General features: G+C 44.9%; 3 protein-coding genes across 11 annotated transcripts; all 3 read right to left on the bottom strand.

Annotated features, from left to right (window-relative positions):
- Positions 1-16,622: 16,622 nt before the first annotated feature.
- On the bottom strand, positions 16,623-23,667 carry KRBOX1 (KRAB box domain containing 1). Of its 4 annotated transcripts, XR_006729792.1 has the most exons (5): positions 22,307-23,667; positions 21,894-22,114; positions 20,321-20,403; positions 18,041-18,167; positions 16,623-16,884 (listed from the first exon to the last, which is right to left on the bottom strand). XR_006729792.1 is itself a non-coding variant. In XM_045529837.1 (3 exons), exons 1-3 carry the CDS (start codon positions 20,354-20,356, stop codon positions 16,772-16,774), a joined length of 276 nt encoding a protein of 91 aa, XP_045385793.1. In that variant the 5' UTR covers positions 20,357-20,486; the 3' UTR covers positions 16,623-16,771. The 4 variants fall into 4 exon arrangements, 1 of the variants encoding a protein (XP_045385793.1); XR_006729791.1 differs by having other exon boundaries at positions 21,894-23,667; XR_006729793.1 differs by having other exon boundaries at positions 18,041-18,183; positions 21,894-23,667.
- A 2,630-nt stretch (positions 23,668-26,297) lies between these two features.
- On the bottom strand, positions 26,298-35,895 carry ZNF662 (zinc finger protein 662). Of its 6 annotated transcripts, XM_045529842.1 has the most exons (6): positions 35,672-35,895; positions 33,998-34,082; positions 33,710-33,836; positions 32,942-33,058; positions 30,748-30,849; positions 26,298-29,751 (listed from the first exon to the last, which is right to left on the bottom strand). In XM_045529842.1, exons 2-6 carry the CDS (start codon positions 34,001-34,003, stop codon positions 28,724-28,726), a joined length of 1,380 nt encoding a protein of 459 aa, XP_045385798.1. In that variant the 5' UTR covers positions 34,004-34,082; positions 35,672-35,895; the 3' UTR covers positions 26,298-28,723. The 6 variants fall into 6 exon arrangements, with proteins under 6 accessions (XP_045385798.1, XP_045385799.1, XP_045385796.1 ...); XM_045529843.1 differs by lacking the exon at positions 33,998-34,082 and having other exon boundaries at positions 35,672-35,891; XM_045529840.1 differs by lacking the exons at positions 33,998-34,082; positions 35,672-35,895 and adding an exon at positions 35,391-35,565 and having other exon boundaries at positions 32,942-33,055.
- Positions 35,896-45,778: 9,883 nt separating this feature from the next.
- ACKR2 (atypical chemokine receptor 2) lies at positions 45,779-55,622 on the bottom strand. The gene is made up of 2 exons (XM_045529845.1): positions 55,238-55,622; positions 45,779-49,199 (listed from the first exon to the last, which is right to left on the bottom strand). Exon 2 carries the CDS (start codon positions 49,168-49,170, stop codon positions 48,019-48,021), a length of 1,152 nt encoding a protein of 383 aa, XP_045385801.1. The 5' UTR covers positions 49,171-49,199; positions 55,238-55,622; the 3' UTR covers positions 45,779-48,018.
- Positions 55,623-66,842: the final 11,220 nt, after the last annotated feature.

Genomic DNA, 66,842 nt, shown 5'->3' on the forward strand with positions numbered 1-66,842 from the left:
CCTGGGTCCTCAGTAAAGCAGCTTCCCCTCCACCAGCTTCAGACTCCTCATGGGACAAGTAAGGACCATCTTCCCTGCCCAGCCTGCCTCCCTAGATTCATGTAAGTTACATCATGTGTTCATGTAAGTTACATCATCCAGGACAGGGCTTTTCTCATGGTAAACTGTCAAAAAACATTAGTTCAATCTATGAATGATGAATGAGAAATAAACTTATTTTTCAGCAGAGAATGCTACCATCCAGTTTATATTCTCATTTTTCTTCATTCACTGAATTCCTCTATTTTAGAGGACAGCAGTATACTCAGCCAAAAAATATTATATATTTCACAACCTCCCTTGCAAAAAGGAAAAGCCAGTAAGAAGTAAATGGAAGTCATTGGGTGGTGACCACAAAAAGCTCTTAAAGGGGGCTGAGGTCATTTATATTAATGTTCAGCAAATATTCACTCCCCTTCTCCCTGCTGTGAGCAGAGCATGTTTCTTTGCTCCACCGTCGTCATCGCTGGGCTTGGCCCTGGACTAACTGTGACCAACAGGACGTGAGCAGGCAGAGGCATTATATGTGCTTGTGCAGGATTACTTGGCATTGAATTCTGATGATTCATCATGTGAAGAACAGCATGAAGGTAATTTAATCTTGTGAAATTGAAGTTGATTCTAAATAAGTTATAGTTTTTAATAAAGATATTGAAAAAATCCTGTTTATCTTGGCTGTCCTTTTCTGGTGATAGTTTTTGTAGTTCTGAAGTTGTCTTACTTCTAAACATCAAGTCATGTTTTGCCGTATGAGTTTCTGTAACAACCTACATAACACATCAGATGACTCAAGTATAATCAGTTTATCCTTTTTCAGGCTTCTGAATGGCCCTTCAAAGACCATCAAACAGTTTTGGAGAAACAGCATATAAATTTGTTTTACTGTAATCTTTTTCTCCATTCTAATCCTCAATATATTTCCAAATTAAAGGAAGATATTGCTGTGAACTGAATATTTGTGTCCCCAAAATTCACGTTAAAACCCTAACCCCCAGTGTGACTGTACTTGGAGATGAGGCCTGTAAGGAAATAATTAAGGTTAAATGAGGTCATAAGGGTGGGGCCCTGATAGGATTAGAGACAGTAGAGTTGGCTCAATTCTTCCACCCCCACCCCCTTGCACACACAAAGAAGAGGTCATGTGAGCACACAGGGAGAAGGCAGCCATCTGCAACTCAAGGGGAGGGCTCTCACCAGATGCCAACCCTGCTGTCACCTTGTTCTTGGACTTTCAGTCTCCAGAACCACAAGCAAATAAATTCCTCTTGTTTAAGCCGTCCAGTCTATGATTTTGTTACCCAAGCCCAAGCAGACTAACAGATACCTTTCTTGTCCCACACCTTGAAAATATGATTTTATGGCAGGCCAACATTTTAATTAATGTCTTTTTTTTTTTTTGAGACAGAGTCTCACTCTGTTGCCTGGGCTAGAGTGCCATGGCATGAGCCCAGCTCACAGCAACCTCAAACTCCTGCGCTTCAAGGGATACTTCTGCCTCAGCCTCCCAAGTAGCTGGGACTACAGGGGTGCACCACCACACCCAGCTAATTTTTTCTATATATTTTTAGTTGTCCTGCTTATTTCTATTTTTAGTAGAGACCGGTCTCGCTCTTGCTCAGGCTGGTCTTGAGCTCCTGACCTTGAGAGATTTTCCCGCCTCGGCCTCCCACAGTGCTAGGATTACAGGCATGAGCCACTGCATCTGGCCTTTAATGTCTTTTCTATGGCTGACAACAATGATAGCCACGTCTAAAGAGGTGCTTTCCATTTCTATAAAGTCAAAATTCTCATTAAGCTCTTCTGTAGGTTTTGAGGAGATTTGAAAGTAGCCAAAAAATTTCATTATAAAAGCCTCCATACCACAGGTAAGCAAATCATACCCATTTCTAGCAGTGTTGTGTACAAGATATGCAGGTCATGTAGCAGGTAAGGTCTTTTTCTTTTTCTTTATAGACTGGATGGAATTTGCCAAAATTTACATTCACATTGTCTACTGAATAGGCAGATTTATAAGCAAAGTATGGTTTATATTTGGACAAGATATCAACAATCTTCTGTGTTTTCCATGGTTTTATTAAGATTTCAGTAGAAATCAAGAAGACAATTTGAAACTCCATTTTTCAAATCAAAGTACCTACCAGCTAAGGGGCACCATTTTTGACACATCTGATGTACTGTAGAAAGCATGATTGCTGGTAAAATTTGACAGAATCTGTTGTACACTATAAGAGGCCAAAACATCTATTACAAAATTTTCCCCTTTTGTTTGCCCACAGGAGATTTTAGCTGCAACCTCTGTAATCAGGAAATATAACTTTACTCAGTTTCATAGAGCAATCAAGGGAACAATAAATTAATGCATGTTCACGCATGTGGTATGCCCAAGGTAACTCAGTGGCCTGTAATTTCAACTTAGCATTGATGTCTTTTGGGGAAGATAGGGGAAAAAAACACTTTTTATTGATTTAGAGGTATTTTCCTTTCTTATCCTGGACCTGTGAAGTTTAGTCTCTGTATATCTTTTCCTATCTCCTCCACCCTGCCCAATCCCAAAGTCTTTTCCATACAGTGTGCAATATTCTGTTTTGATAACTCACCTACTTAATCCAGTTGTATGTGTCCTTCCATCTGTCATTAAAATAAGTCATTTAGCTTTTTTTCCCCAGCAATATCTGGGTCATGCTGGAAATGGTATCATAATAGTTCTCATCTTCATTATCTAATTCTTAGAAAAGATGGTCATAATATTCACAATTTTAAAAATTAAACTAGCACTATCTCAATACAAAATGCAACAGTTAGTTCACAGACAAAATAAAACAGACTGTTAACACTCACGATTATAATACACGTAAGTTGGACCCTTAAGTCACATCGCTCGGATTGAAGTTACCACGAATATTCCATTATTGTGGGCCACAAATCATGGTTGCCAACATCAACGGTAAAGGGAAAAATAAGCAACAGCAACTACAAAAGGCAGATAATCTATGCCTTATCCATTTGACACTAAACACAGTATTGTTTCAGCCCCTATTTGGGGGGCAGCAATGTGGGTTCCATACTTTCTCCCCAATCTCCCCACCCAACACCAAAAACTGGGACTTTTTGTGCCCTGAGGAGGGGTTTCCTGAGACATACAACTTTCAGTGCTAAAACTGGGACAGTTGGTCACCCTAGTTTAGAGGAAGCTCAGGGTCTATATCAGTGATATCCACTTTTAGAATAGATGGATTCAACTAGCAATGAACTACACTTACTGAGCCTTCACAATATGCCAGGCATAGTGCAAAGTCTTTTCATATACATTTAATACTTTAAAATATTTACAATGGCGATGAAGTAGCTATCATGTTCTCCACTTTATGCATGGATGAACTGAGCCTAAAAATCTAGACTCTACCTCTTCTGGACTTAGGGAAAGCGGAAAATGGATTTTTGTCCTTGCCTCAGCTAGAGAAGAACCGTATCTGAGTAACCCAAGGGTCAAACACACTGGCAGAGAGGAGGGAATCAGATAACACTGAGGGGAAGACAGCACCTTATGAGGGGAGGAGTTAGGGCCTGCCAGTCTCACTATCCCAGGCTGCGCCCAGTCACTCCGTTTATTACTGGAAGATTGGGACCTTATTTAATTAAGAGTTGCATCCCTTATGTAGCTGTTCTTACATTCTTTCCCTAATGGCAGACCAGAGAAAATTCAGACCACAAGGCACATAACCAGGGATGAGGAATTAAGTCACCTCACAGCTAGCATGTCATTTTTCATCTCAATCCATTATACACGCATGTATTTGTTTTAATGTTAAAATAATTAAGTTATTATTAAAATGTTTTAAATACATTTCTGACATTGTGTTCAGAATCTTCATCTAAAATCACTGCTCCAGAAAGCAGTAACTATGGGCAAGCCAGTTAACATTTATAAGCCTCCATTTTTTATCAAAGAAAATACAATATTATGCTTTCTTTCTTCATGTTTTTAAAGAAATGAGTGAAAATAAGTTATAGAAAACATGCTCTTTAAGTTTATTACTATTTGGGCATAGATCCTTGACATGGATAACCGAACTCTGTCAATAATTATATTTTTTTCTGGAATCCTAACACTAATTCTCACTTGCAAAACAATCACAGCATAGCCAGATATAATATATCACATTTAAAGGCTAATTCCCTGGCCCAGCCCCAAGAATTAACACTGTCAGTATCTAATTTTTGTAGTTATTTATATTGTGTTCCAAGTATAGGCAACTAGGTAAGTACTGCTTATTTCAGTGCATGTTAACTTTTATTATCTCCTTACCACTACAGATCTTACAGACATTATAATAAAGAGTCTAACTTCACTACTGATGTTTGATTGCTATGCTTATGAGCCCCAATCCCCCTTTCACTCTTGCCCCACACCTGGACAAGCCTCTAAGAAAGCCTGTAGGCTCCTTCCCTTAATGCTAGCAGCAAGTTCAAACCACATGAGCCCCGGCAGGCATACTAGGAACCCTCACCCCAGTCCTGCCCCCAGCCACAAACCAAGCCATTCACCCCTCCTCGCTCTCTTAAACCACCTTTACTGCCATGGGTCTTTCCCTGCTCTCCCCAGAAAGCCTCAATATTTAAGTAATGCCTTCCCTCATATCCTCCTAGTACATGTGTGGCATCATCAGTTTTTTGGTTTTTTGTTTTGTTTTGTTTGTCAATGATCAAATACAACTAGAAGTATCAAACATCATGAGTTTTGACACCCAAACCAATATTGGGTGCATGGGTGTGGGTGAATGGGTTCCATGCCTCCCGGCAGAGTGATCTCAACAGACGTTAAAAATATAAAAGGATGTTATGAACAACTTCATACCAATAAATTTGATGAAATGAACAAAGTCTTTGAAAAAATTCAACCTACCAAAAGTGACACAAGAATAATAGAAAATCTGAATATTGTTGAAGATATCGAATTCATAATTAAAAGCCTTCCCACAAAGAAAGCTCTCGGCCCAGGTGACTTCACTGGTTAATTCTTCCAAACATTTAAGGTCAAAATAACACCATTTAACACAAAGCTTGTCAGAAAATTTTAAAAAAGAGAGAACATTTCCCAATTCATTTGATGAAGCCCTGATACCAAAACCTTACAATAATATTGTAAGGAGGGAAAATTATGGTACTTATCTCTCAGGAACATAGACACAAAAGTCTTAAAACAAAACAAATATCAACAAATAAAGTCTAGCAATATGTATACACACCATACATATACGTATATATATCATGACATATATTATAATATAATCATTAACAAGAAGAGTTTATTCCAAGAATGAAAGTATCATCAATGTAATCTACCACACTAACAAAATAAAATAGAAAAAAGTGTCATCTCAATAGATTTTGATAAAATTAAAAAAACATTCACAATAAAAAAGAAAAAATTCTCATCAAACTAAAAATAACAAGACACTACCTTAATCTGGTAAAGGGTGTCTATAAAGAACTTATAGCTAGCATTATACTTAATGGCAAAGTACTGAACTCTTTCTTCTGAGTTTGGGGATAAGAAAAGAATCCATTACCACTTGTACTCAAAAATTTACTGGAGAAATTAGCCAATGCAAAGTAAGAACAAGAAATAAAAGATATAAAAATCAAAAAAGAAGAATAAAAATATCATTACTCATGGAAAGGTTATTTTGTACATAAAAATACAAATGAATCTACAAACTAGAAATAATAAATGAACTCAGCAAGGTCACTGGCTACAAAGTCAAGAAATAAAAATCAATTGTATTCTATGTATTAGCAATAACATTTGAAAATAAAATGTAAAAGTATCATTATGATAACATCAACACCAAATACTCAGAAATAAATAGTGAAATATGTTCAAGACCACTACACTGAAAATTACAAAACCTTCCTTACAGAAATTAAAGAAGACCTAAATAAATGAAGATATATAGCAAATATAAGGACAGGAAACTGAATGTTAAAAAGATAACAATCTTCTGTAAAACTGATCTATAGATTCATTCCTAGCTAGTTTATGTTAAAATTAACATGGTGATATCAAAATTTTACATAAAAATGCAAATGGCCTACTACCTAAAATAATCTAAAGGAATAAGAAAGTTAGATGACCTACAATATCACGACTTATTATAAAGCTACTGTTATTAAGAAATCATGATATTGGCAATAGGATAAAGAAACCAAAAAAATAATAAAGAGTCCAGAAATAGGTCAGCATATATATATATAAGGAAATTATAATCTTTTCAAAAAATGATGATGGACCCATGGGAAAAAAACGAACTCTGTCTCTCCCCCACACACACAATAAATAAAAATTAAATTAAGATGAATCATAGACCTAAATGTAAAAAGCAAAACAATGAAGGCTTTAGAAGAAAACACAAGAAAATAGCTGTATGACCCTGTTGTAGGCAAAGGTTTCTCAAACAGGGCACAAAAACCACTAATCATAAAAGATGAAATTATTAATAATAAATTAAACTTTATCAAGATGAAGGTTTTTCTCATTATCAAAAGACACTATTAATTAAGAGAGTGAAAAGGCAAGCCATAGACTGGGAAATTCACAATACATATATCTAATAAAGGATTTTACCCAGAATATGTAAAGAACTCTAAATCATTAGGAAAAAAAGACAAACAGTTCAATGGGGGAAAAAAGGGCCAAAGATTTGAACAGGCATTTCACATAAAGAATATCCAAATGGCCAAAAAGCATATAGAAATCATATTTAACATCATTAGTCATTAGCAAAATGCAAATTAAAATCACAATAATTACAACTATTTCACCATGAGAATGGCCAATAACAAAGGAGACTAACGAGGAGGAGACTATGGAGCAACTATGACTCTCACACATTGCTAGAGGCAGTATAAACCAAGCTACAGGCCTACCTCAGAGACATTGAGGGTTCAGTTCCAGACCACCACAATAAAATGAATATCACAATGAAGTGAGTCACAAGACTTTTGTGGTTTCCCAGTGCATGTAAAAGTTATGTTTACACTGTACTGTAGTCTATGAAGTGTGCAATGTCTTACAAAACAATGCACATACCTTAATTTAAAAATGCTTTATTGCTAAAAATGCTAATGATTATCTGATCCTTCAGAGAGCCATAATCTTGTTGCAGGTGGAAGTTCTTGCCTCCATGTTGATGGCTGCTGACTGACCAGGATGTTGGTTGCTCAAGACTGGGGTGGCTGCAGCAATTTCTTCAAACAAGACAACAATGACGTTGTGAACAGCACCACCCTGTGGCCAACATTCCATATGGAATTGTTCTATGCCTTTATTCAGCCTTGGGTCTTTCCTAGCTACTGTAGACAAAAGGAAGACAAACTCAGGGCAATGAGTACATTGGATGCCACAATCTGTCCTTCAGCAAGAAGATCCGTGGCTATGTGCCCACTGTGTGTTTAGGGCCTCCTAACTTTTAACTGGGCTCTAATTCAACAACCTTTTGCCATAGGCGTCTTATACACCTCAACCTAAACAAACCTCACCCCACTTCTATTTATTGCCAGCTGACCTTTTAATGTGGGATTCATAAAAATATAGTTCTTGCCACAGCACTTGTCTTCCACCATACATGGCTCCTATCTGCCTGTAGGTTTTTCTGAGCAGTATGAGAACAGATGCCGGGACTGTTCTCATAGCAAACAGAGGCAAATAGAGCAGGAAGCTGAGCTTTCTGTCGTGTTTGAAGGACACAAAAGGCCTATCTTCATGACGCCAGTATTTGAAGGCATGGCAGAAAGCACTAGGAAAAAAGTCTCAAAACCTTCCCCCCAAAAGTAATAAGAATTTCTTTTCTGGCAACTGGGAATATTTGAATACATTTTCAAAACATCAGCCTCTCTTTTTCCTCCCTGGCAATCCTTTGGCAACTATGCCTTCCTGACTCTTTGTTTATTTCTCTCTCTCCTCTCTCCTTTCTCCCCCACTTGTACCTTTCCCCTACTCAGTCTCAGAATACCTGCAAGACTTCATAAGAAGTACTAATGCCCCAAGTGAAAAAGAAAAAAAAGGATCTTGAGCACAATGTGTGAGGACCACAGAAAGTGGCATGGGGTCTACTCACCCACCCACACTTCAGTCATGTCAGGTCAGGTGCATCAGGCCCTACAGACACTTTAAAACACAGCCTCAAAGTTTACTAAGGAAAAATGGACAAATCCAGAAGCAACAGTAGATGTTAAACTAACTAACAGAACAAGAGACAAATATTAGTCAACGTATAAAAGATTTGAAGAATACAAAAACTAAGTACGCCTAATGGATCCTTATAGAATACTGTATCTAACAATTCCAAAATATATATTCTTTTGAAACATGGAACATTTTCCAAAAGTAAACATCCATTGTACAGTCTCAACATATTTCAAAGGACTGAAATCATACAGAGTATATTCTCTGACAATTATTCAACCAAGCTAGAAATCAGTAACATAAAATCCTCATGTGTTTAGAAATTACGAAATACATGTTTAAATAACTCATGTGTCAAAGAATATAGTCATAGTACAAATTAGAAAGTTTTTTGAACTGAATGAAAATGAAGATAAAATTTGAAGATACAAATAAAGACATGAACACAGGGAAGTTTATAGCCTAGATTCACATATTAAAAAATAAAAAGGTAGAAAACCAATGAGTTAAGCACTACCCCAAGCAGTTAGAAAAAGAAAAGCAAAAACAAAGGATAGGAGGAGTAAGTTAGTAAAGATGAGAGTAGCAATTAATAAAATAGAAAACAAACTATTAACATAATAAAGATGATCATAGTGAAATGCTGGTCTGTTGAAAAGGCTAATAAATTGATAAGCTTCTAATGAGACTGATCAAGAAAAATGAGAACTCACAAATAACCTGTATTATGAATGAAAAAGACATCAGTAGAGATTCTGTAATCATTAAAAATAAGAGGATATTATGAATACCTTTATACCTGTAAATTTAAAATTTTAACCGGAATAGAAAAAGTTTCAGAAAAATACAACTTACCAAAAAGAACAAAAGAAGAATGAAAATCTGAAATAGTCCTATTAAATAGACTGAATCTCTAATTTTTATCTTCCTACGAAGAAATTGCCAAGCTCAGATGCCTTCAGTAGGAGTTCTACAAAATTAACATGGAATAAACAATGTCAAACTTACTTAAAATCTTTCAAAGAACAGAAGAAAAAAGTATACCCCCCAACTCATCATATGAGGCTATCACAATATTGACAGCAAAATCTGATCAGGACAATATAAGAAAGAAAACCTACAGTCCAATTTCATTCATTACTATGGATGCCAAAATAGTATATAAATTAACAGTAAATCAAACATTGTAATATGCTTTTTAAAAAGCAGGAGGAAGAGGCTGGGTGAGGTGGCTCACACCTGTAATCTTAGCACCCTGGGAGGCCGTGGTGGCGCATGCCTGTAGTCCCAGCTACTTGGGAGCCTGAGGCAGAAGGATTGCTTGAGCCCAGGAGTTTGAGGTTGCTGTGAGCTAGGCTGATGACACGACATTCTAGCCAGGGTGACAGAGTGGGACTCTGCCTCAAAAAAAAAAAAAAGGCAGGATGAAGATAATACATCATGACACATATTAGTTTATTCAGGGATGCGAGATTTAACTTCACAAATCAATGTAATTGGCTACTTTAACAGATTAAAGGAGAAAAAGCATATGATCGTCTCCATAGACTTCAAAACAGCATTTGATAAAATGCAACTTCTTCTCTTTCTTAATTATAAATTAAGAGAAAAACCTTGCCAAAATACAAACACAGGGATTTCCCTTAATCTTACACAAAATATCTATAAAATGTTAGAGTAAAAGATCATACTTAATGAAATTATTGAGATTGGGAATAAGGCAAGAATGCCCACTACCACTGATGCTATTCAACATGGTAACCAGAGGTTCTAGCTAGTATAGTAAGACAAGAGAAATAAATAAAAACTATGACGACTGAAAAGACAGACACAAAACTGTGCCTATTTACAAATGACATCAATCTAAAGTAATCTACATATAAATTATCAGAATTTGTAGTTTAGTAAAATAGATGGATATAAACTCAATATAAAAATATCAATTTTATTTCTACATAACATTTACCAAATTAAATTTTAAAAATAGACCTATATTAGTTTTCTAGCACTGCCATAACAAATTAACATAAATGTATTGGATGTCAAACAGCACAGATTTATTATCTTACAGTTCAATAAATCAGAAGTCTGACATAGATCTCATCAGGTGAAAGTCAAGGTATCAACAGGGCTGCAGTCCTCTCTGGAGGCTCTAGGGGAGGATCTATTTTCTTGCCTTTTCCAGCCCCTAACGCTGTCTTGATTCCACAGTTTATAAGCGCCCTTCTTTCATCTTCAGAGCCATTATCGTTGCCTCACTTTGATCTTCTTCCAAAGTAACATAACCTTCTGAATACAGCCAGGAAAGGACTTCCAGTTTTATGGTCTCATGTCATTAGATTGGACCCATGTGGATAATCCAGGATAATCTCCCCATCTCCAGGTCCTTAACCTTAATTGCATCTGCAAAGTCCCTTTTGCCATGTGTTATGTGTATAAAGTAATACATTCATAGGCTCTGGGGATTAGGACATGAACATCTTTAGGGGGGCATTATTCTGCCTACCACAGTGCAGTTTATAATAGCATACAAATGTTACGTATCTAGGAATAAATTCATCAAAAGATCTTTAAAATGCTACACATAAAACTATAAACCATTATTGAGGGGGAGTGACCACAAAAATGGTGGCATACGAAACTGTTGAAGTTGATTTCTCCACAAAAGCAACCATGGAGCTGGAAAGAGCAATTGGAATCAACTAATTCGGAACTCTGGAACCTGATCAGACACTTAAAACAAGCAAGGTAGTGCTTGACAAAAAGACAGGCTGATGGGGTGTTTAGTTTTGGTTTTTATCACTGGATGACCACACATAATGGGTGAACAATGTTAGTGACCATAAACAAGGAATAATACAATTTACAAAAATAGTTTGGAAAAGTCACAAATGGATGGCTCCAGTACTCAACAAGCAAAAGCAAAAAATTCTTGAGTAGTGAGAGAATCAGATTTCCAGAGTTACCACTCTGGAGTTAATACTCTGAATGTCTGGTCTCAAAAAAAAAAAAAAAAAATTACAAGGCATACAAAGAAATATAGCCCATTCACAGGAAAAAAATTTTGACAGAAACTATCATTGAGGAAGCACCAATATTGGAATAGTGAGGCCAAAATGTTAAATCAATTATCTTAAATATACTCAATGAGCTCAAAACACTATGGACAAGGAATAAAGAAAACCAGGGAAATGATACATGAACACATTGAGAGTATCAACAGAAATTACAAAAAAGGAATCAAACAGAAATTCTGGAGTTCAAAAGTACAATAACTGAAATGACAAATTCACTGAAGGGGTTTAATAGCAAATTTGAACAGGCAGAAGAAAGGATCAGGGAACTTGAAGATAAAGCAATTGAAATTATCCAGTCTGAAGAACAGAAAGAAAAAAAATGTAGAAAAATTAACAGAGCCTGAGGGACCCCTGGGACACCTTCAATTTTGCCAAATATGCATCACAGAAACCCAGTGTGAAAAGAGAGAATGAGACAGAAAAAATACTTGGAGAAATAATGGTAGAAAACTTCCCAAATCTGATAAAACTTGAACTTGAACTTGAAGCTTGAATCTCAAATCTCAATGAACTTCAAGCAGGATAAACTGAAAGAGATCCACAATGAGACACATTATAGTCAAACTGTGGAAATCCAAAGGCAAAGAGAGGATTTTGAAAGCAGCAAGAGAGAACCAATTCAAGGGGGCCTTAATGAGATTAACAGCTGATTTCTCACCAGAAATCATGGGGGACAGAAGGCAGTGGGATGACATATTTTAAGTCCTGAAAGAAAGAAAAAATATTTCAACCAAGAATTCTACATCAGGCAAAATGATCCCTCAAAAATAAAGAAGATTAAGATATTTTGGGATTAAAAAAAGCTGAGGGAGTTCATTTTCAGTAGAATGCCCAATAAATGATAAAGGCAGTCCTTCAGGGTGAAATGAAAAGACACAAGACAGTAACTCAAAACTACAGGAAAAAATAAAGAATCCTGGTGCTATGGACTACATATTGTGTGCCTTCAAATTCATATATTGTAATCCTAACCCCCATGGGTTATTATGCATATCAGGAGGTAGGGCCTTTGACTCCACCCTCACGAACGGGATTAGTGTCCTTAAAAAAGAGACCCATAAAAGCTCCTTTGCCCCTTCCACCATGTGAGGATGTAGCAAAAAGACAGCCATCTATGAGCCAAAGAAGTGGGCCCTCACCAGACACGAAATATGCCAGTACCTTGATCTTGGACTGCCTAGCCTCTGTAAGAAATAAATTCCTGCTGTTTATAAGCTACCTAGTCTATTTTGTTATAGAAGCCTGAATGAATTAAGGCAACTAGTAAAGGTAACTACATAAGTAAATATATTAATAAAAGCCAGTATTGTTGTACTTTTGATTTGTAATTCCTCCTTTTTCTATACAATTTAAAAGGCAAATGCATAAAACAATAACTATAAATTTATGTTAATGGATTTAATCTGTGAGAGTAACAATATAAAGCCGGAAGTATGGACACGTATAGGACCAGAGTGTTTGAATACTGTTGAATTCAGTCCGACTTCACGAAACAAGGTATCTAATTTTGGGGGTTTGTTTGTAATTCTTGTTTCTACTTTTTTTTTTTTTTTTGAGACAGTCTCACTCCGTAGCCCAGGCTAGAGTGCCGTGGCGTCAGCCTAGCTCACAGCAACCTCAAACTCCTGGGCTCAAGCGATCCTCCTCCCTCAGCCTCCTGAGTAGCTGGGACTACAGGCATGCAACACCATGCCCGGCTAATTTTTTCTATATATATTTTTAGCTGTCCATATAATTTCTTTCTATTTTTAGTAGAGACGGGGTCTCACTCTCACTCAGGCTGGTCTCGAACTCCTGAGCTCAAACCATCTGCCTGCCTTGGCCTCCCAGAGTGCTAGGATTACAGGCGTGAGCCACCGCACCCAGCCTCTTGTTTCTACTTTTAAGACTAGCTTCCGGGGAAATACCCCTGGGTCAGCACAGATTGGTGGTCAGCCAATGGCTAGTCAGAAGTTGTACTTAAGCTCCCTGCCAGTTAGGCTTCCACCATTTGCTAATAGATCTGTGTGTGTGTGCTTGGAATTTAATCAAATTTTAGGCAGTTTAGTCTGACTGGATTTTACTTTCGGTGTGCTTAAGGCCTCACATATAGCCAAAGAGGAGGGACTACTGGGGCCCTCCCCAGTTCCTCCTGTGTATGCAGACTTGCACAAGTGTGCCACATTCCAGGCTAGTAGGGATATGTTAAAGCTTAATAAGGGTGATTATGGTCATTTTGTTTCTTGGGACTCTCTGTTAAATTTCCTGCTGGCCTCATGCCTGCCCCAACCAGTATCACAACTTCCAGCTGGCTGAAATGTTAGCCTTCCTGGATTGTCTGCTATTGTTCCTAGGCTATCCCACTACTCTTCTCAACACTCCTTGGCATGCATTTTTCCATGCTCACTACTGCTTAAATGAGCCCTCTCCAGCACCAAGCTTCCCAGACAGTCCTCATGGCCTCACTGTAATTACCAGCCACAGAGCTACATTAGGGAGTGAGAATCACCCCAGACAAAAACAACACAGACTCCCACTGAGGTTCGATAGGTTTTCTTGAATAAATACTTCTCAATTGGATGTATGCCTTGGTCAATTTACAGCATCCCCAAAGTAACTGATAACATTTTTTTTCAGTTTCATTGTTTTTAAGGTAGGGTATTTGCCAAGCTCCTTGTTTTTCTACTCCAGAGGTCCTGCCCCTTACTTCCGTTCACTTTTCATCCTACGAAACAGGTCTCATGGCCAAACTTGACTTAGTGAGAAGTATAAATCCTCCCTCAGAAATAATGAGTAAATCTTTGGTGAACAGTCACACAATCTATCGCATAAATTTCTCTTGACCCCTCACTGCCCATCTGGATGGTCTCCCCTCACATATTAAGCTCCCAGATTGGTTGACACAAGTTGATATTTCCATCCCGAGATCTATCAGATTCAGAAATGAGGGAGCAGCCTGCAGCTTGCATGTGATGCCACCAATCCACCAGGTGCTGGCCTTGTAAGTTTTCTCTTTGACCCAGACGCCCTATGATCTGGCCACACTGTGTGTAGTTTCCTTCCTTTTCCTATTGCTCCAAAGTCAGAAAAAAGACTTTTGGCTTTTTTTAGTAGAGCTTCCATTGCTAGTGACCTTTTGCAACAAATACCCATAATCACTTAGCATGCCCTACCTAGTGCCTCCAAACTCAGGGACATTAGTAACAGCTTGCACGGATATTCTCCACTTGTTGTAAACTTTCTCAGTAAAACCTTTGAGTCTTTCTCAAAAAAGACTGTAGTCCAGACCCGTCCACACAAGCCTTATGAAAGTCCTTAAGTAGAGGCAATAAGGTGTGCTATGATCGGAATGTGTCCCCCAAAATTCATGTGTTAGACATTTAATCCCCAATGTTGTATTGAGGTGGGGCCTTTTGGGAGGTGTTTATTTAGGTCTGCCTTCATGAACATATTAATGCTATTATGAAAGTATAAAAGGGCTTGACAGGAGTCTGATTCTCTCTTGCCCTTCTGTCTTTGGCCATGTGAGAACACATTGTTCCTTCCCTCTGGAGGACACAGCATTCAAGGTGCCATCCTGGAAGCCAAGACTATACCCTTGCCAGACACCAAACTTGCCAGTGCCTTGATCTTGGACTGCCTGGCCTCTAGAACTGTGAGAAATTAACTATTCTTTATAAATTACCAAGTTTCAGGTACCCCATTAGAGCAGCGCAAACGGACTAAGACCAGTGGTACGTTGATATGTGCTCTCGTCTTTTTATGCAGTCTTTTATTCTTTTCAGGTCAAGATCAGGCCACAGGCGTGGGGAGTTAGACCTAGCTGTCTGTGTTCAAGTTATCATCTTATCTGGAATTGAAATATTTTGAGTGATATTTGAAAACACAGAATTTAAACAAAATTGTAATGGGTCTACTACATCCCAATCGGTTTCAAGTTGGAGGATACAGTAACGTTTATAAGGACTAACTCACTTTCTAGCATTGTTAACAATGCTATTTCAGTTCCCATTGTGCTAGAAAAACTCAGTAAAAGGTAAACTACTATTTTTTCTTATAACTTAACGCGCTTCTCTAAGATCTCAGTCTGCCCGGACCAAAAAAACTTTATTAAAGTCCAATCCAATAATATGGTCCTACCAATAAATTGTCTCAGATATTATCTCAATAACTCTCCAGCTCCAAGTCTCTATTTCAGGGCTTCTCCTTCCTTCCAGTTGCTGGTCTAGTGGTTAGTTCTCTTGGCATGAATGGACTTCAATGCAGATTCTATCATGGGGTGCTACATTACATTCAGGGGCACAATTAGGTATAAGCAGTTTCCTGGCATAGGCGATCCTAATGAGGAACAACCACCTGTCCTCCCCCAAAACAGTCCACCCCAACATCTCTGATAGATTTTTCTCACCACAGAGAAGTCTATGGATCTGTCAAACCACTTTAGGATCCCATTTCCATTGCCTACCTTATACCTACTGCAAACATTGTAATTCTCCTATACTAAACTCCGCTCAGCAGAAACAGTCATGGCTAAGTCATGGCAGGGAAAAAAAAGAATGGCCTCTCCTGCCACTCTGCCCCCCCATCTTCATAGCAGTATAGGATATACCTACTGATTCTCATTCTCATGATCACAAACTCCAGATGAGGGAACTTGGCCTTCAGTTTAGTCACCTTACCCCCAGACCTGACAGGATTCTCTTGCCTCCCACTCTACCTCTCCCCGCAATTATCCAGGCAGGGAGAGAGGTAGTAGGGATGATTCTTCCCAAACTCTCCCTCCACCCCTCTTTATACATCTACCTCTGTTTGGGAGGGAGAAGAAATTAGTTTCTCTGGGTCACAAATTTCCTCCAATTATTTTGGCTTCACAACTGGAAAATGCTGTTTGATCTTCATAATTGGGAGTCAAGGTCTTTCTGCTCTATCCACTCAATAGACATTATTTACACATAAAAAAGAATGAAGTACTGATACAGTTACAAAATGGATGAACCCTAAAAACATTATGTTAAGTGAAAGCCAGTTGCAAAAGACTACATATTGTATGGCTGCATTAATATCACACATCCACAATAGGCAAATCTATAGAAACAGAAAGTAGGTAGGTGGTTGCCTAAAACTGAGATGGGGGAGGGGGGATGGAGAGTGACTGCTAATGGATATGGGTTTCTTTTTGGGATAAAAAACAAGATCTGAACGTAGATTGTGGTGATGCTTGCACAACTCCGTGAATATTCTAAATTACCAGTGTACTGTATAATCTGTACGGGTGAGTTGTTCGGTCTATGAATTATAGCTCCATAAAGCTGTTTAAAAAGGACTTGAGAGCCTGCTTTGTACATCAAAATGAGGAATTTTAATGAACCAAAAAACATTCAATCAACACAAATTGAATAGTCTACAGAAAAGGTAATGCGCATTTGACAGTGGTTAAGGTGGCTCTTAAATCCACTCCTTACTTGGAAAACTGGTATTTAAAGGTCAAGAATCAAGCCTTTGTTCTGTCTTCGCGGCATTGATCACTTCCCAGAATTTTTAATTTTATTGTACGGGATATTATTTTAGCCAATTGAGTAACTCTTCTGAGTTGTGAGAGGTAGCCTAAAGGGGAAGAAAATCATAATAACTGTAAGCTATCCTGAAATATTTCAGTATACAAATTTAATATATTAAATCTCATAAAAAGCAAAAATAAGTTTTTCTATTTGTTCTACTGGTTAGTGGACAAGATAATATTGCACTGACTTTATCAATTTTATAAAACTGGGAGAACTGGAAAAAGTGATCACACATAACCAGTAGAGTATTTAAAAAAATTTTCTACATATCCCCAAGGGATGAAAGCATCCCATTGTGTGAAATACTGAAGCAGGGTATCGTGCACTACAGTTTAAAGGGATGGAAAGCAATGAACAACAGACTAGTCAGGAAAGAGTGTACTCAAGGATCCCAATGTACCCCACAATGCTGGGCACAGAGAACACACACCTTTCACTTTGATGAAATGAAAAGATAAAGCAGGAGAAGACCCCCTCCCCCCACCCTCCCACTTGATTAATTCACATGTGAGGCCTGCTCTCTGGCCTCTCTTGCTTAGGGCTCCCTGAGGCTGAGTGTACCATGGCTCTTTCCCTTGCTCCAGCTGAGAGATCAGAGCTGGCTTGGAAATGTGTGGCTCTGCTTGAAGGGAAGAAGACAAACACGATGCAGAGTCACAGGAATCAATTTCAGTCTGTGGCTTCCAGATCAAGCAGGGGAGGTAAAGAGGGTAATTCCTGGGTAGGTTCAGGAAGGGAGCCTGACAAGCAGCCTTAGGATAGTGCTCGCAAGGAAGCCTGAAAGAATACCCTGGGAGGCAGATTTCTATTTAAAGGGAAACAAGATTTCTTACCCTCTTTGTCAGAGGATAAAAAATTCCCACTGTGGGAAAAAGACACATGGCTCCTAGGAGCAACTCCCAGAGGGAGACAAAGGGGCTGAGTTCTCTCAAAATAATTTGGAGGTTCAATACTAGGCTGAGGGTACCAAGATAAAGCTCAAGCCCTGAGGTACCTGGAGAATCACCTCTAAGGCAGGTAGGGAAAAGGGGTAGCTTTTATGATGGAAATAGAAGGAAAGCCTTTAGGAGGTCAACAGACCCCAGGGTTTTCAATACTTAGCAACTTATGACATTGCCATTTGGGGTCAGCTAATAATTAGAAGAGGGCCATTTAACTTCTGAGGGCCCAGGCAGAGCCCAGCAGCAGAGAAGGCTTACCCAGGACTGCCACAGCCTCAGAGTTCTCCAGGATGGCATCGCTGTACAAGGCCCTCTGAGTAGGCATCAGGCTGTCCCATTCCTCCTCGGTGAAGTACAGAGCCACGTCCTCAAAAGTCACCGATTCCTGAAACGACAAGTTCCTGTTCTCCCAGACCTCAGTACTTTGGTGATGGTCAAAACTGTCAATGAGAGGCCTGGGAAGAGCACCTACAATGATATCTATTCAGTACTGGGTCCTTCATGTGCCTGAGGGGCTTTTCTGTGAAATTTAGAAGGTGTAGAAGAAGAGGACACAGAATGAAAGGTAACCAGTCAGAATTTAGCATACTCTCCCAGTTAAAACCAAGTATCTCTCCACTATGAGCTTCCAAACAAGTGACCTCCACAAAGACACTAAACCTGCTGTATAGGTGGGCTTAGGCCTCAGCATAAAATACACCTACAGAAGGAAGCTGACTCCTGGACATGGTCTGCACCTTAGCTCTAAGCCCATCCCCACTGTGTATATATACCCGTGATTATTTGGGTCACTCATACCACTGTCATTTCCCAGTTCTGTTTTCATCCCAGTCCTTCCTTCATGCTTGTCTCCTTGCCCACTCCCCAAGCACAAAGCTCTCGGATCTGTCAATGAACTCCCACTCCCACCCCACCTTCATGCAGCAGTAGTGAGGTCAAAGAGACACAGGAAAATACTATGTACTTGGGATAGGCTAAGTCTAGACCAACTTCATGCAGAAGCTCAAGACAGGCCTGAAAAAAGGTGACTACTGACAGTTTTCAATCCCTGGAGTTTAGCTCTGTATTTCAGAAATAGAGCTCTAGGGAAAATGGTCTTAACCTGGAGTACGTAATTAAGGCGACATATGAGCCAGGTGCCAAAGAAAGTTTTGTCAATTATCTTTTTGATATACTTTAAAACTATCTTGGAGGAAAGCCCTCCATGTTATATTATTTTGCAAAAATATTTTACTCCCCTGACAAGTGATGGTCCTGAATCAAATGGATAATGGTATTGGGGGGGGGGAGAACTTTGATCCATATCTCACACCCTTAATTTGACATGAATCATAGACCTAAGTAGAAAGCTAAAACAAAAAATATTCAAAGAATATCTTCATCACCTTTGAATAAGAAAACAAACCCATATACTGGACTTCATTAAAAATAAGAAATCTGTTTATCAAAGGACATCATTGAGAGAGTGAAAAAGCTGTCCTCTCCGTTTACTTGGGGAAAAAAAAAAAGAGAGTGAAAAAGAAAGCCACTGACTGGGAGAAGATATTTTATAATACAGACGTTTGACAAAGGACTTATATCTACAATAAGGAACCACTACAACTTAGCGGGGGCGGGGGAAGGCACACAGTATAGGAAAAATCTCTGAACAGGGACTTCACATAAGAGGATAGCCACGTAGCCAATAAACATGAAATGGTGGTCAGCATCACTGCTTACTGGAAAGGAGGAAATTTTTAAAACCCCAATGACATACTATAAACAAATGACAAATGTTGGTGAGGATGTAGAGCAACAAACTGTGCACTGCTGGTAGAGAACAAATTGGAAGAACCATTTTGGAAACCTGTTGGGCACCATCTAATAAAACTAACCCAGTGTATACCCTACGATCTAGCAATGTCACTCCTAGAGATATACTCAAGAAAATGAGCACCTAAGTGCACCCAAAGATAAGAGTGTTCACTGCATTCTTATTCACTGTACCCCAAAACAGGAAACAGCCAGAAGTTCATCTACAGTAGAAAAAATAAACAAAATATGGTATGACCATATAATGGAAAACTATCCAGCAATGATAAAGAACAAACTACTGCTATGTGCAAGATAAGTGAAGTTCACAGACGTAATATTGAGCAAAAGAAGGTAGATACAAAGGAGTACATGTTAAAGGACTCCATTTATATAACATTCAAGAACAAAACTAATCTATGGTGACAGAAGTTAGAATAGTGGTTAACTCTGGGGTGGTGCACTGCTGGGGAGGGGGCATGAAGCACCACCTTTTCTGGTGCTAATCTACGTCCTGATATGAATGATGGCCATACAGGTGAATATGTTTCTAAAAAGTGAGCAATACAGTTAGGATTTGTATGTAAGCTAAACCTAAATGAGGAATTTACACATATATACGTGCATACATAAAAGTTTGTTTTATATGTTTATGTGCCTGTGTGTGTGTATAAATGTACCTTCATATACAATATATATGTATAAACACACATGTATATGTACAGAGGTAGAGGAAACTCAGCTCACCTGGGACTCGGTTCCTACGGATGCAGCTGCCATCATTTGACCTCTTTTATTCCCGTCTTTGGTAAAGGTCAAAGTCTCAAGGGCTGAAGGTAAAGAAGGGAAATGCAAATCAAAACCACAATGAGATATCACTTAACTCCAGTGAGAATGGCCTTTGTCAAAAAGTCCCAAAACAATAAACGTTGGTGTGGATGCCGAGATGGGAACACTCATACACTGTCGGTGGGACTGCAAACTAGTGCAACCTCTGTGGAAAGCAATATGGAGATACCTCAAAGACATACAAGTAGACCTACCATTTGATCCAGCAATCCCATTACTGGGCATCTACCCAAAAGAACAAAAGACATTCTATAAAAAAGACACCTGCACTCGAATGTTTACAGCAGGACAATTCACAATTGCAAAGATGTGGAAACAACCCAAGTGCCCATCAATACATGAGCGGATTAATAAATTGTGGTATATGTATACCATGCAGTACTATTCAGCCACAAAAAACAACGGTGATACAGCACCTCTTGTATTATCCTGGATACAGCTGGAACCCATTCTACTGAGTGAAGTATCCCAAGAATGGAAAAGTAGGCGCCACATGTACTCACCATCAAATTGGTTTTAACTGACCCACACCTAAGTGCACATACAGCAGTAACACTCATCGGGGGTCGGGCAGATGGGAGGGGGGCGGAGGGGAAGGGCACATACACACACAATGAGTGCGATGTGCACCGTCTGGGGAACGGACACGACTGAAGCTGACTCGGGTGGGGCAAGGGCAATACATGTAACCTAAACATTTGTACCCCCATAATATGCTGAAATGGAAAAAAAAGAAAAAGAAACATTAGTGACGATAACCCTACTGACCGCAATTCCATAATTCACACGTACCACCTCTCACGCATCCCGATACTCTACAAAGGAAACTATGGTAAACCCTGGACACACGTTAGGTGCTTGACGGATACGGCTCATGAGATTTTAGGTTTAACATTCACGTGAGCCACGCAAACCCCAGGGCTCCGCGTTCTCCGGCAGGTGGGCCTAGCCGGCTCTCTCCTGAGGGGGCGGGGGCAGAAACATTTCAGCATTTTCAAATTCTGGCCGTTCCTCGACAGTAACAAGCTTCACCACGTCAGGTGAATGAAGTGATCACAGACCAACTGCCTGAAACCAAGTGAAAAGGGAAAAACTGTACACAAGCCAGGGGGCAGGGCTGGCCTTTCCTCGAGCGGACACAGACGGGGGTCAGAGCAAGCCACCGGCACGTCCTGCTGCCGCTGTCCTGCAGCGTGGACGCTTAAACCTTTCCGGGGGCCTCGATGTTAACACTTGCACCTGTGTCACTAACCGAATGTTAACAGGCCGCCGGCGGGCCGTCCAGGGCACCGGGAAACGAGGCGGCGGGCGCCTCCCGCCAGCCACCCACGCCAGGCCGCGCGTCCTCTCGACGCCACCAGCCGCGCCCGGAGGCCGGAGGGCTGGCAGAGGACCCCAGTAGCAACAGTGGCCGCACCCGCCTCCCCTGGGGCCCGTCCCGTCCCTCTCGGGTCAAGCCAGACCCGCTTACCGTGGGCTCCCGGCGGCCTCAGCAGCTTCTCAGCACACGGAGGTTGTCGGCACCACACAGCGCTCCTCACACACCGCAGCCTCGCGCGTTAAAAATGGCGGCGGCGGAAGTACAAAGGTAGCGCCGGATCAACGATATCGCGCCCACTGGCCGGCCGTACACGCCCGGGGATTCTCTCTAGGAATCTTGGAGGACCCCTCACTCTTGGTTGTTCCCGCCTTCTAGTTCCCGCGAGACAAAAGCCCGAGGGGGAAAAGAGAGGGCCGAGGAGTTAGGCGCCTCCCTGCTTCCCAGAGCCTTGTTCTGAGTTGAGGCGCCTTGCTCATGACATTGCATCATCATGCCACCTCTGAATACCGGCTTCCAATGACTTTATCCAAGTTTGTGACAATAACTGCAAATACAAGGCTTACCCCAAATGGGCAGGCAAATGTGAACGGTAGTACGTTTTCTGGTCTTCTTAAAGTTGCCGTTTGGAATATTATAGCGTAATCAATGAATCACGCACTGTACAACCGGGACTTCTCTGCAGTATCACTGCGTACCTGGAATGGGATAACTTTCAGCGTTGCTCACACGCTTCCCTTCCATACCCCGCCACCAGCAGAGAGGAATAAGCAACTCAACGGGCCCACGGGCAGAATGACAAGAGCAGTTCAATTCCCCCAAGAAATATCCATCCCTCATTTAGCAGAGCTTAAGGCCATCCCAGGACAGTGTGGCGTCACTGCATCAATCAGAGGTAAGAGAGGATATCTACCAGAAAAGCGTGTTGAAAGCCCTCAGAGGAGATAGCTGTGGCCATCCCCAGAGAACTTCCTGACATACTGCACCAAAGCCTGTGGAAGTGGGTGGAGCGACTAGCCTGATGCCAACCGTGAGGAGTGAAGAAGATAGAAGACATTTGCTGCCACGTCCGTTGTCCTTGGATGTTGTAGACCACAGGCAGTATTGCAGTAGGAGCACAAATGAGCAAGAGCTGACACAGGGACCCCTCAAGCCTCAGAGACACAGTGCCTACCTACGATTAAAGCTGAATCACAACACCAAATCTCTCACCATCATCAGAATATCAAATGTTGAGTAACAAATAATAACGATCTACTGCTAGAAGAAGGATAAGAACATGGAGAGAGACCCTCTCTGAGGCACAGGAATAAAGGGACGGCCTAAAGGTGAGGGTGGTGCAAACACAGAAAATCCCTGTTAGCAAACCAGTCTACACACTAAACACAAGGTGATACTAGAAAAACTGGAAGCCTGTGGGTAACCACAGCAACAAAAAAACCTAAACACAGCTCAACTCCTGATTAGACTGACTCAACTCTCTATGATAAAGATCTCCCAAAAGAAAAAAATATGCGCATTTCATTTTTGCCTCAGTCTCTATTATAGTACACAAGATTTTGGGCTTTCAACAACAACAAAAAATTACAAGGCATACAAAAAAGAGGCAAGAAAAAATAAAACACACTATCCTAAGATAAAAAAAACCAACAGATACAGAAGTTGGAACTATCAGAAAGAGAGTTAAAACAGTTAAGATTAATACGGTAAAGGGCTTAGTGGAAAAGATAATCAGATAGTTAGTTTCATCAAATAAAAAGAATCTATAAGAAAGAATCAAACAAAAATTCTATTATAGAAATTAAAAACATGCCTGTAGAGATGACAAGTTCCTTCAAGGAACTCATCAGTGGATTCAATATAACCAAGAAAAAAATCGGTGAACTTAAAAATTGTTCAGTAGAAATTACCCAAACTGAAAGATAAAGTAAAAAGAGAGCGCGCAAGGGGGGGGGGGGGGAGAGAGAGAACAGAGTTTCTGAACGCTTGGGACAATATCAAATGGTCTAACCTATATGTAATTGGGATCCCAGAAGGAGAAGAGTGTATTTGTATGTATGTAAGTATGTTAATGTGCCTATAAGTATGTGTACTACATGTGTATATTATGTGTATAAATATATATACACAAACAAATATGTGAAGGCAGCCAGAGAAAAAAGACACATCACATACAGAGAAACACAAATAAGAATTACAACAAATTTTGCCATCAGGAATCATACAAACAAGGGAGAATGATGTAGCATCTTTAAAGTGTTGACAGTGGGTTGGGGGAGGGCAGGACTTTTCAACCCAGAATTTTATATTCAGCAAAAATATCTTTTAATAATGCAGGAGAAATAAAGACTTTTTCAGATAAAGGAAACAAAATTCACTGCCACCGGATGTGGACTATAAGAAATGCTAAAGAGTGTTCTTCAGGCATAATGAATATGATACCAGACAAAAAAAATTGGATGTACAGAAAGAAAGAAAGAACTCTGGAAGTGGCAAAAAATGAAAATAAGTATAAAATTAACTTTTTTCTCATTTTTAGAACTACTCTAGAAGATTAGTCACTGTCTAAAGCAAAAATCATAGCAATGTACTGTGTTAATAGCATATATGAAAGTAAAACTTAACAAAAAATAGCACAGCTGTTGGGAGAGAAGATTTGGCAGTATTCTGTTATAAAGCTCATACACTACATGAAAACTGATATATTATTTGAAGATAGATTCTGATGAAAGATGTATATTGTAAGCAGGGGGTGAGGAGCAGTAGATGCTCAGAAAGTTTATCGATTTTCTATTCCCATTTACCTGGATCCTTTTGAACATACTCATTTCTAATTCTTTCACTCACTTTGACCTAGGGAAGAAAATGGACTTTGCAGGTAGGCAGAGTAACTGACTTTGCAAGTGATTTGATCACCCACTATAGACAAAAAGTCTTCCTCTGAATAAATCTGTGTTTCCATTGTGGTGTTCCCTTTATGCTGAAATGTGCTCATCCTTTGTAGCAGGTTTCTGAAGGCTCAATGACCAACATAGTTCCAGACGTGGTTGGTCTAGGCAAAGGTTTCTCCACAGCAGCACTGTTGGCATTTGGAGCCAGACAATTCCTTTTCATGGGGCACTGTCCTGTGCATTGTAGTATACTTAGCAGCATCCCTGGCCTCTACCCTCTACATGTCAATAGCAGCCCCCACACAAATTGTGACACCAAAAAATGTCTCTAAAAATTGCCCAATGTCCCCTGGAAAGGGGAACAAAATCATCACCAGTTTAGAACCACTGGCCTAAACAGACATAGTCACTCATTCTTTGAAAGAGCAAGACATGGTTGAGAATTGGAAGCAGAGGAAAGCTCAAGTTGAGACCTAAGTGGGAGACTGAGGGGAAATGGAACCAAACCACAGATTAAAACAAATCAATAGTACAGTTTTGAATATTTACCTAATAAATTTGGATTTTGTTTTACAAGCAATGGGAAGGGAGTAATATGGTTAGATTTTCATTTTAAGAAAATATCCTTGATCTCAGAATGAGAAAGAATTGAAAGGATAGTAGCTGTCACAAAACTCTGAGATGGTAACTATATGACATAAAGTGGAGGAAATAGAAAGAAAATGGTGACCTGCTGCAGTAGAATCACCAAAACCTGGTCAGACTGTTTATAAGGGTGCAGGTTAGAAAGGAGCCGAAGGTTCCCATGAAGTTCCTGGCTTGGATGAGTGGCTGAGTGGTGGGGAAAACAGGGTTTAATGAACACCTGCTGGTTAGGATAACAAATTTCTTTTTGTACAGGTGAAACCCTGATACATAGTTTAATCCAAACAGTGAGGCCGGGCGCAGCGGCTCACGCCTGTAATCCTAGCATTCTGGGAGGCCGAGGCGGGAGGATCACTTGAGGTCAGGAGTCCGAGACCAGCCTCAGCAAAAGCAAGACCCGCATCTCTACTAAAAAATAGAAAGAAATTAGCTGGACAATTAAAAATATATATAGGAAAAATTAGCTGGGCATGGTGGCGCTACTTGGGAGGCTGGAGTTGCATGCGGGTGGCTCTGGCAGTCTGGGATCTTCTCTACCTGAGCTTCTCTGGGGAATCCTTTGAAATCTTAGTTGAGGTGCCCTTGCCCACACAGCTCTTGCACCCCGTGCATTTGCAGAGTTAGCGCCACAATGCTGCCATAGTTTTCCTTTGCCTTCTGGAGGGGCAGTCCAAGCAGCATTTGGGCCCACCTGTGCCACAGCTGGGGCAGCCAAGGAACACTAAATTGGAATGCAGGAGCAGAGCCTTGACATTCTTCTGCTTCCATGGCTCTGGCATTCTGGGCTTGTGATGGGAGAGAAGCCAGGAAGATCTCAGAAATGCCTTTGGGATCACTGTTCCATTGTTTTGATGAATAGCATCTGGCTTCTCTCTAGCCCTCCTTATCAGAGGCCACACTTCCGGTGTTGTCTCCAGAACATGCTTTTTCATTTTTTGCAACCTAGCCACACTGAGAAATTTTCTAATCTCTAAGTTCTGCTTCTCTTTTGATGACAAATTCCATCTTTAATTTGTTTCTCTCTTTTTGCATTTTAGATAAGCAGTCAAGGAGAGATCATGTTGGAGACTGTGCTAGCAATCCAGGCTGGAGATGACGGCGGCCTGGAGAGGCTGGTGGTAATGGAGACGGAGAGAAGTAGGTGATATTAAGATGTTATGGAAATAAAATCTGTGACCTGCGAATGCACCAGATACAAGGAATAACTGACAGGGAGGCATCGGGGATGGCTTTTTGATTTCTGGCTTGAGCAGCTGAGTGAACAGTGGTGCCAATGACTGGAATAGATAAGATGGGAAGGGAAATGATCACGCCTTCAAACACCAGGGGGTCTGCACAGCTGTTCCCTCTGCCTGCTGCTCTTCCCATTCCAGATACAAGTAGCTCTTTCTCATCCTTCAAGTCTTAGCTTTAATGTTTCCTCTTAGACCATCTATATAAAGTAGGTCCCTTCCCCATCATTCTTTTTCTCGGTACCTTGTTCATAGCAATACCTTCATAGCAATTTTTAAAATTTTTGTTTACTTAATTTTTTTGGTCAGTCTCTCTCATTAGGACAAATGTTCCAGGAAGACAAGGACCAGATCTAACTTATTGTTTACCCAGCATGGGGCACAGTGCTTTGCATATAAGTAGTTGCTCACTAACATTTGCTTAATAAACAACTTCCTCAACAACTGTTCACATAAGTCATTTCTATTTCCTGGTTCCATATGGTACACAACAAAATTTTTACTGCTTATTAAATGTTACCCTAAGGGGCCAGGAGCTTTAAAGTGGGATATAAACAGCAGTGAAGCGAACTGCACTATCTGAAAAAAATAGTTCTAAAGGCGAAGTGTCTGGAATGGATATTTCAGCTGTTTTGGTCAGCATTCTTCTCTGAATAGAGCCTCTGGTCCTCTAAACTTTTAAGATGGTTAGTACCACTCTCTAATATCCTGTCTTCATAATTACAATAGTACTAGCAGCTTGCATCCTCTTTTAAAAATATTGTTTTACAGACTCATGATCCATGCAGAGTTAGCTAATTTTTGAATTCCTTACTTTCCTGTGTAGGAGCTACGTGTTCTTAGCATTTATCTTTGATGCTGGACCACTGCATTGTGACTCTGATGCCAAGATAGTGGATTATGTGGGAACTTTTCAACTACTGACTGGACGCGGCTACCTAACAGAGTGTTGACCACAACCAGAGAGTGATCTGTTCTCCCTCTGTTAGTGATGGCTTCAACAACTTAATTTGGCATATAGGCTATCAAGATGGTAACTGGGAGACAGACTCAGAGAAGCTTTAGGTACAATGAGGGGTTGTAGCTATACAAATTTTTATTTAAAAAAAATCTCCAACTGCATTTATATTTTCCCAATCCCAGAGTGCTGTCTCATAACACAACAGCAATTGGGTCTCCCAAGATAGCACAACATGGACTACCCTCTGCTGCTTTCCCTACGTTCCCTTGTCACCTCAAGGGGTCCCACAACTTCTAAGGAAGGGAAGGTCCTAGAGTTGGCAATGTAACTGCAGTGTGACCTAGATCAAATAAGGTTTTCAGTGACGTAGACTTACAGAAAGCAGTAGCAATAAATATTTGTATATGGAGAAAGAATACCTCTAGAAAAATACATAAACAGTAACAGTCATTGCCTGGGGAGACAACTGGGAATCGGGAGGCAAGAATGACAAGGAAATTTACTTTTCACTGAATACCGTTTTGAATTGTTTCAGTTTTTTTTTAATCATGAGCACGTTGTATCTAGTCAACAAATAAATAAGTTTCAAAACTGGAAAAACATAAAAGAAATGCAGTGTTGGTCCTCAGAGAGCCATTTAGCTGGCATTAAGACAAAGAGACATGAGACTAGGAGAAAAATATAAGACAGCACATCATTAAATACTAAACTTGCATGGTACTGACTATAAGTGGAAGAGGAAAAGAGGACTGCTTAGCTGAAGGAGCTGGGTCTTAGATGATGAAGGGAAACTAAAAGCTCAGGAAAACTTAAGCAAATAAAAATGGGGAGAGGCATAAATCCATACAAGGAAATAAAGAACTGTAGACTCTGCAATCAGGCCTAGCTCCAATCTCAATAACTTACTAGCTGAGCAACATCCAATGGGTTTTAGAACCTCTTTCAACCTCAAATTTCTCATTTGTAAAATGGGAAGAGTATCTACCTTAATAGGACTGTTATGAAAATTAAAGAATGTATGTAAAGTGGTTAGCACAGTACCTGACATAGTAGGTGCTCAATTAAATGGTTCCTAGTATAAACATGGTGGAACAGGGGAACTAGTCTTGCTACAGTACATAGTATCTGTTCAGGAGAAGTGGCAAGATAATACTGGCTAGTAGGGTTATAGCAAATTGTGGAAGGTCAGCTCATTTTGTCTGTGGGGTTCCAGTAGCACAAGAATTATAAACAAGTACCACCATTATATACTCTCTAATGTTCAAGGTGAGAGGTCTGGCAGTTATAGGGTTTCTCTCTAACGTGGCGCCTTTGGTGCTTAATCAAGACAGAATTCTGACTGAAGGCCTTCCCACAGTCCTTACATTTGTAGGGTCTTTCCCCAGTATGGATTCTTTGATGTCGAATAAGGTGTGCCTTGCAAATGAAGTTTTTCCCACAGTCAGAACATTCATGAGGCTTCTCCCCAGTGTGGACCCTCTGGTGCTGAGCAAGATCTGACTTCCACATGAAGCCTTTTCCACAGTCCTTACATTCATAAGGCTTCTCCCCAGTGTGGATTCTCTGATGTCGAAGAAGGGCTGGGTTTCGAGTAAAGCTTTTCCCACATTCCTTGCATGTGTATGGTTTCTCCCCAGTGTGGATTCGCTGATGCTGTGTAAGGCTTGTGTTCTGACTAAAGCCCTTCCCACATTCCTTACATTCAAAGGGTTTCTCTCCAGTATGTACTCGCTGGTGACGAATCAGGTTTGACTTCCAAACGAAGGCTTTGGCACATTCTTGACATTCATAGGGTTTCACCCCACTGTGAATTCTCTGATGTGCAATGCAGTGTGATCTAAAACTAAAAGCCTTCCCACATTCCTTACATCCATAGACCTTCTCTCCACTATGAGTTTTCTGGTGTTGATCAAAGTCATCATTTTGATCAAAACACTTGCCACATTCTTCACATATATAGAATACCTGCTCACTTAGCATTTTCTGATGTATACCAAGGTGGTTATTGACATTAGTATTCTCTGAACTCTCTTCTACTGAGATCATCTCATCCTTGACAATCACTTCTATAATATCATTTGGAATATTCTCCATACTTCCCCTATTGGGGTAGCCAGGCCATCTTCCTAAGCTACTTTTCTCCTCTTCACAGGTTTTCCTAAGCCAGACTCCCTGGGAGCCACACCACCGGGGTCCACTTGATAGCACCATGAGGTTCTGTGCTTCCTCAAAAATTTCCTCCTTCAGAATATAGTCTTCTTTCTCACTCTTCAACACACTCTCTGAAAGAAGAAATCAGAGCTTCAAATATCATCATTTACCCATGCCGGAGTAACCAAGGTTACCAAGTGGTATTAATATGTCCATTTCTTTCCAAGTACCACCTCTGTGTCTCAGTGGCCCTGTCTTAGCTGACGATGGCAAAAACAGGGCTAAAACACAAAAAGAAACTACAAGTAAAAAGCAGAAACTAGACAGAATTCCTGAGGGCTGTGATTCCCAGCACCAGACCAAACAGAGGGCAGGCTCTCAGAAAAAAGTTGAACTGAGTCTAAGTTAGAATTTCTTCTAGGTGGCTGAGTCCAGTTTATAACATGAAAAGAACAGGCCAGGACTCAGGGCAGAGGACCTGTTTAGAAATAAGGAATCATTAGTGGTACCCCTGGGAGAACTGAGCTTGTCACACATTGGGGACAGCAGCAAGGAGGACCTTCCTCATACTTTTCAACGCTAAAAAGAAGTGTAATATTCTCATTTAACCTAACCACCAGGTCCACCACAAAAAGTGCTTCCCCAAAGTACCTGAGGCAAAGTTGGGCAAAGGACTCCCTTCTCTTTGTTCCTATTGTGTCTTATTCACACTTGTGTTACAGCACCATCATTTTTCTGTAATTATACATTTATGTATAATGTCCCATTAGACTGTGAGCCTGTACAGGATAGGAGCCATATGTTACTTGAATTTTGATCCTTACCAACTAACACAATGAGTAAAATACAGCATCTACCTCAAAAATATTAGTTGCGCATAGCAGCCAAGTGGACAGGCCATCTGTTCAGTTTAAGACTAAGACTCAAGACCCATCCTGATTTAATTAATTGAGCTTGTCCTAATGAAGCTGAAAGCTTGAGTTTTTCTCTTGATTAATTCGTTGATCTGGGGATTTGGGAGGGTATTTATTTAGAACATCAATGGCAAAATAGATTTTTAACATTTTATAAAGGAAAGATAGGAAAATGTATACTGGGAGGAAAATGCTCATTTCCCTCTCACTTACCTGTACAAATTAGGCTTGGACGCTCTCCTTTCAGTTTCAGGTTCAACGGCTCTTCTGCCTGCTCAAGATGGAAGATCCCAGCAGGCATTAGACATGGAAACACTGTTGGGGTCAAGATACGAAGAAGGCTGCCTCAGTTGGAGGAGTGAGGCCCATTAGGAAAGGAGCAGAGGTGGAAGTGGTAGAGGGAGAATGAAGGTGGGTGAAAAGATTGGTAACACAAATAACCAGAAGTTTGAGGGAATAAGAATACGAAGGACAGAAAATACTGGTACAGGGAAGTTGTGATTCCATCATTTCCCAAAGATACAAAAACATACCACTCATTTTAAAACGTCAAGAAGAATAGAAAAGACTAATGCCTCTTTTGCATCCATAACTGTAACAGAAGGTGAAAGCAAATTCGTAGGGAAAAGAATCAGGATAGGACGGAATTGCAAAGAGCTACTCCTGAGGACTTCCTGTCTAGGCAGCCTATTCTGGGACACAACCTCTTAGTTGTCTTCCTTTCTCTCCGTCTATTTATGGCCTCTCATTCCACAAAGAATCAGTGATGGATCTCTCTATGGCATCCATAAGAAATGGCCTCACAGCCTCACTCAGCCATTTCTAGAAGTTTCTTTTTACCCCATAATAGACACCTCTATCCACAAACGTCCACTCTAATAAACTTTACTTCAGGCTTAACTAAGATCTGTCTCTTTGTAACTCCCATCCGAAACATCCTAAGAAACAGATCAATTCTACACCTTCAAATGCCGTCCTTTGATGTTGCTGAAGCCAGGGCCTGTGGGTCTCCTGAGTATTATCTTCTCTAAGACAAAAGGGGACTCTGAGTAGGGACAGGACTGCACCAGGGAAGTCCGTTGCTGGTCAGGCAGTTAGAACTTTGTTCAAGGAATAACGTAGCTGTTGGTTTTTTGCCAAAAGCAAAGCAAAGATGGGAAATTCCCTTGGGTCGTGAGGAGAAGCAGCACTGAGATCCTGAGAGAACGCAGAGGACACTGTGGTTGTCTCCTACATCCATTCTACCCCTCCCCACTGTGGGAACTTCGTGGAGGGTGAAGGGGGGCTTATCCCAATTCCAGTTCCTAGGGTAGGCGCTGGCAAGTCTAGGCCAAGCAGGTTAATCCCATCCTACTCTCTACATGGCAAATTGATCCAGGGATCAGCAATTCAGATCAAGTCAATCAGTGCACAGTATTTCCCTGGCCACAGTGACTAATTTAAAGCTGGCATATGACTTAAGGTGGTCCAGTAGAGCAATGCTTGGGACTTTGATTCATAATGGTTAAAGCCTAAGGAAGACCTGCCCTGTTCCTTTCCCTAGGTAGGAAGCAGCAGAGTCCTGGTTACAACTAATGATACAAATCACCTTACAACCACAACAGGAGCCAGACTGTGGACAAAACCAACATGCAGGGAGCCAGAGCAGAAACTGAAATTCTGATCAAACCATACCTGCAGCCCACTCTACTTACAGACTACCCAGTTGCATGAAACAATAAATTCCTCTTTATTGTTTAAGCCAGTTCGAACTGGGTTTTAATACTTGCAATCAAGAATATCCTAATATAAAAAGACTACCAGACACAGCAAGGAACTGTGAGAATGGGGAGATGGAGGGCACAGCTCAAGTCTCACCATGTTCACAGAAGACTGTGCAAGGAAGATGGAATGGGGCTAGGGGGGCAACAGGGAGACACAGTTCTCACTAGGAAACTAAGAGGAAGAAAGCCCCTAGTCAGCCCTAAAGTAATCCCTGGGCTTTCCCCATCAGCAATTCCTGAGTAATAGGGACTATGTGGCTGAGGGTTATTGAGATTTCTTGATTTCTAATGATAAATATGGCCATTACATCCCAAGCTGGAAGACTATACGCAGGCTGGGAAAGCAGAAAGGGCACCCCATATCGGAGAATAAACAGGAAAATCAGGGAGCAAAGATAAATGCCGGCTATGACAAGGGCAGCAGAGACAGGGAAGAGGCAAAACAGGTGAAAAAAGATGGCACACAGAGGAGCCAAGGTAAATACAACCAGGACTCAAGAGGCGGGAAAACTATGGGAACACAGAGAAAGAAGGGAATCCCACCAGTGTCCACAGTATGAGGTTAAGAGAACACAGATCTATGACATTCTGAAGATCAAGACAAAGGAACTGGCCAGATGACTGGCACAGGGGTCCTCACTCACCTGAGGAGATGCCCCTCAGGCCCTCTCCATCCAGAGCTCCCTGAGGAGCTGAGCACCAGGGTGCCTCCCCTCGCTCCAGCTGGGAAATCAGGGCCGGTTTGGGAAATGGAAATGCTGCTTGAGGAGAAGGAAATGGGACAGGCAGGTGAGTGGGGTGACACAGAGCAATCCCAGGGCTCCTCCCAGGCCTGTGTCTTCAGGGGCAGGAGGGGAAATGGAGAATCACTAGTGAGAAGGAGAAAAGGAAGTCCAGGGGGAAGGAAGGAGACCCAGGGGAGAGGGGCCAGGAGACTTACAAAAGTCAGGAAGTTGACAGAGTTACTCAGTAATAGTTTGAGTCGGCAAACAGATGATTTCATTCATTGAGGAATTGAGTCCTCAATGCTTTCTTGTCCTCTCCTTCTTAGAGCCCTCAAGTTCAGAATCTGCCTGTGGATGCTTGGTATTAGGCTGGATCTCCCAAACTGAGGGGGGTGGGGAACTGAAGGCTCAGTGGGGCACCATGGATCTGCTCTTCCCCCCTCTACCCACAGCACAGGGGTGAGGGTTTGGGCAGCTGTCACCCTGGGGCAAGGGAGTTTGGTGTGAGGCCCAAACTGATACCAGGACTTCCCACTTCTAGCAACTGCTGAGGTTGGGTCATTAACAATCCAAGAGCCTGAAGCTGCCACTGAGCTGAGCATTATCAAAGACTCCTGAGCCTTTGAGAAAGGAGAAGCCAGGAAACTGTGAAGGGCAGAGCCAGAGCCCAGAGAGAGAGACCCTTACCCAGGGAAGCCACAGCCCCATAATTCTCCAGCATCACGTCCCTGTACAGGGCCCTCTGAGCAGGGCCCAGGCCGGTCCATTCGTTCTCAGAGAAGTAGACAGCCACATCCTCGAAGGTCACTGACTCCTGAAACAACACGTGTTTATATGCCCTAGGACAATCCCAAGACCCAGGCCTGGGGTAAGTGGTAGACAGGGCACCAAGAAGTACCGGTGAGATGCCTGTTGGGGTTCTGGATTCTGAATGTCTAAGGGAACTCTCTCGGCAGATTTTTGCCCCCTACTTACAAACATATAAGGGATCAGCCATCAATTTTCTCATGTCTCTTCATCTTTATTTCAGCAAACATCCTCTCATCTTTTTCATGAGTCTCTGCAAAAGTTTTTGCTGTTCATCCCTATACCCACATCCACCACCTGTGCTCTAGGTCCCAGACTTTCTCTACAATGTGTCCTCTTTCAGAGGTCTATCACCCTTGATAACAGCTATCATTTTTTGAGCCTGTGCCAAGCACTTTATATATATACTGTTTTATGTCTCACAGCCTACAAGAAGGGTGTTAGATCCACTTTACAGATGAGGAAGCCAAGGCTCAGAGAGATTAACTTCCCTTGAAGTCCCAGAACTGAGACAGAACCCACACCTGCTTAACTCTCTGGCTCTGCCTATCATGCCACACTGACTCGTCCTCTTCTGTCCCTCTCAGTCACTGCCACCAGCCAAAGAGGCAGCTGAGGGCCCCTCGGAACAGTCAGGTTACCACTGAGACTACTCGACAGGGCAGACCCTAACCGTGACTCTACTCCCTACACTCCTCCACCCTCAACACTCTCTAAAATATCCCACCCACATTCTTCTCCACATCCCAACTTTTTCTATTTTTCTATATTCAATATCCCCTTTTTCTATATTTCTAGGAGTCTCGGCTCCTGAGTCTTCTTTCCTTTTTCACACACTCTCTTCCTTAACAAACACAAACAGTGCTAACCTACAGCCATCAAGATTTCCTATGATTCCCAGCCGTCGTCTCATTCAGGATTTCAGTCTCCATAGTTCGGAGGAGCCGATTCTGGGCCATTTCACATCAGTTCTTGCCCTACAAAGCCCCCGAGTGATTTCTCCAGCACTCCAGGGCTCAGAGGCTTTGGCTGGCTCACCTTTGTCCACCTAATAAAGTCCAAGTTCCTCTGCACTACAGACAATTCCATTCACTGTTCAGAGACCCGCTTACCTGCCCAGGACCATCAGCTGCCTCGTCCACTATGCTCCCACCATTCAGTTGGGAAACCAAAAGGTGAAACTCTTAAACTCTTTCCTCCCTCAGATCTGTGTCCTTGCACCTGAAGGCTCCTTTGCCTGAATAGCCAGGTCTTCCCGCTGTGCCCGCAAACTCCTGTTCGTCCTAACATAACCCACTCACACAAGACCAGCTCTGGAAAACCGGCCTCTTGGAAATTCTGCGCTGCGGGCGCCCCCCCGTGCCGCCGCGCGTCCGCTTCCGGGGACGGCTCCCGTGCGGGGGTGGCCGAGCCACTCTGCCCCCGCCTGGCCCTCCAGGCCTCCGCGCCGGGTTGCACCTCCACCTCCCGGCAGCAGCACCGGCCCCTCCCCGCCCTTCAGCCGGGCCTGGTGCCCAGGACGGGGCCCGAGCCCGCTTCTGGGCGCCGGCCCCGCACTCACCGGGCGAGCCCGGGCTGGCGCGGGCGGTCCCGGCAGCAGCTGGAGGGCAGGGCCGAGGCGCGCCCCGCTCGCCAGGGCCGCGGCCGCCATGGCCCGGGCCGCCCTCCGGGGAAGCGAGCGCGCGCCGGGCCCGACCGGGGCTCGGGGCCGAGGAGAAGCGCTCTAAACCGGGGCAGGCCCGACTGCGCCCTCGCCCGGCAAGACCCCGGCCGCACGCCCCGCCAGCCCCGCCAGCCCCGCCAGCCCCTCGGCCGGCTCCCCGCGCTGGGCGCTGGCCACACCTTGGCACTCGGGAGGCGGAGGCGGCCACACTCGTGCCTCGGCGGCTGCTCTAGGACGGCGGAGGGCGCCGCGTCTCTGTGGTCCTCCTTTCTCGCCCTAGGAGGGAGGAGAGAGAGGTCTGGTTGTCCCGGAGACACCCACGGCTCCCGGGCGCCGCCGCTCCGGGGGAGATTGGGGAAGCAGGTGGCTGCGGAGGAGGGTTTGGAAATCAGACCACCCGCCTTCTTCTCCACCTCGGTGCACACTAGTGTGTATGGATGCTGCTACAAAGTAGCACATACTTCACTGAACTGCACCTGTTCATGTGTCCGCCTCCCTTCTCTGGTTTCTGCATTCCCAGGGAGCAGATTACGTCCTTGACATTATTGTCTCTGTGGCTCTAAATCCGCCCGATGTCTAGTCCCCAACCTTTTGGGGTCTCTTAAATGGCCAATGTTACATATTTAGATTCCCTAAACACACCCAATCAGACAATGGTGGAGAGTAAAAGCCATTCTGATGAGGTTTCAGACAGAAATGAAGGACATGTTATTGACAAGCTAGAGGAAAAGCCATCCTTGCTATAAAGTCGCAAGGAAATTGACTGAATTGTGATTGTGTCCCAGTGTTTTGTGGAAGGAGGAACTCATGATCAATGAAATAGGATACTTGGCAGAAAAAAATCTCTAAGCAAAATGTTGAGGGTGTGGCATGGCTTCTCTTGACTGCTTATCTAAAATGCAAAAAGAGAGAAACAAATTAAAGATGGAATTTATCATCAAACGAGAAGCAGAACTTAGAGATTAGAAAATTTCTCAGTGTGGCTAGGCTGCAAAAAATGAAAAAGCATGTTCTGGAGACAACACCGGAAGTGTGGCCTCTGATAAGGAGGGCTAGAGAGAAGCCAGATGCTATTCATCAAAACAATGGAACAGTGATCCCAAAGGCATTTCTGAGTTCTTCCTGGCTTCTCTCCCATCACAAGCCCAGAATGCCAGAGCCATGGAAGCAGAAGAATGTCAAGGCTCTGCTCCTGCATTCCAATTTAGTGTTCCTTGGCTGCCCCAGCTGTGGCACAGGTGGGCCCAAATGCTGCTTGGACTGCCCCTCCAGAAGGCAAAGGAAAACTATGGCAGCATTGTGGCGCTAACTCTGCAAATGCACGGGGTGCAAGAGCTGTGTGGGCAAGGGCACCTCAACTAAGATTTCAAAGGATTCCCCAGAGAAGCTCAGGGCTCAGGTAGAGAAGATCCCAGACTGCCAGAGCCACTAGCATGCAACTCCAGCTGGGAGAGCCACAGGCAGGAGACTCCAACCCATGAGAGCTGCCTCATGGGCTGCATCCAGCAAAGCTGTCAGGGTGAGGCTGACTGGAGCTTTGGGGATCCAACCCCAACCGCAACCCCAGTGTGTCTAGAATGGGGAACATGGAGTCAAAGAAGATTATTCTCCAGCCTTAAGATTTAATGTTGTTTTTCCTGTTGGGTTTTGGGCTTACCTAACACCTGTTATCCATTTCTTCTTTCCTATTTCTCCCTTTTGGAATGGAAGCATTTATCCTATACTTGTCCCACGTCTGTACTTTAGAAACACATAACTTCTTTGATTTCACAGGCTTATAGCTGGAAGGGAATTTGCCTCAGGATGAATCTCATCTTTGAGTCTCACTTATATCTGACTTAGATAAGACTCTGTCTGGACTTTGGACTTTTGAGTTGGTACTGGAACATGTTAAGACTTATGGGGCTATTGGAATGGCATGAATGTATTTTGTATCTGAAATGGACATGAGCTGCCAGAGGCAGAGTGCTGTGGTCTGAATGTATCCCTCCAAAATTCATATTGAAGCTTAATCATCATTATGATGCTCTTAAGAGATGGGACCTTTCTGAAAGGGATTAAGTAATGAGGGATCCACCCTCATGAATGAGATTGGTGCCCTTTCAAAAACGGTTGAATGGACTTCTCCAGCCCCTTCTACCACATGAGGATACAGCACCAAGGCCCTCAACAGACACTGAATCTGCTTGTGCCTTGATCTTTTATTCTCAAGTCTCCAGAACTGTAAGCAGTAAATTTTTATTCTTTATAAGTTATCCAATCTACAATACCTTGTCACAGCAGCAGGAAAAAACTAAGACAAAGGGGACTCTTGCAATTCAATATGAATTTGAGAATCAGCTTTTCATGTGTCTGAAATAGGCTATTAGAATTTTGACAGGGATTGCATTGAATCTATAAATCACTTTGGATAGTACTGACATCTTAGCAATGTTAAGTCTCCCTATTCATAAACTCAGGATGTCTTTCCATTTATTTAAGTCTTCTTTAATTTCTTTCATCGATATTTTGTAGTTTCAGCATACAAGTCTTTCACCAAATGGGTTAGATTTATTCATAAGTATTAAATTCCTTTCACTGCTATTGCAAATGAAATTGCTTTCTTAATTTCCTTTTTGGATTGTTCATAGCTGATGTATAGAAACAAACTGGTTTCTTTGGTTTTAATCTTGTATGCTGCAATTTTGATGAATTAGTTTACTAGCTCTAGTAGTTCTCTTCTGGATTCTTTGAGATTTTCTGTATATAAGAGCATGTTATCTGACAGTAGCTTTACCTGTTCCTTTCTAATTTGGAGACTTTATTTCTTTTATTTCTGTTATTGGTTTCTGACTTCATCCTGTCGTAGTTGGAGAAGAAATGTGTAATATCTATCTTTTTATAGGTATTGACTTGTTTTGTAGGCTAACATTTGATCTCTCTGGGAGAATGTCCCATATGCTTATGAGAAGAATGTGTATTCTGCTGTTGTTGAGTGGAGTGTTCTATTTATATCTCTTAAGTGAATTGAAGGTCAGTTTCCCAGATAGCATGCCCACTGGAGTTCTAGGATTCAGGCCTATCTGAGTTGTTCCCATATTGATACACCAGACGAGCTGGGCTCTTTTCTTTCAGCAGCTCTTTAGGTGCCTTTCTCATATTGTTCCATTTGCCTGCAGTACCTTACCTTTCCACTTACAGCTAGCCCTATATATCCTTACAAGCCCAACTGAAATGCTTCATTTTTCACCAATTTCCTTCTGACCCTGGTTCCCTTTCCCCACAAAAGATAGGACACTACTCTTCGATTCCACTGGCATTTGGCTTGTATTGCTTTTTCTAACGTGCATTTAAAAACAAGTGCTTATCTTATTTTCTCAATAGAATGTGAGCTCCTTGAAGAATGATCTTTAAATCCATCTTTGTCTCCCCCATAGTGTCGAAGATAGTACTTTCTGTGTGCCAAGCCTGCAATAAATGACTTATTCATACGGACTATGAAACTGTGCATGACAACTTGTTTCCCTGGCCCCAGTTTCTCCCATTTTAGGCTTCTCTAACCACTTCGGAGTGAATCTTGCACAAACTGGCTATACTCAATGTTTTGCTCTTCTACTTAATCAACGTGTGCCCAAGAGAGTTTCTCTCATCTTTGGGCCCCAATGTTTTTATCTGTAAGAAAAGACTGAATGCTTGCAAGAGTAGAGAATTATTCTTCCATTCAATAAACATTTGCAGAGCACTTATGAAGTGCCAGATCTTGAGAACACAGCAGTGAAGAAGATGCAGTCCTGGTTTTTAAAGCTGATTATGCACATCTCTTCCCAACTCCTCCTTCAGTGACCTTATGTTGTTCTTGAAATTGGCCAGGGAGTAATTTATTTACAATATGGAAATTGGTAAACCCAACGAATCTGGGTTTTATTTTCTCAGAGTGCCAATTTACCAGCACAACACTGAGGGAGATGGACTTTACACAGAATAAACAAAGACAAGAGATCATTTCACTTAAACACAAATGTTTTCAAAAAACTAAAATAAGGTAATGTTACATAGAAACGTAAGGGAGAGGCTACTTTACACAGAGTAGTCAGGGAGGGATTTTATGATAAGTTGAAATTTGAGTTGAGGCCTGAAAATTTAAAGAAACCAAGATAGGCACGCAGTGGTGCATGCCTGTGGTACCAGCTACTTGGGAGGCTGAGCCAGGAGGATCACTTGAGGCCGGGAGTTTGGGCTAGCCTGGGCAACATAGTAAGACACTGTCTCAAAAAAAAAAAAAAAATGAAATAAACCAGTCATGCAAAGAGAGAGGGAAGGTATATTTTAGGCAAAAAGAACAAGTGCAAAGGACTTGAGGGCCCTGGGACAGGCATTATGACACAATGGATGGGTTAGATCTCCAGTTCTTTAATAAACCGACTGATTAGACTCTTGGCTGTGCCGCTTGCCAGTGGTGCAACTCTGGACAAGTTATAATCTCTTAAACTCTCAATTTTATCTTTTGTAACATGAGGATATTACTGTTTCATAGGGTTGTGTGCATAGATCATTAACATAGCAGGCCTGAGACTAAAAAAGGCCTGCTTGCAAGACAGGCCCTTAGCTGGTGTCTAGGAACTTTGCTTTCAGTGTGCCCAGTCAACACTTAACCAACAAGAGTAGTTCCTTATGCCTAGATTATTTGTACAAATAATATGACTTATGCTGAAAATCTGTTTTCCTTCTGAAAGTCTGGAATTTTTGTATGTGTGAAACCACGTATGTTAAAATAATGTAAAACTATAAGGTAAAAATGGTAATAAAAGTCTGATTTCTATAAAAGTATAGATATAGCCAGAAATTAACCAGTCATTGTTCCCTAAGTGTCTGACTACTGTAACTACTTACTGCTTAACGGCATGTATCCTCCCTGACAGGTGCAAGATTTGTGACTTCCCCAATTGCTTCTATAGAGAGCATTGCTATTGCAATATAGTTTAGCAGTTAAAAAAAAATCACCTGAAATAGAACTAGAACCAAAGGAGCCCCATGTCTTCAAGGAGGAGACAGTGGTGGAGACTCTGCCAAATACAGAAGAGTCATCTTCGTAGGAGCAGCCTATGGAGGTAGAGCCCTGGCACACGGAGAGGCAGCCATCACCAATGGAGTGGCAGCCGGCCAATAGCGAAGACCAGTTTCCAGCTGAGATGGTGGAGGGGCCACTGACAGCAGCCAGACCTGTGGACAGATGTGAGAACAGATCCAACAAGTCTTGAGACTCCCCACTAGGAAATCTCCCAATTTAGAAGATTTCTGCCTCCCTACCCCATGAGTTCATCCCCAGCCAATCAGTAGGCCCAATTCCCTAGCCCTTTGTTCACCAAAGCACCTTTAAAAACCTTAGCCCCCAAATTCTCAAGGAGATGGATTTGAAAAATTACTCCCATCTCCTCACCTCATGCCTTTATGAAATAAAACTCTTTCTCCACTGCAACACCTGCTGTCTCAGTGTATTACCCTTGACTGGGCAGTGGACAAGGGACTTGTATAAGAGTCTGCCAAGTCGTATATGAGTCTCATAGCTGTATGAGTCCTATGAGTCCTTCTAGGGAATCTCTGAATGTGGGGGTAGTCTAAGGGACCCCCGACATAGGTTAATCTGAGGATTAAATGGCATAATACATATATTTAGTGTAATACTTAGCTCATGGTAAGTTCTCAGAATAAGAATGATGATGCTCTTGGCAATGAAGATGATGAGCATGGAGCCATACACAGGATTGGAGCTCGGTATCAATGGTTCCACCCTCCCTCCACCCTCTCCCACTATATGCCCTCATATCTCTTAGCCTCTTAGTGAATGCACAATCCAATCTTTTTATAATAGCATTTCACTGCTGGCAAGTACCTCAAATTCAGCCTCCCGTTTAGACATATGAGAACGAGACCCAGAGAAGTCAAAACAAAATGTTCTGGGTCATATCATGAGTTGGTGGCAGAGTTGAGACAAGAACCCAGGTTTGCCCTCTTCGTCCTACACTAGCTTTGCTGTGACCTGATCTATGTGATGCAGACTAGGAGTAAGCTTCGTTAACCTTGAGCCAGGTTGTCAAGAATCCAGGCTGCCGTGGAAAGGTTTCCTTCTCCTCCTGGAAAAAAGAAGGAACCTGAAAGCCAGAAAGAAAAAGGAACTGTAAATAAGCCCAGTCCTAAATTAAATGACTGTTATCTGATCTAAAGGCAGGGTGAAATAACTTCTCCCCCGCATCTCCATTTCAAAGGCACTGCTTAATCCTGGGGGTGAGGCAGTGGGCCGGAGGTCACCCACACTAGGTGAGCAGTCAGTATCACCCAGAGTTGCACAAAAGGGCAAACTAGACACAAGGAGAGCCAGTGCGTACAGACCAGAGAACCCACAGCAGAGAGCCCCAAAGCAGGAGCAGCAGGTAAATAGAATCCTCAGAATCCTAGGCCTTATATGGAATGAGAAGACATGAGACTGGATGAAACCACAGACCCACTTGGGCCCACTCTAGAAGAGAACACAACCCACGCCCCTGCCCACCATGCAATGTGCAAACGGGGTGAGCAAGAAAGGGTCGTGGCAAAAATGCTGCTGGACAACCCAAATGATGCTCCTGCGGGGCTGATGAGATGCAGACTCCCCGATGTGGGCCAAAGTGCTGGAAACAGCGGGGGTGCGGGACAGGCGAGGGTCAGTCCTCTCTGGAGTTCTCCCCCCGCCCGGGCCCACTCCCCTACAGGTGGCTCCGCAGCCTGACAGCCACACAGCGCCTGGGCGCGAGGCTCCGGGGACCGACCGGAAGAGGTCACCTCCGTGCCGACAATCTGCCCATCGACGCTGCGGGGCCAGAAGTGTGTCACCCCTTTTCCGGCCCTCGGGCCGGTTCTGCTCTAGCCTGCCCGGAGCCCGGCCCTGCGTGTCGTTGGTCCCCCCTGGCCTCCAGGGCCAGCATCGTAACCGGCCCTCCGCCTCGGGTCCCGGGCCGAAGGGAGAAGGCCGAGGCCTGCCGCGCGCTCCCCGGTTTTGCTCCGGGTCGCTGGTCCCTGGCCCCTCGGAAGTGCGGGAGGGCAGTCGCCTGGGCCACCTTCCCAGGGGCAAGCCAGCCTCCGCCCGAGGAAGAGCAGATATTCCCCGCCTGGCCGGCTGGTGGCGCCGGGGGTCTGCACTAAGGGCCGCTGCGCTGGCTGGCTGAGAGGGGTTCGGTGCCACGGGACGTGTCAACGCCCAAAGCTGCCCTGAGCCCGCGGGTCTGCTCCAGCCAGAGTCTCTCTTCTCCCTCCCCTGAGCGCCCCAGGCAGGTTGGCCCAGGGGGCCTGTGCTCCCTTAGCTTGGGAGCACCTGCGACAGCCATTGGTCAGCACCCCCTTCTTCCAAGCTGCCACCACCACCATACACACAACACACATCGACTGGGTCTTGTCGTGCTGACCTGTGTGGCCTTCCAGACTCTGCACCTCCCTTCCAGCTCTGCTCTTCTTTGCAGCAGTTACCACAGTCACGGCCATACCTTGAGGATATCGCGGGGTGCGGGGGCGGGGGCGGACAGGGGGTTCAGACCTCTGCAATAAAGCCAGTAACACAATTTGTTTGTTTGTTTGTTTCCTAGTGCATATAAAAGTTATGTTCACACTATACTGTAGTCTATTAGGTGTGCAATAACATGATGTCCAAAAAAATATATACCTTAATTTCTAAAAAGCTTAATTACTTAAAAATGCTAAGAATCATCTGAGCCTTCAGCAAGTTGTATTCTTTACTGGTGGAGGGTCTTGCCTCCATGTTCATGGTTGCTGACTGATCAAGGTGGTGATTTCTGAGGGATGGCAATTTCTTAAAATAAGAGAACAATGAAGTTTGCTGCATAGATTGACTCTTCCTTTCGTAAAATGTCTCAGCAGCATGCAATTACCCACAGTAGAACTTCTTTCAAAACTGCAGTCCATTTTCTCAAACCTTGCTGCTCTTTCATCAACTAAGTTTACATAAATCCTTTGTTGTCATTTCAACAATGTTTACAGTATCTTCACCAGGAGTAGCTGCCGTCTCAAGAAACCGCTTTCTTTGCTCATTCATAAGAAGTAACTCCTCATCCCTTCAAGTTTTATCATGAGATTGCAGCAAGTCAATGACATGTTCAGGCTCCATTTCTAGATCCTTTGCTATTTCTACCCTACCTGCAGTTTCTTCCTCCACTGAAGTGTTAAACTCCTCAAAATCATCCATGACAGTTGGAATCAACTTCTTCCAAATTCCCATTAATGTTGGTATGTTAACCTCTTCCCATGAATCACGATTGTTCTTAATGGTATCTAGAATGGTGAATCCTTCCCAGAGGTTTTCAATTTGCTTTGCTCAGATCCATCAGAGGAATCACTGTCTATGGAAGCTATAGCCTTATGAAATGTATTTCTGATAATAAGTATTGAAAGTCAAAATTACTTTGCTAAGAGCTGGGAATGTAACTGTGAGTGAGATAGACATGGTCCCTGCCCTCTTGTAGTTTATGGTCTAATGGAAGGAGAAAGATATTAAATTACTGCCCAAGGTATATAATTACACAGTCATACCTCATTTTCTTGTGTTTTGCTTTATTGCACTTTGCAGAAATCATATTTCTTACAAATTGAAGTTTCCTGGCAACCGTGCATTGAGCAAATATTTAGGCACCATTTTTCCAACAGTATGTGCTCACTTCATATCTCTGTGTTACATTTTGGTAATTCTCACAGTATTATAAACTTTTTCATTATTATTGTTATATCTGTTATGGTGACCTGTGATCAGTGATCTTTGATGTTACTATTGTATTTGTTTTGGGGACACCACAAACCAGGCCCATATAAGTCAGCAAATTTAATCGATAACTGTTATGTATGTTCTTTTTTTATTTTTATTTTTTTTTATTTCAGCATTTATGAGGGTACAAAAGTTTAGGTTACGTACATTACCCTTGCCCCCCCTCCCCGAGTCAGAGCTTCAAGCATATCCATGCCCTAGATGGTGGTACGAATCGCACTCATTATGTATGTATACACCCATCCCCTCCCCCCACATCTGCCCAACACCCTATTAATGTTATTCCTAAATGTGCTCTTAGGTGATGATCAGTGAAACCAATTTGATGGTGAGTACATGTGGTGCTTATTTTTCCATTCTTGGGATACTTCACTTAGTAGAATGGGTTCCAGCTCTGTCCAGGAAAATACAAAAGGTGCTAGATCACCATTGTTTCTTATAGCTGAGTAGTACTCCATGGTATACATATGCCACATTTTCTTAATCCACTCATGTATTGATGGGCACTTGGGTTGTTTCCACATCTTTGCAATTGTGAATTGTGCTGCTATAAATAGTCGGGTAGAGATGTCTTTTTTATAGAATGTCTTTTGTTCTTTAGGGTAGATGCCCAGTAATGGGATTGCTGGATCAAATGATAGGTCTACTTGTATCTCTTTAAGGTATCTCCATATTGCTTTCCACAAAGGTTGCACTAGTTTGCAGTCCCACCAGCAATGTATGAGTGTTCCTGTCTCTCCGCGTCCACGCCAACATTTATTGTTATAGGACTTTTTGATAAAAGCCATTCTCACTGGAGTTAAGTGATATCTCATTGTCATTTTGATTCGCATTTCCCTGATGATTAGAGATGTTGAGCATTTGTTATGTATGTTCTGACTGCTCCACTGATCGGCTGTCTCCCCATCTCTTTCCCTCTCCTCAGGTCTCCCTATTACCTGTGACAAACAGTATTGAAATTAGGCCAATTAATAACCTGAACATGGCCTCTAAGTGTTTGAGTGAAAGGAAGAGTCAAATGTCTGTCACTTTAAGTCAAAAGCTAGAGATGATTAAGCTTAGTGAGGAAGGCATGTTAAAAGCTGAGATAGGTTAGGAAGCAAGGCCTCTTGCACCAGTTAGCCAACTTACGAATGCAAAAAAGTTTTTTGAAGGAAATTAAAAGTGCACACATGAATGATAAGAAAGAGAAACAGCCTTATTGCTAACGTGGAGAAAGTTTCAATGGCCTGCATAGAAGATCAAACCAGCTACAACATTCCTTAAACCAAAGCCTAATCCAGGTGGGGTGCAGTGGCTCACGCCTGTAATCCTAGCACTCTGGGAGGCCAAGGTGGGTGAATCCTTTGAGCTCAGGAGTTCAATACCAGCCTGAGCAAGAGTGAGACCCCATCTCTACTAAAAATAGAAAGAAATTGTATGGACAACTAAAAATATATATACAAAAAATTAGCCAGGCATGGTGGCACATGCCTATAGTCCCAGCTACTCAGGAGGCTGAGGCAGGAAGATTGCTTGAACCCAGGAGTTTGAGGTTGCTGTGAGCTGGGCTGATGCCTCAGCACTCTAGCCTGAGCTCAGTTCTCTATCCTTCAGCCATTCACACTCAGTGACGTCGCCACGCTCTGAGCACTGGTTGTGGCCCAGGAGAGGAAGATGGCGCACGTGGCGCAGTCTCTGCTCTCGTGGAGCTCACGTTCACTCAGCCGTCTGTCCTCTCCCCTCCATTCCACCCGCCTGTGTGGCGGGCTGTGCTTGGCTGTGCGGGACAGACGTGGTGAGACCTGGGCAGCTTGCGCCAGGTGGTCCTGTGAGGTGGGGAAGAGCAGCGAGCCCTTTAGAAGCTGGAGAGAAAGCCATGTCGGCGTGGGCTGGAGGCTCCCTGGGGAAAGGTTTCCCAGGGGATGTGCTGGGCGGCAGGAAGGATGCCCTGCCCATCGGAGACATGGAGACAAAAGCACCCAGGCAGGGAATGTCAGTCGGGAATCTTTAGATTGCAAGTAAGAAAGCAGCATGCCTCCACACTGAGACGGAATTTATTGGTTCATGTAACTGCCAAGTCCAGGGTTGGGAGGACCTGCAGCCGAGCCTTGATTCTGAGGCTCAAGCACTGCCCTGAGCACCCGCTCACCCGCTGGCGCTGCCCCCTTCACCTTCTCAAGTTTGGGCTGATGAAGGAGCAGCTCCAGGTCCCACCTCCTCTCAGCTTCAGTTTCCTGCCTCTGTTCTAGCATGTTCTAGTGGCATTGCATCTCCTGGCTCTGCCTGGATGGCATGCCCACCCCCAGGCGAATCACTGTGGCTACGGGAACATAACGCAGTAACTGGCTGGGTCCCGTGATCCACCCAACCTCCAGGAAAGCACAGGGCAGAGTGACCCAGGAGTGGTTTCCCAGAGTAAGTGGGATTCAGTAGACAGCGGTGAGGGGATGCCTGGCTGGAAATGGTCCCACTTACATAAGGGAGCCAGCAAGAACACAGGCACAGCAGGGAAAGTGCAGGAAACAGCAAGGGCTGCCTGGTGTCAGGAAAGGAAAAGGGAGTGGAGGAGTATGAGGGCTGGAGGATGCATGGGATTCCACTTGCCAAAGGCCCAGCCTTGAAGTTCCAGGAAGGTTCTGGACTTGACTGCGCAGCCCTCAGGGAGACCTGAAGTCTCCTGAGATGGTGCTCACTGCCCGCTCCTGCAGACTGTCCCTGTTCCTGGGCTGAGGGGCAGATGAGGAGGTGAGGGAGTGAGCCAAGCAGACAGAGGGGGAAGGGCAGTTCAGGAAGAAGGCACAGCTGGAATCCCCCAGGGGGATGTGCCTGGGATGTTTGAGAAACAGCTCAGAAGCCAGGTCAGAAGTGCAGAGGGGGCCTGGGACTTGCACTTGTTAAATAAAACTTATGGGAGTCCATTGTTTTGGACTAAGGGCCTGCACTAGGCCCCAGTAGAACACAGCAAACCAAAACAGGGTCACTCATATTATAGTTTCATGTCATCAAATTGGAACTAAGCTGCTATCTGACCTTTGAGAAATTGGGAGAGAAAAGTTAACAGCCAAGTTCCCAAACAGTCCAGTTTAATGATTCCCCTTTGGTGTTTGGTTTCCTTTATAGCTTATCCTAGAGTTCAGAGGCAACCTCTGTTTTAATCCTTACAAAAAAGTAACCTGAAGAAACCTAATGTCAACCACTCTGTTGGGCCTTTCAGAGTGACCTTGAAATGACCAATCCACTTTTTGTTCTCTGTTTCTGCTTTCTTCAGCCCTTTTCTGTCTGTAAAACCACCCCCTTCTGGGCAGCTCTTTGGAACTCCTTCTGTCTTATGAAATGAATCTCTTCCTGGTCCAATGAATCTATTGCCTGAATCTAGAATCGCAAACAAAGCCAACTGGTGAATAAAGCCGATTTAAACTAAATTTGTTATAATCTGGGGTTTGCACAGGCTGCTCTGAGGGAGGTGGCAGTGGAGGCCAAGAGTGTCAGGATCACTGTGGCCAGCGGGTGCAGATTAGACAACAGGAGAGAAGAGAGAGGAAGTGCCGAGGCCAGCAGGGAAACCACTGCGGCAACCCAGGCAAGAGAGTGTGGTATCTTAGAAGCAAGTGACAAAAGTGGAGGAAAAGGCCAGAGTGAGCACATGCTGCTGACAGTTGGTAACTGACAACTGGCGGAGGCCCTTGGAGAGAGCTTTGAGTGGAAGCCCAGCGGAGCAGGGTCCCATCCGCTCTCACCAGCCTGGCATGGGGTCACTCAGGCTTAATCATTCCCGACAGCCCCCTTGTTAGGGGAATTCTCAGCCTGCCTGTGTCCAAGGTCATTCATACCGGTCACCTCTTCCTGGGCAGTCAGCCTGCTGCTCTCAGAACAGTCGGACTGCGAAGCCTGGGCCGTGCCAGGTGCCAGGTGCCGTCCGAGCACAGCGGCCAGGAAAGCCTTCAGGTACTGGCGGAAGCGGCAACTGGAGAAGGCGTACAGGATGGGAGTGAAGCAGCAGTGAAGGAAGGCGATGCTCTCTGTCACCTGCAGAGCGTAGTCCAGGTGCTGGCTGACCTCACAGTTCCCGAAGACTTGCAGGTCCAGCAGTGAGTGCAGAAATAAGGTGAGGTTGTATGGGAACCACAGCACGAAGAAGGCCACCACCAGGGCTGCGGCTATTCTTAGAGCCCGGCCCTGGCCCGGGGGCCTCAGCCTGACCAGGACACAGCCAATGCGTGAGTAGAAGAAGATCATGGCAAGCAGTGGAAGGAGAAACCCCAGGAGGTTCTGCTGAAAGCGGAGGAAGAACTTCCAAATGGTCCCGTGCCCGCCGAAGTCTGCGTAGCAGTTCCACACACCTTTGGGGTTCTCATGAGTCTGTACCAAGACCATGTCAGGGATGGAGACAGCCAGGGCCGTGGCCCACACTATGGCAGCAAGGAGCAGGCTCTTGGCCCGGGTCCTCAGCCTGTGGTGGGGCCGAGCATGGACGATCTCCAGGTATTTGTCCAGGCTCATGCAGCTGATGAAAAAGATGCCACTGTAAAAGTTGATGGTATAGAGTGTGCTCACCATCTTGCACAGGAAACTCCCAAAGACCCAGTGCCAGGCCACGGAGATGCCCCAGAAGGGCAGTGTCACCACAAACAGGAGGTTGGAGATGGCCAGGTTCAGCAGATAGACCTCAGCCAGCCGCCTGCGGGGCACATAGCGAAGCAGGACCACGAGAAGAAGGAGGTTCCCGCCCAGGCCCAACACGAAGATCAGGCTGTAGAAGACTGGCAGGAAGACTTTGCCAAAGGACAGCACCGCATCCTTCCTGCAGAGCATGAAGGCCACGTCATCTAGGTAGTCATAGTCGTAGAGGAAGCTGCTGTTTTCTGACCTGGCATCCTCGGTGGTGAGTGGCAGTGGGGAGGCGGTGGTGGCCATGCCAGGAGGATGCAGCCAGTCTGGAGGTTCTGCAGTGGTAGGCGTGCAAATATGGTGAGACTCAGCGTCGCCTGCCTCTCCCCAAACCCACTCCTGCTACTGCCCCGGAATGTCCAATAGCCTCACCAAAGCCGCAGCAGTGCCTGCAGTCTGGCAAGTGCAAGCACAAGCTCAGGGAGCCCCCCTTCTCCGCTAATGGGGACGTCACCTTGGAGAAGTGACTGAACCTTTAGGTGCTCTCACAGTGTTCAATTCCTTCACTACAGTTTCGCTTGTTTTCCTCTCTGATCATTTATAGAGACTTAAAATGTCTTTCAGATTCTTCTTTATTATTTAGGGATACCGATTCACCTGTTTATTTTACCTCCTGACTCTTCCTGATGTGTGGCCTACGTTTTTTAAATGACAGCTTGTCTTCAGCAGGGCCTGTTGTATCTATAAATGTCCCTGTGTCCACTCTGGCTTTGCGTGTTCTTTACTTCTGTCACCTGGGGATTACCCTTGCTTTAGATAATTTTTAAATATTTTATTTATAAATATTTAGTTTTGAATAGTTATTTTCATTGATAAATATTTAATATTTTTAAAAGATTCTATTTTATCCTGTATTCCTGCTTGTAGCAGCAAGGTGTGAGGGACTCAGAACCTACTAAATTTTTACATTCCTCAGTTTCCTCATCTTTAAAATGAGAATGATAGGCCGGGTGTGGTGGCTCATGCCTGTAATTGTAGCACTCTGGGAGGCCAATGCGGGAGAATCACTTGAGGTCAGGAGTTCGAGACCAGCCCGACCAAGAGTGAGACTCTGTCTCTACTAAAAATAGAAAAAAAAATTAGCCAGGTGTGGTGTTGCGTGCCTGTAGTCAAAGCTATTCAGGAGCCTGAGGCAGGAGGATCAGCTGAGCCCAGGAGTTTGAAGTTGCTGTGAGCTAGGCTGACGCCACAGCACCCTAGCCTGGGTGACAGAGTGAGACTCTATCCGAAAAAAAATAAATAAATGAAAATAAAATGAGAATGATAATAGTGCCTGCTTCCTGAGGCTCTTATGGTGCTTAAATGTGACAATACATACAGAGCCCTTCAAGTTCTACAAAGAGTTCCTAGAACACAGTAGGCACTCAGGACATGTTAGCTTAAATTACCGCTTTGCCCAGGACTGAGTCCATCCTCTCCCCACGAGCCCCTTCTTCCTTCCTGGGTCTGTCTAACTGCGTGGTGCCACCTGAGACCGAAACATGGGAGACACCCCCCCTCACCAGCACCCTGTGCATCTCGTGTCTCGAATCCACCTATCTCCAAGTCCCATTAAAGTATAGACATGATGCTCTTGATAAAATCAAGACAAGCGAAACAAATAAAAAATAGACACTTCGAAGGAGTACAAACAGGTGAAAGGGAAGGCGGGGGAATGACAGGCACCAGATTCAAGGTGACAGTTGGCTGGGCAGGGGAAGGCATGGGATGGAGGTGGCCACGAGGGGGACAAGTCACTGTCTGTGGTCAAGTTTCCTCTGGGGCAGTGGCTTCCCAGGATTTTATCGTACTATAAAAAAAAAATTTTTAAAAGAGAGCCTCACATAAACCAGTGGCATGAGTCTGTCATGAACTAAGAATTATGCTCAGTCCTGTGCTGTGTGTTCCAGAAAGGGGGAGACAGAGAGAGAGGAGAGAGGAGAGAGATCTCATGCTCAACACAGATAGTTCGTCGACTGGGATGGGGTCTGAGGAGAAGAACTGAGGGAGACAGAGAGCAACAGGGACCCAAGCAGGTGATCTTGCAGAGCCACAGAAGACAGGCCTGTAGGCGGTTCGTCATAATGCACCACAACTGAGAAATGCAAAGGAGCTCTGCCCTGCACCCCTGCATTTTATTTTTTAATCTTTGATTCAAGTGATCTTGAACTTTTTAATATGTTCAATGCCTGTTTGTATTTCTTCTGTGAATTAGTTATTGTTTCCATGGATGTGGTTCCCATTTTATACGATGTCTGATGTGATAAGGATTTTAGCTTTTTTCATATATATTGCAAACATTTTCTCCAGTCCTTTCTATTTCTTTTTTATTTTTTTATTTTCATTTTTGAGACAGAGTCTCGCTCTGCTGCCCGGGCTAGAGTGCCGTGGGGTTAGCCCAGCTCACAGCAACCTCAAACTGCTGGGCCCAACAATTCTGCTGCCTCAGCCTCCAGAGTAGCTGGGACGATAGGCACGCGTCACCATGCCCAAACAATTTTTTCTACATAGTTTTAGTTTTCCATCTAATTTCTTTCTATTTTTTTTAGTAGAGGCGGGCTCTTACTCTTGCTCAGGCTGGTCTTAAACGCCTGAGCTCAAAAAATCCTCCCACCTCGGCCTCCCACAGTGCTAGGATTACAGGCCTGAGCCACCGTGCCCGGCCTCCAGTCCTTTCTAGTAAAAGAAATTTACCCTTTTTTCTAGGTAGAATTTTGACAGAAATGTGAGTCAGGGCCTCAGCTGACCCATTTAGTACCCACAATGCTGTGACCTCCCCTCTGATGGAAACGCCCAGTGCGGCTGAGGCAGAGGCTCTCCTGGGGGGCCTGGAGTCCTCCCACTTCATGAGCCTCTGCCCCCGCCTTGGGCTCCCATCCAATGGCATCTGGACCAGATGTTGGGAAAATCACTCAGGCGCCCAGCCCCGGAGCTCAGCCTGGGCAGCTCTATCTGGGGCCTGGCCGCAGGAACTTTGCCTGGTGCCTTCCTTTGCTGGTCCTCCCATCCCCTCCTGTGCATCTGGGGCCTCCCAGCCCTGCTCCCCTCCCCTTTTGGGCAGCAGCAAGGACAGCCCAGCACATGGCTGGTGTTGGGAGTCTGGGAGCAGCTGGCAGAGGGGCAGAGGGCTGAGGACTGCTCTTCTGCACCTGGGAGTTGACAATGATTAAACACCAGCTCTTCTGACCTGCCAGCGCTGACCTTGATCTCGACCAGATTTCTCAGAGTCCCTGAGTTTTGCTCTGGCAAGCAACCGAGTCTGACGAACGCTTAAATCGAAGGCAAAAATCAGGAGCAGCAGGCCCTGGGCTGGTCCAGACCACCTTTGACGTTTTCTCTCCATCTGGAGCACGCTGTCTCCTTCCCGCTCTGGGAATTCAGTGTTCTTTCACTCTGGGAATCTCTCCAGGTCCTCCTGGCCTCTGAACAACCATCCCCTCCTATTGCTTTCATCAATGATACCCACAACGGTGACAATGGCCACCAGCGCTCCCATATGCACATTTACAGTTGACCAGGCCCCTTCATACCCACTGTGGTAGTCCTGTAAGGCCAGCCAGGAAGGAACCGTGAGCCCCATTTAACCCAGGAGCAAAGCAACTTTTCCAGGGTCACGTAGGAAGTCACTGGCCAAGCTGCATCTGAAACTCGGGTCTTCAGACTCCAGGCACATGGTGCCTTGTCCCTGGTCCCATCTCATCCTCAGTCTGCGTTCTGCCCTACCCATCAGTTACCAAACGGAGTCACTGAGAAAGGTGTGACTGTGTCTTGCCCTCTGGCTGGTCCAGCTGCTGTGCCTCCCACCATCGATGCTCCAAGGCTTTGCTGAGTCTCCTGTGAGACGCAGCCTCCCTGTGGTGGGCAGAATAATGGCCCCCCAAAGAGATCCGCATCCTAACCCCCAATCCTGTGAGTATGTTACCTTATGTATCAAAAGGGACTTCATAGGCCAGATGCCGTGGCTCATGCCTGTAATCCCAGCACTCTGGGAGACCGAGGTGGGAGGATTGCTTCAGCTCAGGAGTTCAAGACCAGCCTAAATAAGAGCGAGACCCCTATCTCTACTAAAAACAGATAAAAAATTAGCTGGGTGTTGTGTTGCACGCCTGTAGTCCCAGCTACTCGGGAGGCTGAGGCAGGAGGATATCTTGAGCTCAGGAGTTCAAGGTTGCTGTGAGTTACAATGATGCCATTGCACTCTATGCAGGGCTACAGAGCAAGACTGTCTCAAAAAAAAAAAAAAATGGAGAGAGAGAGATTTCACAGATGGGCTTAAATTAAGGGTCTTGAGATGAGGAGATTTGTCTTGGACCCCTCAGGTGGGCCCAGTGTAATCCCAGGGGCCCTTTTAAGAGGGTGGCAGGAGTCTCAGAGTCGGAGAAGGAGCTGTGACAAGGGAAGCAGAGGTCAGAGAGATGTGGCCACAAGGCAGCAAGTGCAGGCAGCCTCTAGAAGCTAAGAGGGCCTGGGAACAGATTCTCCCCCAGGCCTTTAGGAGGAATGACCCATTTTAGACTTATGATCTAGAACAGTAAGATAAGAAATGTGCATTGTTTGAAGCCATTAAATTTGTGGTGATTTGTTAAGGTTGCAATAGGAAGTTCATACACTTCCCGTGACCCTTTGTGTCCTCATAACCTCAGCCCGAGGGAGGGAGAGTCATGATGGCTACCTCCTTCCACTTACAGATGGGGAAACGGAGACTCAAAGAAGGGAACAACTTGTCCAAAGCCCACAGTCAGTAGAATTCCTGCCTGCCCTTCAGGTCTCTGTCTACCCCACCTCTAACTGTCCTCTGCCTAGCCCCATTCTGTTTTTCCTTTTTTGTTTTCACTTTTCCTTATTGCCTGAATTCATTTGGCCCATCCAGCAACATGTTGAGAGAAATGAACGGAGTGTCAGTCTTTCACATCTTAGTGTAAATTAGCAGGTAGTCAGGCAACCCTGGATGAAGCTCTGCCTAGAAGCTTTGGGCAGTTCAGAGAACCAGATAGGGGCTAGAGAGGGAGGCTTCAAGAAAGAGGGCTAGAAGGGGAAGGGGCAGCTGAGCCTCCCCTACAATGAAGCCAAGGGCACAGAGGCAAGACACAACTTGTCTCTGAGGCAGTAACATTATCCTTCGGCAACTTCCTGAGACTGCCGGCCTAGGCTGGCCTAAGCTGGGCTAGCCCGGCCACAGTTTGACTTTGCAAGAAACTCTGCCTATAAAGTAATGTCTCCTCCTGGGGATGCAGGGCTCCCCAGGTCTCTCAGAGAAGTTGCAGTTGAGGTGACAAGAGGGAGGATATTGCTACACCCATCTAGACGAGAAAGCAGCCACATCAGCCGAGCTCCTATGAGCTGAACACTCATCTGTAATTTTCTCATTTCATCTTCACCATAGTCCTTGGAAGCAATACTATCATGATCCCCATTTTCCAGATGAGGAAATAGGCTTGGAGAGGTGAAGCCCAATTTTCCACAGCCTCGGATTAGCAAATGATGGTCCCAGGCTTGGATGGCCCTAAGAACACACGTCGAACTGGTGCCCCTTCCCCAGTTCCCCCTTTCAAAATGGACCAAACTTGAATTCGAAGGATGAGGCTCCAATGGTGGGACTTCTGGCCTGACCAGCTAGTGGCAGAGAAGATTCAAAGCCAGTGGCATGCTGGTGCCAGCCCCTGCAGGCTGGGAGAGCCAGTTGTGTGGCATCTTGGAGGCATTAGACAAATGATCATGGAATTAACCAACTCTACATTCAGTGATGTTAAGTTGGTAGCTTGAAATTGGGAATATTTACACCATGGAAAATGCTATAAATCAAGGCTTTCCTCTCTCCTGTACCATCCTACCTTCCCCATGCCCCAGCCCAGAGCTGGTTGTTAAACCTTTGCCAGCACAGCCTGATCAGGCCCCCAAGGAGCCTGATCAAATCCTGCCCTACTCACTGTCTCCTCCTTTTGTCTCCCACCATCCTCCCTCTTCCACCTGACACACCATTTCCACAGCTGCTCTCCCCCCAGCCCAGGCCCCTTAAAGGCAGGGCCAAGCGTGGGTGCCCCCCAGGTTCCCATAACAGGCCCCTGCTGTGTGTACTGTTCACAGAACAGCTGATAAGACGGGCAAGCTAATCAAACTAACAAGACAAAGGTGACCTCCTGAGGCCGAGCTAGCTTTGGCATTTGTATTCCAAGGACACCTTTGACATCACTTCTAGAGGAAAACAGTTTTACTGGCTACCTTAGAATTTTGAAATCATATCTTTCTTAAAAATGCAAACTAAACCCTCCCTCCCAGAAGCCTCCCCGGGCTGCTGGTCTGGTGAAACCCCTGCCCCAGCCCTCCAAGTACTCACAGAAGGTCACTGTTCAGCCTTGGTGTCCACCTCCTGGAAGTAGAGCCACGTTTTGGAGATCACCTGCCTGCCCCGCAACTGTGCTCCCAGGACTCGCCGGCACAGTGCTGGCATCTGAGGGGCATTCAGCAATTGATGGTGGAATAAATCAGCAAGTCCTCTCTCCCTTCCTTCTCCTCTCTCCTCATGTTTCCCTTTTCTGGTTTTCCACCTCCTCTCCAGTGCCCTGGACACAGCTGAGCCAAGATCCTCCTTCTCTGAGTTGTTTCCTCAGCCTGGGCCAGCTCTGCCCCAGGAGCCTTGGGAGCCCGTGACCAAGGAGCGTGACCAAGCCAGAGCCCCACTGTTTCCACTTGAGCTGTGGTCACGTGCCACCTCCAGTTGGTGCAGCCTCCCTGACCTGTGTCACGGGCAGTGGCCTCGTGCCCCCCCGACCCCTCCCTCAAGATGTTCCCCTGGCTGCTTTTGGGGGGACTGGGGTGTGCCCTGGCTCAGCTTGGGATGCTCCCTCTGGCTCTCTGCTCAGATCTGGGACAGTTCCGTCATGTGTTCCTGGTCCAGCTGTGGCTGGAAAAGTTGAGGCAGGAGTCACGGAGTGATTCATACTCTGACCACAGTTTCCAGCTTGGAACACCCACTGGCCTTGGAAGAGGTACATGACAGGAGGGTCAGGCACAGGTGGCAGACAATCTGCCTTTGGGGAATCTGGTCACAGTGTTGGGATCTCTTTACTGTCTTCCTCTTGGGCTTGGGGAAAACACCAGATATTAAACTGTAACTGCGTAAATAACAATAACAATACCCAACACATGCAGCACTTACTATGGGCCAGGCTCTGCTCTCGTGGGTGAATTCATTTCCTCCTTGCAATAACACTAGGAGGCAGGTAGCATTATTACCTCTATTTTAACATATGAGGAGGCTGAGACACAGAAGGGCTAAGGAACTTGCCCAAGGTCACACAGCCGATAAATAGCTGAGCCGGGATTTGAACCCAGGCCCACAGTCCAGGCTAGCTCATTAAAAGACAGCGACAAGGAATGGGATGAGAGATGGAGAGGGAACAGGAGACCAAGCTGCCAATGCTTAGGACACCAGAATGGAAGGCTGTTTAGAAGGCCGATGGCACGTGAATGGACAGGGACGTGAGAGCCACACATGGGAGACGTGAGAAGTCTAGCGCCTTGAGAATGGCATGCTAGGGAGAGGAACTGGTGAATGACAGCTCAGGGGTACAGCTGGGTTCCACACCACTTGTCAGTTTGGGGTATACTTGGGCTTAAACCTTCGGGCCTGCGGGCCCCAAGACAAAGGCACTGCTCCCATCTGGAGCCCTCGACTTCCGTGAGTCACTTTCCTCATCCATAAAATAAGAAGTATTTATAGTGAAGGACTTTGTGAGGATTCAATCTTGTGCAATCATAATAACACCACTACGGAGCCCCACCCGGGTGCCAGGCCCCGGGGCAAGGGCTCTGAATATATTAACGTATTTCATCCTCGCATTTATCCTATAGAAGTAAATACTATTATCAGCCCTGTCTTAGAGCTGAGGACACTAAGGCACAAAGAGGTTAGGGAACTGGCCCGAGGTCACAGAGCAATTGAGTAGCGCAGCTGGTATTTGCAACCCAGTGTCCATGCTGTAAATGCTAGGTCACACTACGTCTCAGAGGAAGTAACAAACAGGCTGAGGCCCCCCTCTCCTGAGCTTTATATGTAGTAATGTACTGACTGCTCACAATAACCTTAGAAGACACGCCCCATACTACAGGTGAGAAACTGAGACACAGAGAGGGAGAGTAATGTGCCCAAGGACACACAGCAAGTATTCAACAGGATTGAAAATCGAGTCCCTGCAGTTGGCTCCAGAGCTGGAGCCCCAAACCACACGTAGGAGCTCTGCCCGTGTGAGCCCCTTCCTCAGACTCACAGGATGAACAGCTGCCCTCGGGGTGGTCTGCCACGGGAAGCATCACATCTGGTTTAATTGTGATTTGTAAAACACAATGAAAATAACAGCGACCATCCTGACACTTACACAGCGCCCTCTGTGCCTCCGGAGCCCCCTTGGTATCCTGGTGCCTGCTGGGTGTTCCCGGCTCCCTTGTGAAGGAGCCAGCAGGTTTGCCCCACTGGTTTCACAGGAAACCCAGGGCCACACCCCAGCCAGGCAGAGCTGGCCCTAGAGCCCTGGCCTGTAATTCCAGACCATTACACACTCTCTCTCCTTAATTTTTAATGTGTTATTTCTCACGATTACAAAAATCATATATATTCAATGCAAAATGTGGAAGTACAGGGGAAAAATAGAAAAGAGGCCAAAAGCTCCCCTATGATCCTGCCCCTGCAGAAATAACCCGAGGGGACATTTTAGTGTATCTTGTTTGTCTGCTTCATGCCCAGAGCCTCCTCAGCTGCACCAACCTTCATGGATGTGTGGAACCACAAAGTCTAGCTGAGAGGGAGTGGCCTTGTGCCGTCCCCAGCAGGGCAGGCGTCCCCCTGCAGTCCCCTGCTGTACACAGCCCCCTCCTGCTCCTGGGATCTGTGAGGGTGGCCTGGTCCCCACGCTCCCCGGGACCCCACATTATTCAGTGTTTCCTGGCTCTTGTCAGGAAACAGGCATGTTTGTGACATTGATAAAATCATAAGAGCAACCCCTCCTCCAAAAACTTATCATTTAATAAAAAGAAGCACTTTTAGAGCCCAGCCCTTCAAGGAGCTGCTGCTGCAGGAGAAGGTGTGATTTTCATGTTTTCCCTCAATTATTTTTTGATTTTTTGGTTTTTGCATTCCTCGTTGTTGCCGGAAACGTCCTCACCAGAGCTCCTTGCATTTGATTTCAGCATGATGCTGGGTTCAAAATGAAACACCCCACCTCCCCAGGAAGGGTGATACAGAATAGACAGAATACAAATCAATCCACTTCTTAATGGCTGTGTAACCCTGGGATAATTATTTAACCTCTCTGAGCCTTAGATTTCTCACCCATAATATGCCTCCCTCATGGGGTTTTCATAATAAACTGAGTGTCTGGCATATAACTATTGGTTCCCTTCAGGACCCTAAAACAAATAAACTCATTGATTCAGTGACACTTGACTCAGGCTGGGACGCATGGGAGGGGATCTGGGGACTGTTTGGATCTGAAAGTGTTTGGGGCAGAAGGAGGAGGCTGGGAATTTGGGGAGTAACGAATGAGGACGGGGCCCCCGGGGAGGGGGTGGATGCCCACAAAAAGAGACCAGAGCTGGGGGACCTTGGCCCTGGGAGGGAGGCCCTTAAAGACCATCTCATCTGCACCCTTATCTTACTGCGGGGGACACAGGGGCACGGAGAGGGAAGGGAATGCCTGAGGTCACCCAGCCAGGTCTGAGAACCAACTCTCAGGGATGTTCAGAATCCAAAAAGCTGATTCTCAGAGCCGGGGTGGAGGAGGGAAAGAGGCCAGCAGCCCCCATTGCCCCCTAGGAGCTGGAGGCAGTTGCTTCACCAGTTGCCCTGGCAGGACAGCTCCACCCTGACCCCTCTTAGCGCCACCCTCTTCCCAGCACCTGTGCCACTGCCCAAGCCACTGGGTCCAGTGTCTGCCTGTGGCCCCTGGCAGGCCCATGCTACCCTGAGTGTGCCATAACCTACCAGGGCCAGACCGACTTGTCTGGGAGGGTCCACCCAAGCCTGGGAGCAGAGCAGCAGCGCGGGGCCTCCTCCTCGGGGAAGTGCAGAGGGAGTGTGACTTTTCTCCGCGGGCACTTCCTCTCTCTGGACAGCAGCCTGCACGTATCCTGCTTTAAGGCTGGGACGAAAAGCAGCCCTTTCCCTGCCCCAGCCCTCATCCAACAGCTGCACAGCCACAAGCTGTTTCCCTTACTGACAAATGAGTCAAGCTGAAATGGCCCCCCACCCCATGAAGGAGCAACCCCCAAGGACAGTCTCATTATTTTGAAACCATGTGTCCCCAGCCACCCGTCTCTGGAACAATTCCCCATCAGCTGGGGCCAAGTCCATTAACAGCTGATTCCGACTTCCAGGCCTTAGCTTGCTTACCCCGTCTACCTGGGCAGCCTTCCCAGCATTGCCCGTAGAGACCCTGCCTCCAGCTCCGTTCATCCCGGACTCCTTCCTAGCAAGGTGTCGCCTCATCTCCCCCTAACCCTAAACTCCACCCAGAGTCTCCTTCTCTGGCCATAACTCCCTCCAAGAAGTGTTGTGTCTGCTGCACCCACAGTGTGTCAGCACTATCCTCATCTCCTGACTTTCCAAACCATCTCCCCTCTCTCCCTCTCTCCACAGCCTCCCATCACAGCCTGTGTCTCTGGAGCCAGGTGCTGTTTAGCTGTCTGCTGCCCCACCTGGTCAGGAGCCGCCAGGGCAAGGAGCACACCTGACCTACCAGTGCGAGCCCAGGGCCAGGCAAGAGCAGAGACTGACTGACTGAACGAATGTGTGTATGTGACGCACTGCCTGCCAGGGGCTAAGCAGTAAGTGTCTCTGTCCCCAGATCAGCACCTGTGGTCCAGGGTCAGCATCTCAGCCACCTTCACTTCTAGCCCTACTGCCCGTGTGACGCACAGCAGGTGCTTGGTGAGCGCCTGTTACCTGCACCTGAACTGAACAGTACTACGGCAGTAATGCCAGGTGGCTAAAGGCACTGGCAGTGAGGGCACACACAGTGGGGCTTGAATCTGGCTCTGTGTTTACTGGCTGTGTGACCCAGAAATGGTGGTTTTCACCTCTTTATTGGGGATGGCAATGGTGTCTCAGACAGGTATCAGAGAACTCAGCGTCCCCAGAGAGGTGGACGTGGACTTAGACATTTGCCTTTCCTCTGGGTCCACAGGCCACTCAAAGTGGAAGCCAGGCCTTTGACGGGTTCCCACACAGACAGAGAGCAGGGGACCTTGCAAGTGGGTTGGCCTCCAAGTCTCTCCAGGCCAAATGCTGGTGACCAAAAGGGAGAATGAGGCCCAAGGAGCTGCCCAACAAGAGTCTCAGAGTCCTGGGTCCCTCCCAGAGAACAGCTGAATTCTAGGACCTGGGCTCTTTCTTTATCCCCCCACCCTTTTGTACTTCTTTATTGAAAAATAATTTTAACATTTGCAAAAGCAATGCACAGGATTCCTGTACACCTGTCAGGCAGCTTCCCCTGATATTAACATCATACACCATCACAGTACTGTATAATAATCTAAAACAGGAAACCAACATTGACACAACACTATTAAGTAATCTACAGACCTTATTCAGATTTCACCAGTTGTTCCATTAATGTCCCGTCTCTGGCCAGGATCTAAAGCAGAACCCTACTTTGCATTTGGTTGTCATGTCTGCTTAGTCTCTGTGTTCCGGGGCAGCTCCTCGGTCTTGTTTTGTCTTTCTTGGCCCTGAAAGTTTTGAAGTGTTGGCCAGTTCATTTCTAGAGGGTCTCTACATTTCAGTTTGATGTTTCTTTGTGATCAGATTAAGGGTATGTATTTTGGGGAAGAAAATACTTTTTCCACACTTCTTTGACATGGAAAAGCAGTTGTGTGATCACAGAAGTGATCTTGTGTCCTTCTCATTGTACATATCAGAGGTCTCTTTCCTGATCATGTTAACTGATCAATTGGGTAAGGTGGTATCTGGCAAATTTTTCCACTGTGAAATGACTATTTATTCCTTTGCATTAGGGAGCATCTTGCGCTGAGATAACTTTGAGACTTTGTAAGTATCCTATTTCTCATCCTACTTTTGCCCACTAATTTTAGCATCCGTTGATACTTTACAGCAACAATTATTACTGTGGTGTTTTCCAAACAGTGATTTTTCTATTTCCATCATTCTTTCCACATATACTAATTGGAATTTTATTGTAAGAAAGAGTTGGCACTTCTCCTTATTTATCTATTTATATTAGTATGAACTCATGGGTACTTATTTTATTTCATTGCTCTCATTATTTTGCTGTTCAAGTCGTCTCCTCCTCTTTTAAAATATCTCCAAATGGTACAAAAGCAATTCATGTAACCAAAACGTTTGTACCCCCATGATATTCTGAAATTTAAAAAATAAATAAATAAAATAAAATAGAATAAATATCTCAACCCATCTGCTTCCTGTTAAGCTCATGTTCCTAATAAGTGACTCTCCATGTCACTCTCCAGCCACAGCACACCGAACACTCCCTGCAGTGCAGGGCAGGTGGTCCGGGAGCTCAGAGCCTTTGCAAGACCATCCAGGTTTTTCTGGCACTCACTGAGGCCTCTTCTCAGCAAGGGCGGGGCCTCTTCCTGGAATGGGCAGGTTGCATTCAGGGCAGTCAGTCCTAGCCCCATGAGCAGGGAATTCCAGGAAGGGTTGAGCCTGGTCAGGTGGCCCCAGGTCCTTCCCTGCCCTGCAGTCAGGCACCCTTGCTCCCCCTGGCACCACCAACCTTATGGCTTGAGTTGTTCCTTCTTCAGTCCCCCTTCTCTGCCCTGCTGCAGGGAGAGTTAACTGAAAAACCCAGGTAGCAGACCTTAGCATTTGCCCAGATTCTTTCAGTATTTGTAGAGGAAGCGCTGTCCATCCAGGGAATGGTTACCAGCTGTTCTCCGCCAGCCCCAAGGACAGCCAAAGGAGGGAGGGCACTGCATGGCAGCAAGAGAAACTTGAGTCAAGGAGAAAGGAGACTCTCCAAGTGGGCTGGAGGGGGAGGCTGTAGACTCACATTCTTTGCTCTCTTTAGAGACATGCAAGGATTCTGTTTGCCCAGGGAGGGGAGTGCACCCAGCCCCTGAGGCCAGGCAGCCTGACGCACACAGGGCCTCTCCCATGAGCTCAACTTCAGAGTAGAGACCTTTAAATCTTCACTAGTCTGATGCACTTCCTAAAGCACTTACATTTCTAACATATTGGACACATCTACAGTTATAGTGAAAAGTGGCATCGCATTTTTGAAACACTGTTCAGCTGAGCACTGAGTGTGCATCTGTGGACCTTTGGTCTCCAGCTGGGCCTTCCTGTCCTCCACCACCCTGCTCCAGGCCCACCTCCTCCTGGCAGCCTCCTCAAGCCTCCCCAAACCTCCCCAAGCCTCCTCAAGCCTCTCCACGCTTCCCTGATCCCCTGCTCTGAGCTTCCTGAGTCTGCAGGGGAATTATTGTTCAGGGAGAAATCTGTCTCCCTCCCAGACTGCAAATTCCTCATGGTCAGGAGCCTTGTTCACCTGCACAGAGCACCTGGCACAGTCCGCACACAGAGCTGGAGCTCAAGAGACACCAGCTGAACTGTTTGCTGGCATAGCCCAGCCAGAACTGGACAAACCGGCTTTTTGATGGGAGGGCCCTGGTTTGGTCCTGCCACACCCTTTGTCTCACTCTCTGTCTCTTTTCTCCATTCCTCTGTCTTTCTGGGGAAAAGTTTGCTCCATTCTAGCTGAGCCTGTGATGGGGTCAGTCTAGTCCTTCTCTAGGGTCTTAAAATTCTGTGTACCTAAACCACGAACTTGACCTAAGATTTAGAAGCCTGGTTAGCACCCACGTGTACTCGCTTTGATTAGATGTTGTGCCAGAATCTCAGACCAACTTCTTCCCATCATGTTCCATTGTCGGCACAACAGGAAGGAAATGTTGTAATGTTGTTCATCTCACCTCTTCCATTTCCTCTTTCTGCACCGCCCTTCAGGCTGGCCCCCTCTGGACACTCCAGGCTTGTGTTGTCTCCGCTTTTGCACATCTGCCCAGGGCCTTCAGCCAAGGAGGCATGTGTAACCCTCTCCCCAGTTACCAGTCCCTTGCCTTGGTACCAATGTAGTTTTTTGAAATCTATATATTTATTCATTTCTCAAAATACCTTCAAACATATATTTATTGCATGTTAGATTTATGGAATGATTCTCCAGATATCTTCTCTGTGGGTTATGCCAGGCCAAAGTTATCACGTCTATTTTGTAAACAAGGTTTCCAAGGCTCAGAGAATGAAAGTCTCTTGCCCAAAACACACAGCTGATAGGAGTCACATGGGCTTTTTGACTCTCACCCCACTGTTCTCTTGCCCACCATCTTTGTGAATAATCTGTTTAATTCTTCGCTCCTTCCATCTCCCCAGCCCCTCCAACTCTGATCTAGTTAGCTTCTCCAGGACAGAAATCATTTCTTGCTTATCTGAGGATCCCCTACAGCATAGCCCAGCTAGCACTAACATGTGGTAGACCTCAATAAAAGTTTATTGGGTGAATGCCTGCTTTGATGTAGAAAGCCTTCCTGTTATAATATTACTTGCTCACACCTAAGGTGGTCTCAATGCTTCTTGTACACAAGGACTCCATCACCTGGGGCTTCTCTGGGGCTCAGTTTCTCTGTCTGTAAAGTGGTTGCAGAGGGTTGGACTGAATGATGTCCATACTCCCATCAGTGGTGACATCTTGTTGTTTCCTCTGGGACTTTGCTCATGAGGACTGCTGTGTGTGCTACTGCAAGCAAGTGACTGGAAACTAGAATGCCCAGCCTCCCCAGGGTCAGGGACGAAAATAGCAGCAGTTGGGCGTACCCTCGGGTTCCGAGCAGAGAAGACAGCATCCTTTAAAGCTTGGCAATTGGTGTTCACAGCTGCGCCTGGAAATGGGTGGGCAGTGTGGACAGGCTGAGCTGCCAGCTTTCTGTGGCCAGTTTCATTTCTCCAGAACTACTTTCTTTTAAATACTTTCAAGGTCTCTGAGGGAGCTGACTGCTGACGAACAGTTGAGAACTGCAGACCTTGCCTGACCTCCGCTTCACCTTTTCACCCCGTCTGTCCATCCAAGAGGCTCCTGCAAGTTCCCGTCCTGGGCAGACTCCAGACAGGACACCAGACGCAGAATACTAATGCTAACTGATGCTCACACAGCACGTGGGCAGGACTGGATGCTGTTTTAAATGCATTCCACATATTAATTTGTCTAACCCTCCCACCAACCCCATGTTATAATGAGGAAAGGCAGGCACAGAGAGATTAGTTAACTCTTCCAAACTGCAGGGCTGGGATTTGGGCCAGACCACCCCACCCCCACCCGCAGCCTCCACCCAGCTGGTTTACTGCACCCTCCCTTCTCGATCCAGATGTTTTCCCCTCTCACTAGATATGTTTTGCAGTTTTGCTATGTTGTTTATTATGGACGTTTTCAAATGTATACCCCCAAAATGCCCCAAGAGTCTAATGAGCTCCCACCACGCAGCTGCAGCAACCATCGGGCAGTGGCCAGTCCTTTCCCCTACACTCCCACCCACTCACCCCTTCTTGTATTATCTGAAAACAAATGCCAGAAATCATATCATTTAATCTGTAAATATTTGAGTATGGCCCATAAGAGATAAGGACCTCAACCGCTGTCACACCTAAAAAAGTTAACACTAATTCTACCACCATCAGATACCTAGTCACTCTTCACATAAATGTCATAATTTTTCCCTTTACAATTTGTCTGAATTAGGATGCAAATAAGGTCCACGCACTATCACTCGTTGATAAATATATTTTTTAGTCTTTTCCAATCTATATGTTTCGTCTCCATCTCCACCTTTCTGCTTTTTTTGCAACTTATTTATTGAAGAAACCGGTTGTTCCTATTGCATGTAACGTTTCCTAGAGTCTGGATTTTGTCCATTATATTCTTCGTGGTATTGTTTAACGTGCCTCTCTGTCCCCTGTGTTTCCAGTAAATTAGACGCTGGAGGTCTGGTCAGGTTCAGGTGTGGTGATGTCTGTGCGACCACGTCACAGAGGGTGCTGTGCGTCTGTCAGGAGGCACACGCTCTCCGGTCGCTGCTGCCGGGGCAGTCCCAGACCATTGATTCCTTAGTGGCCGTGCAAGGCTGATCTGGCTCAGCTTCGATGACCTACAGTATCCTCCTGCAGACTCCCGCCCACCTCCGTCCTTGCTCTAGCGTCTTCCTCCTAAATGGCTTCTTAGCCACTCGCATTCCTGGGCACCCGGCCACCAGATTCCTGTGCAGGCCGCAGTACCACGCAGGGATGGGACATAATAAGCAGGAGACAGACCCGAAACTCGACCTGAAACTTCCCAATGAGGGGGCTGTTCTTGGCGGATGGGAGGCTGGAAGGTCACCACAATGTGTGAGCTCTGACTCCTCCAACTAAAAGAAGAAAATTCTCCGCAGGCAAAGTCAAGCGTAGCTCCGTGTCAGCTAAGATCCCCTTGGCGTTCGAAAGAGAATGAAATGGATTGCCCCTGCTAAAATTCCAGGTGCTTACGTTGTCACAGTCACTTTGAGCTCTGAGACTTTGCTTCCTTACTTTCCACCCCACTGTGGCTCACCTCCCACACCTGCCCCCTTCTCCCTGCAGAGCCAGGTGTGGAATTCAGTCCCGTTACCCTGCTTTGTCTCCTCAAATATCTCACTCGCTCATTTGTGAGCATGGCTGATTTTCCTTAGGTTTGGGGCACTGGTTGGGTTTCAAGTCACCATGAGGCTGAGCCCCTCTCATGCTTCCTGGGCCCCTCCACATCCTCTGCCTGCCCTGTCCACGCACTCACTGCTCTTCATCGCAGCGCTGCTCAGCTCAGTGTGTCTCTGTGATGACAGGGACCATCTGCTTCCCATCTCACCCCAACAGCACAGAAGACCTGGCAAGGCTCTGACATTCCTGCCTTTCTCTGTTCCCACTCCCACCCAGTCTCTATGGACAGAGGGGAAAGTGTGGAGAGAGATATTCCTCTCCCTTTAGAACTACGTTTTTGTACCAGTGGATCCCCGGGGCAGTCTGGCAAAGCTTTGGGATTCCCTCTCAAAATAATGTGTTTTGAGTTTGTTTTTTTTTTTTTTTTTTTGTGATAGGGTCTTGCTCTGTCACCCATGCTGGAGTGTAGTGGCACGATCACATCTCACTCTAACCTAAAACCCGGGCTCAAGCAATCATCCTGCCTCAGCTTCCCAAGTAGCTAGGTCTACAGGCACACACCACCACACTTGGACATTTTCTAAAATTTTTTTTAGAGATGAGGTCTCACTATATTGCCCAGGCTGGTCTCAAATTCCTGGCCTCCAGCAATCCTCCTGCCTCAGCCTTCCCAAGTGCTGGGATTACAGGCGTCAGCCACTGCACTGGCTTGTTTTTTTTGTTGTTGTTGTTTGTTTGTTTTTTGGGTTTTCTTCAGCCAGTCAAATTTAGCAGTGGTGGGCCACCAGCTTGTTTTTTAAAACACAAAATAAAATATATTAAAAACCAATTATAGACCAGCATGAGCAACACAGAAAGACCCCATTTCTATAAAAAATTTAAAAATTAGCCAGGTGTGGTGGTGCACACTTGTAGTCTTAGCTAGTTGGGAGGCTGAGTCAGGAGGATGGCTTGAGCCCAGGAGTTTGAGGTTACGGTGAGCTGTGATCGTGCCACTGCACTCTAGCCTGGGTGACAGAGCAAGACCGTGGCTCAATAAATAAATAAATAACCAATTATAGCTCAAAGCTAGAAATAATCCAAATATCTTTTAATAGGCTAATGGTTAAGCAAACTAAGGTACATGCCTACCATGGAATACCATTTAGCAATAACAAGGAACAAACTGTTGATCTACACACAACTTGAATGGATCTCAGTGGGATTATGCTGAATGGGGGAAAAAAGCCACTATCAAAAGGTTATA

This window comes from Lemur catta, chromosome 18 (genome assembly GCF_020740605.2).
Source record: "Lemur catta isolate mLemCat1 chromosome 18, mLemCat1.pri, whole genome shotgun sequence".
NCBI classification, from domain to species: domain Eukaryota; kingdom Metazoa; phylum Chordata; class Mammalia; order Primates; family Lemuridae; genus Lemur; species Lemur catta.

Coding starts and splice junctions, on each gene's coding strand:
- KRBOX1 (XM_045529837.1), bottom strand. CDS start 20,356: ATGATGGCAGCTGCATCCGTAGGAACCGAGTCCCAG. Junction 18,168..20,320: donor CCGTAGGAACCGAGTCCCAG/GTGAGCTGAGTT, acceptor TTGTCGTTTCAG/GAATCGGTGACTTTTGAGGA. Junction 16,885..18,040: donor TGAGGCTGTGGCAGTCCTGG/GTAAGCCTTCTC, acceptor CTTCCCCTTTAG/GCTACCTCTCACAACTCAGA.
- ZNF662 (XM_045529839.1), bottom strand. CDS start 35,480: ATGGCGGCCGCGGCCCTGGCGAGCGGGGCGCGCCTCGGCCCTGCCCTC. Junction 33,837..35,390: donor CGCCAGCCCGGGCTCGCCCG/GTGAGTGCGGGG, acceptor GTGTTGTTTCAG/GAGTCAGTGACCTTCGAGGA. Junction 33,059..33,709: donor TGGGGCTGTGGCTTCCCTGG/GTAAGGGTCTCT, acceptor CTTCTCCTCAAG/CAGCATTTCCATTTCCCAAA.
- ACKR2 (XM_045529845.1), bottom strand. CDS start 49,170: ATGGCCACCACCGCCTCCCCACTGCCACTCACCACCGAGGATGCCAGG.